Consider the following 68542-nt stretch of genomic DNA (forward strand, 5'->3'; position numbering starts at 1 on the left):
TCTGTTTTCTATTTAAAAAAGAAAAACAAAAAAAAAACTACCAGAACCTTTACAAATTAATTACAAATGCTCTCAAATCTCTCTAAAAAAAAACAACCTGTGTGTGTAGCTGGTAACAGGTGGATTGGGAGCAGTTTCTGCTCCCAATCCACCTGTTCATCCTCACCTCTCTCTGTTTCAAGCTAATTGGCCTCTTTCAACCAGACCAAAAGGGTCGTGATTTGCCTAAGTTGCTCCTGTCGGTTCTTTTCTTGTCTGAGGATCAGCTCACTTTTTTTTTTTTTATCCCTCAGGATTACATGCTACAAGGCCAAGCTGATCTCCGGTCCTCTCTCTTTGCTCGCCTTCAGATCCTGAAACAGCAGCCTGGACTTTAATGATAGCCACAGTAATTTCCCTCATGGGATGGGGAAGTACTTACAACCTTTTAAATGCTGAGTGTTGCCCTGCGTTTACTTCCTTGCAGTCACACCTCTCAGTTTTTACGTCCCGTCGTCGTTTTCCACCCCAAACTTTAATGTATTTTATTGACGTTTTATGCAATACGCCAACACAAAAAAAGTAGGGTAAAATGGTGAAGTGGAAGCAAAAGAACAGATGGTTCACTGAGCTTTAAATTTTTTTTAAGTGCATTTGCATTCGCCCCCTTTATAGTGACAACCTCTAAAACAAGCTATACCCATAAAGACCTATAGCTGTAACGGGATCGCAAATGGATACCGAAAACGCATTGAGCATGACTTTAAGGTTTGTTTGTTTTTTAAATAATAATAAAAAGAAAAACAATTGCTGTCATACAGGTGTTGTGCTGCTATTCAATCACGGCTCATGCGTACTTTTGTTATAACTCTCCCTAACGAGGCCTTTCTGAGCACATTCGCTGAATTATGTAAGAGAGTAATTATCTCTTGCTGTCAGGTTCGTTAACGTTGTGAGGCAAGCTGTGAGAAAACAGAGAGATGCTACGTACGTGTCACAGTACAAACCAAACCCTGATGCTACAGTGCTCCATCACCGTCCAGGCTGTAACGTTTTCTTTTCAAACATCGACACAGACGTCCGTACCTTCAATGTTGGACCTAATTTCAAACAGCATGTACCGCACACACCCTGCATTGATGAGGCAACGTTAGTTTGTGGTCGTTTGAAAAGAAGTAGCCTGCCAAAGTCAGAACGTTTTCTCATTTAGAATATCTTTTTTTTTTTTTTCCCCATCACCCTGTGCTAGCCCAGTCCCTGTACCATTGTCTGACATGTTCTATCTCCCCTCGCATGCTTGAAAATGTTTGTGGTCTAATGCATTCCTAACAAATGACTGTTCTGCATTACTCACCACTAGGAAAAAGCTCACTGCAGAGCATGGTCCAAGGACACCAACTTACAGAGCTCTTTCTCTCTCTCTCTCTCTCTGTCTCTCTGTCTCTCTCTCTCTCTGTCTCGATTGTCCTTTTGCATTTTCCACTTTACTTCTACCAGTGCTGCCCTTATTTCCTCTTGTAATTAATAAGCTTCTTTTTAAAAAGTGAAGAGACTTTTATCCATATTATCCATATCCGCCGCCAGGATGAACCTGGACGATGAAGGCAGCGACGAGGAAAGGGAGAGACTGCTGAATGAGGGAAGGGTGCCGGCCAGTGAAGACACATAGACCGAGCTGAAACACTCGGCAAAAACAATTCCACAGAAACTGCAGCTCCTGTAAATGCTGTCAGGCGTTTACGCATTTTCTGTTCATGCCTCAAGTTTTCACTGATCTCATAAAATGCTGTAATATGAAACTGTTTTTAAAAGTAATTCTTTAACTTAATCTTACAGATTTTATGATGTGCTTTTTGACCATTATTGTAAGTATTTTTTAATTATTATTATTGTGGTAACACTTTATTTGAAGGGGTGAGCATAAAACTGATATGACAGTCATAAACATGACATAACACCTGTTATGAACATAACAAAGCCTTTATGAATGTTTATGACTGTTGTCATGAAGTGTCATTCAGTAAATAATGACACTTTTAATGCAAAGTTGCTCTAAAAGTTGCATTGAAAGTCCATGAAAAATGCCAACTTTGCATTAAATTATCATAATTTACAAAATAATGCAAAGTTGGCACTTTTAATGGACTTTTAATGCAACTTTTAGAGCAATTTTGCATTAAAAGTGTCATTATTTACCAAATGATAGTTCATGACAACTGTCATAAACATTCATAAAGACTCCTTTATGTTTATGACAGTGTCATGTCAGTCTTATGCACACTCCATCAAATAAAGTGTTACCATTATTATTATTGCTTGATAAGATAAACAGGTGAATGAGCTGTGAGTCTGCTGGTAGCCATGGTGATGGCAGACTTCAGCCAAAAGCGCTGAGGATATCCTACTGGTTCAGCATCTTGAACATGGAGAACTCTGCTTTATGGACACACATCCTGCTGTGAAAGGCTTGTAGATGTGGCTCCTAATGTTTTTCATTCTTGTTTGAGGGGAACAAAATAATGGAAGATGGTGTTCCTTCTATTAACTGTTAAGAGAATGGCTGCACACACATTCACAGCAGCCTTTCTTGCTCCAGGGAAAGAATGTATTTTTGGGGCTTCATTCAGTACAACGTGGGGCTTATATTATTTTCCTTTAAGATAAAGATAACTTCTGATGGTGCAGGATGATAAGTGACTTTTTCATGAAGGAACCGGTTGCCATCGGTTTAGCAACAGCACAGAGCTCAGCTGCATGAAGCAGCCGTGGCTGTTTCCCACGAATGTTTGTCCCTTGGATAACAGGATGTGCTGCAGACAACCGTAAGTACAACAAGTAAAGCAATACTTTGTTTTTGACGGTCTCCATAGCGATGTCTGTACTAGTGAGCCAGCCACTGGCATCCTTCTTTCCAGTAATCAAAGCAGTGGATCTGCAGCCAAATCTATAACCTGGCGCTGTGGTGTTTATCTGAGTTACCACCAAATTCAGTAACAAGAGGATTGGTGTCAGAATAAATACTGTTTACCACAGAGAATAAACAACAACTCCTGTACAGATTGTCAACCATTTTATGTCACAGAGGTTTATGGCTAATTTCCTTCAATACTTGGACTTTAAGGAACCTTCTGTCTGATGTTGCTTGCCTTCAAAGTTATGTTTAACATTCTGTAATATAATGGAAAAAACTGCTTAAATCAGTATCTTTCATATAGGATAAATACAATTAAATTTTTTCATACCAAATGTCAAATAAATTAATTTTCTTCTTACTTATCATTGGTATTTAATCAAAAAAGCTGCTCGTTCCAGTGATGTTGTCCGAGTTTATCCAATATTCACCACTTTCAAATCAAGTAAAAATTTATGAATACCGAAACAAGTGCAAATGTCCCTCTACGCTCTCTAAACAAACAGAAAAAAACAGAAGGACAGGAAAACTATTTTGTGGCATAATTGAAACGATTCTGCAAAGCAAAGAGCACTAAAATTACTCACGACATAAAAAGGCTCGCTGCCCCAGGCATAACAGATGTTTGATGGCAATTGTTACCATCAAGCAAGACAACAGTTCGTTTTACATCAGGTGATTTCCTCTCCTAAAAGAAATTGTCAGCTCAAAGCAACATTTTTATTTCTGTTATATTGTCAGGTGTCAACCTTTTTATTATCTAAAAACATTAAGGTGTGCCGAAAAACAAAAACAGAAGAAATGTCAGAAGGCAAAAAATATTGTTTCACAACTCTAACCTATGTTACTATCAGGGGGGAAAAAAACAGCACCTTTGTCCCCAGAAGCTTAACACATTTGATTTTAAAAAGAATTTTAACTGTACTGTATATTTGGTAGTGGGTGTAACTTTTTTAGATGTGACTAACAATGCATCTGCAAAATCAAACGTTGGTTATATAATGGTAGTATTATTTCGCTGGAAGGTCCCTACATAAAATGTCTATTCGATCTAGAGACGTCTCTGTGGTTTAGAATGACTTTGTCAACGTGATAAAGTCATTTGTTCTAACAGATTCAAGAAAGTGAAAATTTCCTCATTCCCAATGAACGCACCACTTACATATACCACATAGGGCGGTGTTGATTTATCCAGTTATGTCCTAAGCGTTGACTTGCAGGTAGTTTTGACGCAAAGGCAGTGGTTTACCTCGGCAGGTGTAAGCCTTAACATATTCCCACAACTGTTAATAATGAATCCGAAAAGACGCTTTTATGAATAGCAATCGTAGAATCGTGACTTTCAGTGACAATTTAATGCAGCCTGCGAAACTAAAAACCGGGTGAAGCGATAACAAGCGGCACCTCTTCAGCAGCTCAGTGGGGCTCCGAAGCTAGGCTAGCTACCTGTGTGGTGTATTGGTGGTTACACATGCTAACGCAGCGTCCGGTAACCTGCTCCAAACATGACTCGTCTGTTGGTAGCTGGCGACCAGCGTTTTCATTACCTTGAGATGAGCCCGACGAGTTAACCTGTTTGGAGTAACGTGAGAAACGAGAGAGAGGCTTGCTCCACATTAAACACCAGCGACGGGTAGCCTTGACAACAGCTTCCTCCTGTCGCTAACCGAAGTTCCTCCTCCGCCTGCGGATGAGGTAGTTTAGCGGGCTAGCTATCTGAAATCCACCCAGGAGGTGAGTACATGTCTACTACGGAGTGAACCACGAGGAAATCCCGCTGTACATGTTTCGCCAAGAAGTCAGTGTGACGTCTTTTATCCCATCTTGTTCGTATCTATTCCAACCCGAAAAGAGGAACATGTCCCGGTACAACATATACAGCCTGCTGGACTGGATTTACGGCGGGGTGGACCCGAAGTTTGAGGGCAACGGGGGGCCCGAGTGCGCAGCCTTCCTCCCTGTCCAGCAGCGCATCGTGGAGAGCCTGGCCATCCTCCTCATCTCGCTGCTGGAGGTCGGCGTTGCACTGAAGAAGATAAACTTTGCAAAGGAGTTCAGGGTTGTCGGCGGGGACTGCGTGAAGCCGAAGAAGGACAGTCTGGGCAAGAACCTGTTGCTGGTCTCTCTTTGCATGACTTTTGGAATAGAAGTCGGGTTCAAGTTTGCGACTAAGACTGTGATTTATCTTCTGAATCCCTGCCATATAATCACCATGACTCAGGTAGGCATGAGCTGGTCGTGATGCGTGTTTACATTTGAGAACTGTTCAACGAGTGTGTCTGAAGACTTTTGTTATTGAAGTATTGAATTGAGTAGTGATGGTCCAGCCTCAGCCGGTGTAAACTGTAATGGAGGAACACTTTAGGTTTCATTTTTACAAGCAGCAATTACTTCCTGGATGTGGGTTCCTCAAACGTGAACTTCTTCTGTTGTGTTGTTGTTGCATTCCTCAGCCAGTCCTCAGAATCTGACTTGTTAGTGACAGGTCAAAGAGTCCTGACCTCTGTCCAGAGCATTTTGATTTCTTTTATGTAGCATTGTAAGTAGGAAAGAATTGAAATTGGCAGATTGTTGCTCAAAGAAAACTTCTGTATCAGCCATAAATAAAAGGCTTTGGTGGATTTCAAATTGTTTTATGCTTGCTGTGTTTGTTGTACTATTATATATTTACCAAATAAAATTGGCAAATATATAATAGTAAAGGCAAAAGTTCATGCAAGTTTAGGGTGGAATGAAGAGAATATAAGAATTTGGCCCGATGTTAATACAGCTGTTATGACCAATAACCAATATTTTCCAATACAATATATTCCTCCAGATTTTTTGACACTGTGGCAATTAAATAAATTCTTCATAACAATTGTTTTCAACCTAAAAACACATCAGCCACATATTTTTGCACTATTTTTGAGATTCTTTTTTAATCTTTCATATTTTTTATTTGGTTCAAAACAACTGCCTGTGGTAGAGGTTCTCTCTCTTTCTTTTCTTCTGATTTTTCCACGTTGTACTTTTGGGAATAGAAAAAACATGAATTAGCAGGTGGCACCAAGGAAAACCCCAAATCAGCATATGCCAGGAAAGACTTGATCAGTGATTTTTATTATATTAATTCACTGTTTTAGTGAATTATTTAAGTGGCATGGCCTCATCTATTCAGTTTTGGTTAACCAATTACTTCCCTTGGATAGGTTTCACAAATATGGAATTTATTTCAGCATGCATAATTTGAAAATGAAGCCTCCAACCTGGTAAAATATTTCAATTGCATGACCTTGACTGTAGTATCTCCAATCTCTACCAAAGTACTGTTGAAATCGGAGATTCTCCAGAGATCGGAATCATCCGGTTTTTCTTGTGATCTCCGAGTGAAATACTGCAAAAACGTCAATGAAATCCGATCAAGGTTGTGGATATGTCGTTTTGATGCAGGATCATTTGATTAAACCTTTGCTAAAGAATCTAAAGCCCTTTGGAGCCTGGTAAAATCTAATTGGTGCAAACTATATCGCTGTAGCCGCCGTCTTGTCTGTGATGTAAAGCTGGAGCTGGGATGCTGTGAGCCCTGGAGGCGTCCAACCAGAACTGGGTGTGGTCTGATTGAGTCCCAGATAGCGATTTATTACTGAGAGGGCGATGTGGAAAGACATGGTTGCATCTCCTTAAAGAAGCAGTGCAGGATGGAGTCATTTTCCGTAGGTTTGATCAGCTTTACCGGTTGCAGCACGTTTTCCTCCACATCCTGTCCTGGATCCTGTTCTCGTGTTGAAATGAAATACAGAGGGATGAGTAATGTTGTTGATGCGGTGCCAGCACAGTTGCCGCTGCCCACTCATGATTTACAGGGTATGTGATGAAAAATTGACTTATGGTAGAAAAAAACACAAAAAAAAACGCCATCAATGTTTGACGGACAAGGTCAGCAGGGTTGTTTCTGAGAAGGAAAACTGCACGAAGGAGTTTGTTTAAATAAGTCATAAGTGTCGTGTTACCACAAAGCTGTTGCTTCCCCAGCTGGGTGAGTATTTTGTAGTTATTTGCAGAGTCAACAGTTCATTAGTTGGACTCCTTCAGAGGATGACTGGAATGAGATTAAAGGCGTGATGTGTTTTGAGCAGGATAGGGACTTTTATTGTGTTTGTTCCATCCAGACTGGCTAACGTCAGTGTTGAGGACCACAGAATCAGATGTGTATTTTTTTCGGGCTGCATGTCTCCTGCAGTACTGACGCTTCCTCATATCCTAACGGGTGTGGCTCGTCCATTTAAATCCCTTTCTGATCCTTTCCCATCACAAATGAAAACACCTCCATAGTAACAGCTGCTCTGGTCTCTTCAGGGCTCAGGGTGGTAGTTAGTCTTAAATATTGAGTGTTGAAGGATATTTTTATAGAATGAGAAATGTGGTAGTTAAGTTTTCCAATACGCATTGGGGGGCCTGTGGTTCTCACCATATTCTCCGGCGTTACAGAAAGTTTCTTGTCTGCTTTTCTTATTCTCGACCCATTTTCAGATGATGGATTGAGCATTGCTTAATGTAATGCTCAAAGCTTGAGTATTTATTTATTTTATTATTATTATTTCACTCTGTTTCAGACTTCACAACTTTATCCTTGATCAGCCTCGTGTGTTTCTTGGAGTGTGTGTCTTTTATTTGCACACCGCTCTGTGTTACAAGGTGTTCACGCATCCATAACATGTCTTAAAGTCTTCCAATTTTAAGAGTTAAAAATTCAGCTCAGAATACATGAATTTATATGTTTTCATGTATCTAAAATTAAGGCCTTAAAATGTATTAAATTCATTAAAAATGTATGTTGGGCTTAAATAAGTTAATCAAAGGTCTTAGATTTTGTTGTGACAGCGCTATTTACTGTCAAATATTCTACATAGTTTCTATTTTTTTTCCCAGCAGGACTTTTCTGTCAGGCAAAAGTTTGAGTTGCACACAGACATCTTTTTTGGCAGAAGCTACAGCTAACAAGCTGCTAATACATCTTTTCCAGCTAGCCTATTTGTGATTATAAGTGCGAGGTCATTGCTAGTTAGGTGGACGGTGTTCGTCCTCACCACTGGCTCGCCAACCCGTACGATGCTACGTTCACAGTGCAGAAAAAGCTCGCCACTGTTAAACCTGTAGAGGCCCATATGCAGTGTGAGACTCACTATGAAGTCAGAGGTTTAGTGGATTTTAAAGTTTTACCAGCTCTTAAATTTCAATCACAGCAATCTTAGACAGGTCTTGAAACGTCTTCAGCTGGAATTGGTGCAGAGATCATGTGCCAGGTTATCACATAAAGTCCTGTTGTCGTCACCAAATGTGGAAAAGGTCAAGATTCATATCAGCAAAAAGGACAAGGAAGCTTGAATAAAGTAGGAATGAGTTCAGTGTACAATAAGTGACATGCGTCCCCTCTGAGCATAACGTGGACGCCTGGTATGTGCGCCATCAGATTAGCAGTCACGGACTAGCTTATCAGTTAACTGTGGCACATTTTCACTGGAATTGGGTGGAGCTCCTTAGACAAATAAATTAGCAACAGAAATATTTGAATTTTGGATTTTGAACTCAGATTGTCAGCTAAACAAGGAGGTCAGACCTTCTTTCCAAAATTTCTTCAGGTGGAGGTTTTTTATTTTTTTATCACTGTGGAAGTGCAATCAACCACGTTCAGGTGTAAAGGTGAAAGAAAATTATGTGTTTTATGTCTAAATAACCTGAGTGCCTGTATCCCTGTGTACTAAATCTCCCCGGTAAACCTCCACTTAGATCACGTGAGAGTTTCCTGCAGAAATCAGGTGGGCTGATGGGAAATATTTTCACACACTGCAGGAAAAGATTCATCCTGCTGATCTGACCTCTGGAATGTCTGGTATTGCACCACACAAAGGCTTTAGTGAACTTTTTTTTAATATAAATAAGAAAATAACGGTGAGTTACATAAGCTATGATACAGGAAATGAAGTAATATTGTATTTCTTTTGTTTTCTATTGAATTCAGAAGTGTGAGCTCTAGCAGAAAATTGGCTTTTCATTAGGGGTGGGCGTTTATCGGATCATTTATCGTGAAAAATTTCTTATCGTGATAAGAATTCCGATGTATCGTCGTCGCGATGAATTTCAGCTGTTGATGGCAAATGAAAAAAACAAAACTGACGGTATGATCAGAAATGTTTTTGCTATTTTTATAATAGGATTAAATACGGTTAATGTGTGCAGTTTAGTGACATAAATCACTTTTTTAAGTAATTGACATCCTGAAGAAGCCTGTCTGAAATGGGAATATAGTTACATAAAAGAAAAAACAACAACTAATAAACAGTTTTTAATCATCTTTAATTATATAACTCTATATATTGCAATAAATTTCTAAGTCCATATCGCCAGTCCCAATTTTTCATGTTCTAGTCCTTTTAAAAGTGTGAAATTGTTCAAAATTAAGTCAGAAATAGCAAAGAAAATCGGGATTGCTGGATTTAAAACAAAATGCATTTAAGGATTCACAATTAACATAAGATTTTGCAATTTATTTCCAGTAAAGATATCACCAAGATGCAGGCAGTGTCAGTCTCATTGGCCATGTTTACGGTATCAACGGTATCAGCTGTAACGTTAACAGCCAGCTGAGTGGATTGTTGACTCAGTTGTTCAGATAAGGCTGGAAGGACATGGCTCTCCTTGTTGGAATAGGAGGGGTGAAAAAAACAAAAAAAACGTGTCTACGCTGAGATACGCTAATCTACAAACTGATAGTCTTTGGTAAATAACTTTACTCCACTTTTAAAGGTCGGCAGCAGTGAGGAAACAATTAATTTTGTCTCTGAAATGATATTCAGGCAGCTGAAGAGTTTTTAGTGCAAATGTGGCATTTAAACGTCTACTACGCCAACAACCAGTGCAGCTCAGGTCGCCTTCAAGGACTCTGGGACTCTCCATCCGTGACTTTGACTAACCGTTGTCCTCGCGGCTCGCTCTTACCTGGAACCTGCACAAAGAAGATCCCGTTTAATTTGAGCCAGGACTCAGACGGAGAGCAACACAGGACAAAAAGAGAGGACGGGTTGTGTTATGTTTCAGTCTGGTGCGCCTTGAGATGAGATTGCATTTTATTTCCAGAAGGAAGAAGAAGAAAAAAAACCCATTAGATTTATTTGTTTGTTTTTTAATAGTGCAGCTGCAGCAGCAACCCGCTTGATTTGACTATCATAAATGCATTCATGCTCATACCCTTATTGTATAATATTGCTGCAGGAGATGAGGAAGCTGGCTGAGATGCTGATCGGAGCACATGAATCTGGTGCTCATTTCTTGCTCCTCTTGAGGTGTGTGTTTTATTTTTTCATCGCGGTTTTAAACGCTAACTCTGTAGCTTCAAGTTCTTGTTTTTAAATGATTAGACAGGGGCAATCAGATGTGTATTATTTTACAGAAAAACACTGGATTAACTTAAAAATATCACCTGATTTAAACAAAGAATCATAATTGTTTTTTGCACATGTGATACTGTGAATCAAGACAATTCAACTTTCAGACTAATTAGCAAACTGATTCCTCAGCATTAAGTTGTCAGTCAATTGATTTATTTATTGTTGTGACTATGTGACCTGAATGCTTCTCCAGCAGAAAGCAATTTTCTTGTGTGAATTTCCACCCAAAATTGGTCTGATTTATATAAATTGCATGAGCTAATATCAAAATGATTCTCCTAATGCAGAGATAATTGATTGTTGTATTTTTCCAGCCTCTCAGTTGTCAGAGAGAGAGAAAACAAAAAGCCCTGATTTCAGCAATCAAACTACTGTATAACCAGTATTTCTGTAATGGCAACTACACTTCATAATTTATGTAAAAGTACTTTAAACCTTGTTAAATGTTCCTGTTTTGAATACGTCCGTGACTCAGACTTTGACACGGAGGAGAGGAGGTTTATCATCTAAATCAGGTGTCAAACTCAAAGCGCGTGGGCCAAATTCGGCCCGCCACAGCTTTTTACGTGGCCCTCTACGTTCTAGACTAAACACTCAGTGTGCTCATATTTTATGTTATCAATCAAATTGATGCAGTTTTTATCTATCTACTGCCAAATTATTTCAATCAGTTCCACCAGTTTCCTGAGAATTATCATGGAAATTCATGCTAACATCAACAAATCCCCATACTTTTTTGTGCTAATACATGATTGGGAGTTTATTGCAGATTTTTCTCATTTTCAAAAACTTTCTTACTTGTACTAAACAACTGCCTCAGCCTTAATTGATGTCAGATTGTAGTCCATTATATACAGCAAGTAATAAAAAGCCAAAATTTACCGTCATAAATAAGTGCAAATATCTGCATATGTGTCTAAATTAGTACCACAAACACTTTGATTTTTATTGCAAAAAGTCTCAAAAAGAACTGCAAAATCCTGGAGGAACTGAAAAGATGTTCAATAATATTTAATTTTAAGAATTCATTGATATTTTAACAGCTTGTGAACAAGTTTTATCAATGGATTCTGGCACGACCGGCCCTTTAAGAGCATTTGTGATCTTTATTTGGCCCCAAAATGACACCTCTGATATAAATAGTAACTGATTCACAAAGATTGCTTTCTACGGCCGAGTCAAAGTTAGAAGTTTGTAACGTTGACAGAGTTTTAGTGTATTTACTATGCAGTGTTTCCCTCAGTGAATTATAAGTCTGGCGGGCCACCAGGCTTTACTTGTGCCCCCATCAGGCCTAGCATTATTAATTTATTTTTGTTTGTTTTTTTTTTAATAATGATTTAATTTTCTTTTAAAGACTTTCCAGTTGGTGTTCAGGTATTAATCTTCCAGTCTTCTAACTAGCCGCTGATGTTACATGTGGTATGAGAAAAACTGGTTTTACTGGTGAGACCAGTTCTAAATGAGAGATCCTCGGGCGTTAACAAGACCTGAGTAGATCTGCATCACACCCTGTCAGAAAAGAGGAAGGTCTGGCCAAAACATCTGACGCTTCTGCTGCACAGAGAGGATGTAGCCTTCTCACTTTTCAGATCTCATGACTTGAGACTGAAGCCGGTTCTGCGTCTCCTCACTCCCGTCTCGCCTCCCTTTGTAACAAAGTGTGAAGAATGTTCTGCTGGCCCAAGGCTAATGAGTGACTTCAGCTGGGCGTTACTGTAAAATATTTCACGTCGGTATTGTGTCTCGCCCGACACACACTCGCGCTGAATATGAGATGCTTGAAGTTGATCAGATTTGTTTCTGCACGCTCATTTTCCCCCTGGTCTGGAAATCATACGTTTCACAATGTGAACTGATTTCTGTCATGGTGAAACTGAAAAAGAACAGTTCTTCTTTTTGAATATGTTGAAAAATTGTTTTTTTTGGCGATTTTTACTGCAAACACTGTCAGAACACTGTAGCCGACAGTTTTCAGGTGGTTTCTATTTAAAACTATAATTTGAAAAAAAAAAAAATATTCAAATGGAAAAAATATATATATATTTTGCCATAGGAGGTCATTAGTTATTTATCCTGAGACTTGTGGAAAAAAAAAACCCTTTCATATCATCCTTATGTTTTGTGATGTACACCTTATTTAAGCCTTATGATCTTCTGAAAGGTAAAGAGAGGATAATAAGACATTTGGTGATTTTTTTTTCTTTGTGGTACTTTATAGATAAACCTCTGAATTCATCACACATATAGAAATATTTAACTAAAATTAGAACGCCTTTTGCTTTCCTCATAACCTGGCTTAAAAAATTTTATAACACATGTCTCAACCTCCCGAGGCAAATGCGAGACACATTATGCGTGGCTAAAAATTCTCCAATATGTTGCTCTTCTGTATCTAATTAAGTTCTGGGCACAAAGCAAACCAAATTGTTGCAACAAACCGCAAGTTACAAAGAGAAGATTGAGCGAGTACAACTGAAAATAATCTGCTGCTTGTTGCACTCGGCAAACCCGAAAAGAAAATGATCTTTTATTCATTGGCGTAAAGTAGAACTTTTATTAACATGAAGAACACGGGAACAAACTTACTTTTAAAATCGAAAACAAAGCCAAAGATGGAAATTAAGAAGCTATTTTCTAAGCCAGTTGATAAAAGTCGATGAACTTGGGTCATAATGTCGCTGTGTGATCATCTTTCACCATAAAGATTGCTCAAGTACCATTTCTGCTGTTCAAGGCCTTACAGAAGTCTGGGGTTAACGCCAAAAAGCCTCCCTTCTCTTGTCGTGTTTTAACTAAATTGTTTAGATTAAGCTAGGGTAAATGTGCATATTTAAGAATTTAAGTAATTTCTTTACAGTTCAATAATTGGTCTTTTTTTTTATTTGCAAGAAAGTCTGTTTCTGAATTTTGGAAAGAGAAGTTCTTTCCCACTGAAAAGAATGTGCTAATTATGCAATACATTGCACGCATCTGCATTTTTCTTTTTTCTGTTAAGATCTTACACAAGTCAAATGTTTCCTTCCTTTCTTTCTAAGAGTTACAATCTCAGTGGCTAGAACCAAATTAAATCAATTTAGCTAGCGTCTCATCCAAAACTAAAAGGAGGCTGCTGCTGTGAATGAGCAGAGTAGTTTGAAGCCTTTTATTTTCTCCTTTGAGATCATCTTAACAAGGCGTCACATGGTGCTTTCTTATTTATCTCAGTCTGTCTCCACAGACGTCCCTTAGCTTCCTACTGTTGTTATGGAAACACGGAGTTTGCATGTTCTCCGGGCAACGCTAAAACCTGCCTGTGTACCTTTGTCTTCCCTTTGATGCTGAACTTAAAAGATGCATCCAATCTGCTACTCGTACAGACCAGACAGGAGAGGCCGTGAACCGTGCAGCCGTGGTGATACGACACACGTTCCACTTTATGTTGTAGCTTTTAAACATGGCCGCTTGGTGTAAAACTGCCTCTAACAGGGTGAAGAAGGATGTTATCGTCTTTCTCATTTGCACTTTTACACCGTTTTCTGTTTTACAGTTACTGACTGGGGTTACTAGATCTTTTACACTAATCACCTACACATTCTCAGTTGTGTAGGTGATTAGACAATGAAATTTGTGACAATGACGGATGTCAGTTTGCTCATGTCAGCATTTTCGGTGTTTTAAATGAAAAAACATTAAGTCGTTTTTGTCTTTTTTTTTTGGCTCTGTCCCTTTAAGATGCTGCGCTATGTGTACAGTCTGCAGTCACGTGACTCCGCCCCATCCGGTCTGTGACGAGAAGAAGCAAAACAGACGTTGAGAAAACGGCGGACATGTCAAACGTTGAAGCGGCGGTGGTAGAGCTGGGAGGGAAAATGCATCAGTTCGGCAAAGCAGTGGTCGCATTAACCGAATATTTTTCATCTTTGTTTTTTTTAAATGGTAACTGAAGGACATCCGTGTTATCATCCATTTATCAATATCGAGGCAACCTGCTCTATATATAGCAAAGGGGTGCACAGATTGGGGATTAATGGACATTAAGGTCCATTAATCTACACAGTTGAAGCCGTTTTTGTACAATTGCATTTAAGCTAACAGAATCTCAGCTGTTGGGGCTTTTCAGCCAATCAGCACCAAGGAAAATGAATGAACTGGTTGCTTTAGAAATGCCAGAGCAATAGCTAGTAAAGTAGCATAGTTAAAATATATATATATTGGTAAATAAAATGTTAATTGCAATTAAAATACACAATATTCAATACTAATATCACAGTGCCATGTTATCCTAATATGTTGTACCACGAAAGCTAAACTTCTGGTTGTGAAATTATTTGTTCACCAGGAACAAAAATGGGATAAATCTTGAGGTGACTTGACCTTTGACCCACTGCAGCAGCTACAGCTACACAAACATAAAGCCACTGACCTCAAAGTAGGTCATTAGATTATTATCTAAAAATATCTCATCAGTACTGTCGATTTTATTCTTAAAAGATAAAAATAAATATCCCACAGCAGTTTCTTTTGAGCTGTAGTAACAGGCCGGCGATGCCTCTATGGAAATGAGATGGCAACTGTTTCCTGTCATGTATTTATTGTCTCACTGAGAGGTAGGTGTAAAAGTAGCAGTCGTTATCATTATCATATCGGCAAGGCTGAAGCCAGGATCCACAAAGCAGTAAGACACCGACTCGATTCAATCGACCCGGCACACAAACACACACACCGTCCGACGGCAAATATTAACACAAAGCAGGCTACTCTGCAGCTGCTCTGCAGCCTTCATCACCAGGCAGGTTGCCGAGTCAACTATCTAGAAGAGGATTTTAAAATCCAAGTGATGAATGTGTCAAATTAACACTTTCACCTTACAGATAAAGACGTACGGCACTTCTCTAAAAACCACTGTGCAGCAGTCTGGGTTGTCGCTGTTTGTCTCAGCCTAAAAACTTTTTATTTTCATTGATTGGAGGCGTCTCGTCAAAATCTCTTACTGTATATTTTGCTTGCAGCGCTAAGAGCAGGAAGCTCTTAACGCATTCAAGCGGCTCCTAATGGCCGTCTGTGCTGAATGTGATGTCGGATGGTTTTCAATCTCACTTTGTGGTTTCTCCAACAGATCTTCCTGCTGGCCTGCCCGCCGTGTAAAACAGCGATGATTGTGTTTCGGTGAGTGTGTTTACCCTCTTCCGTGTAGTCCGCCAAAAGTTTTTAAGAACTAAGAGAGAAAGGAAAAGCCCCATGGCTGAGATTCCTGTATTATGTCATCCACTCGCACTACAAACGTGCCAGTGGGGACTTCTAGCTGTAAAAGCGTGACTGTACTTCTCATTTCCATCCTGAAGGCATCGTCATTATCGCCGATTGTTATGACCTGTAAGCTTCGCTGGAGTGTGCCGGCTTCTTCCGGAGATTTACTGCAACGCTTTGGTTTGGGGTTTATAGTCTCTCCTTTAAACCTCCTCTGGTCAGAGAGGTTAATTATTCATGAGAAGGTTTTAGCCGGCGGGGAAGACAGTGTGGAATTTACTCTGAAATAAATCCTAGCCGGGTCACTCTGTAATTCAGCAGAGGGAACAATCGCAGTGAGTGGTCGGCCAATATGAGTGTGCACTCTTGAAATGGGAGGGAAAACATGAAATATTGCCCCATTAAAAAAAAAAAAAAAAAGAAAAACTCGGCTGTTGAAAAGAAAATGCAACAACTTTATTTCCTTTAAACTTTCTTGGAGGCGGAGTGGTATTTGTATGGCAGTGGCCACCTCTGCTGTAAATGTAAAGAGAGTGCTTCTCAACTGGTTTTTGATTAGATGTCCTACATTTTGCGCAACTTCTTCATCATAAAATACATTAGTAATACGATTTAATCAAACTACACTGCCTCGTAAAAGTACTCACATTCCTCAAACGTGGCAAACTCACACTTCAACGTATTTTTGAAAGAGCACTTGTCCATTAAAAAGGGGCTAAATGCAAATTTGTGGCATTCAAATTTGCGCTTGAAAATCCTGTTGTTTTTACAACCCGGTTAGTTTTTATTACAGAAAAATACTTTGAAGTTCAAGAATTGGAAATTCCTTTGTAAAGAATAGCAGCTGCCCAGAGAATAACAATAAATCCTGAGTTCATATAGATTCGGCAGAAACAGATTGAAAGCATACCTGCGAATAAAGCGCCGCATAGTTGGTGTGCTAGACTCCGTTCCCCGGGGGATTTAAGCCATCGATCTTTGAATTCCCAAAGACGGCGACTCGCCAAATGACTTCTCCAGGGCGACGTCGCTCTCACACGGTCGCTTCAGGGAACGGCCCCATTTGCATGCGCAGCAAAATCCCTGACCTCTGACCTTATTCTGAACAAGAAGCGAATTCCATGTCACTTTTAGCGTGTTGGGTTTAAAGTGACACCGGATCAGAAACGACAAAGAAAAGAATAAGCATTTACCTTTCTGTCGGAAGTTGAAAACCCTTACTCAAGTTCATGACCGAACCAGTCTGCATATAGAATCTAGTGATGTGGTTAATCTCGGATCTGTGGCTAGTGTCCAGTAAGATGTTTTTGACGCTTTGACCTGCTGCTGCTAGCTTTGTATTTTTGCTTCCATTTAAATAACTTTTTACAGTTCCAGTTTGGGTGTCTTTAGCTGGACAGTAAAATGTAACAAAATGAACTTATTTCAGAACAAGAAGGTTAATTAAAATGTTTGCTAATAACCTAATTGGACAATAACTAGCATCAAATCTATGAATATTTGAACCTACAGCGCTATGGTCTTCACTAGACTGTAACTGCTGGACAAAGCTACACAGAATTTGTCGAATTATTCACACATGACATTAAAAATAAAAGGGTGTGAGATTATCCTCCATAAATGTAGTTCGTGACGCAGGTTTTGGTTACGTCACAAACACACATTCCTTCATTATTTAGTGCAAGGAAATGGTGTATTTAAATTAGAATGAAGTGGCTTTTTAAAAAACAAAAATAGAAAGTGAGGAGGCTGCTCAGACTGACAGCTGGGTGTATTAGAAGTGACAGTCCCACAGCACTTCTTTTTTCCCAATGACCTTATCTGTCACAACAGTTATTTTGGCCCATTGGACAAAAAGAGCAGTTTGTGTGTCGGACATGTCGGGGCTGTGGTTTGACACGGCCTCCTGGCCTTCAAGACTGTGTAGGGCGGCTGATGAATAAAGTGTGGTTAAAGAAGAATCAGTGTGTTTTCCCCCCAAAGGCTGAACTACTGGAAATCCAAGTTACAGGAGGAAGAACTGCAGAGGTTAGGGGATGCTTGATGTTTCCTGCCAGCAGCTTTTCTGGATGTTTTTTTTATTTTTTTTTACAAAGACTCATCAGAAATGGCTCTAGATAAAAAAATAACCTGCTGCTCTATCAGTTTTCACTTTCTGCTCTTTACTTTAACGCCACTTTTCTTCTGCATCTTTTCAGACTGCATATTCACATGCTGAATGGAGCGCTGCTGGGTTTAGTGTTCCCTATAGTCAACACCAGGCTAGTAAGTACATAAGTATTATTTATTTATTTATTTTTTATCTCTACCAGTTTTATTGTCACCCCTACTTTCTGTTTGGCAAAATGTATCGGAAGTAACTGATTTAGCGGCAAAAGCAAATGAGGTGGATTGCCAGGATGTTGCCCAGAAATAGAGCTGTTAGCATGCTATGACGGTCATTAGACTGTTACAGCACAAAAGTCTTCAGTCAAAGGTCACAGCGTCTCTTTGAACGTGCTCGTATGATATGAGTTACAACATTTAATGTTGCTTTGGAATAAATAAAGTATCTCTGATTCTTATAGTTGCTCTTCAAAATGGGAACAACCAGAGAACATGCCAGTTTAAGTCAGGGAATGACATGAAGAGCACAACTACATGCCTAAACTTGAACATAGTATTGTTTGAACAATCTTTTTAATAAATACCCTAAAATCTAGGATGAATAGTCAAAGTTTAGTATGGTAAATAAATAACTAGCTATTTAGTTTTAAAAAAAACATCCTTCAACACCTTTACTGCTTCTATACATGAGCCAAAGTGAACCAGCCCTCACTTCAGCTAATGAGGGCTGCCTCTGTTGCTTTCTGAGAAATGAAACTTTGAACAGTTTAAACTCTGACTCATAGCCCAAGAAAATCTACCGTTAATATCAGATGCAAATATGTGTTTTTGTCTTTCTCAACTGTAAGTTGTTATCAGGTTCCCAAACAGGAAAGAACGGCTGCAGCAGACTGCTTTGCATTCTGTTTTACCGTGAAGGTGTTATCTTATCTGATCTGGTCACCGGCTCTGAAGCGCGAGGAGCAAACGTCGAAAATGATATATACGATGCATTTTACCTCACTAATGTCTGAAAAAGCAAAAACATTGGGCACTTTGAGAAGTATGCCATTAATGTCAGAGAGAGAGACATTGACGTGATTGATGTTTCTGTTTGCTCCTCAGCTGCCGTTTGAGATGGAGATCTACTACATCCAACATTCCATGATGTACTGGGTGCCTGTTTACCTCATGAGGAAAGGAGGTACGTGGCAGTGATGTGGTCTCTACACATCCCCAAGTTAAGACGGCACAATGACTTGCACCTTTGTTGATGATGCCGCAGTTTGCTGTTGTGACTTTGCGCACACAGCTTCCAGTTTACGTCACTGCCGTGTTTGTTGTAAACAAGCATCTGATGGCACCCTGTTGACCCAGTGGTTTATACCACACTCTTTAATATTTTGCGTATTGCTTCCCTCTGTTGGGGAAAAAAAAAAGAGGTTTTTGTTTCTCCTGTCGTTATAGCAACAGGGTGCAGAGATATTATGCGCATCAGGAACTGCAGTGCAGAAATTGATCGTGTCTCATCTTTGGGTTTGAAGCAAATAAGCAGACCTTGAGGAAAAATCCATAATGCTACTGGGAGACATGCAGTAGGTTTAGATTTTATTCACAACATTGTGTTGATCTGGATAAAATGCAAAGCAGCAAGCAGGAGGTCAAAGGGCAACATTCAGCCAGACAGAAGGCTGGAGAACATCATCTGGTTTGTACCACAGTGATACCAACACTCAGTATTCATTCTTGGCGTCTCATCGAAAGCCAAACATAGAAAATTTCATCTGTAACGTTGATAGAGTGAGAGTTCTTCCTGTGGCACCTGAAAATTCTGCCAAAGAGAAAACGGGAAAAACCAGTGTGAAGCACACGGACACACCAGCCGACTCCTCGATGCTGCAGCAGCAGGATGTCTAACAGGTGGCGGGGTCGCCGATCGAGATGCATATCATGCACCTGCTCTCTGCTTAACCTTCAAACTGTGTGAGATTTTTCACCGGCAGCTCTTGTCTCTCTTGCAGGTGTGTACCAGCCCGAGCCTCTGGGGAACATGTGGTGGGCGCTGCTCTCCACTGGCATCCTGTTTCTCTACCACATCATCTTCCTGCAGCCCCTTGGCCTGGTAAGACAGAGCCCTCTAGAGGCGCTCGGGTGGTACTTCACTCTGCGGCCTGCGTGTTTTCTTCCATCACTAGAGTCAAGAGGAAAGCCGCAAATTGTGGAAACACAAAAGCGGATTAGGTTCAAAACAGTTTGGTGATGAGTAATTCTGGAAGTTCTGAAGAGAAATTATAGTTGATTTAGGTGTATTTACAGAGTAAAATCTGTTAAATCTGTAGCAGTATGATAGATTTGCAAAGAAGAAGAGAAATAAAGATGGTTCTTCTGAAGCAAACGTTAGACTTCTTCCCTCAATCAGTGCAATGTCAGTTGCTGAATTCAACCTATTTCCTACTTTACTGAGAAGAGAAATTAATGCAAAAAGAGCCGTAAATAATTTTCAGCTGAAATGATCTGAAAACTTATTAAAGTATAGAATAGAAATATCCTTTATTGATCCACAATGGGGACATTTCTATGCAACCGTAGGAACCAAAGGATTCACATAAAGATAAAATATGAAAAAAAATTAAAATAAAATAAAAAATTAAGAACTGTACAGTAAGTGCAAAATTTCAATATATACCTGCACACTGGATAATTAAAAAATACTCCAGTCCAGAGGAATGTGCAACCAAGTTGTTTAAAGAAAAAAATTAAAACATGTTTTAACAAAAAATATAATAAATTATTATTTAGCAAATAATATTTTTTTATAATACAAATAAAAATGAATATGAAATTAAAAAATATATTAAGTAAATAAAAATATGTATATTTTTGAGGATTTCCAGCCAATCTGTCTGTTTTTTATCTTCTCATTCAGCTATGAAGCCAATTAAGCAATAAGAAAAAGAATCCAGAGAAAATCTGCAGCGCTAACAAGATGTGAAATCATTTGGCAGCCAAATGAGTTTCTGCAGACTAATGATAAGTTACGGACGACTTCCAGGCGGTGAACTCATCACTCATTCCATTTGCGGGGGAAAGGGGGGCTTTTTGGAGCAGAAATCCAGAGGAAATTAATGATTCATAAAGATATGCACAGTTAAGTCGAGCATGACATTCGCCAGAGCCTCATCCAAGTGGATAATTCTTTTTTCTTTTTTTTTTTAAATCACCATTAACATGAAAATTAGGTCTCACGCCCAGTTAACCTGTCCCCGCTCTCTCTCTCTCTCTCTCTCTCCCCCACGACTCCCCCAGGCGACGGAGGTCAACCTGAACAACATGCTGTGTCCGGCCGTGTCTGATCCCTTCTACGGGCCGTGGTACCGGGTGTGGGCGACGGGCCACCAGACCGCTCTGACGCTGCTCCACGGGAAGCTCCTGACGTTCCTCTCTCAGCACAGCGGCTCCGCCTGCAGATACCTGCTGGACACGCTTCCACTGCGCAGCAAGAAGGTCGACTAGACGCACACGCTCCCCCTGACCCCCCGAGGCTTTGTTTTTGTTTTTTTTGTTTGTTTGTTTTCTTTTAATCTGCGTTTTCGGGAGTCTTTTAGCTCCATTGAGCCGAGGGGAAGCTTTTCAGGGGCCAATAAACCCACATGTCATTCTTGGTGGCTCAAATACATACTTGTGTGTACAGTTTCCATGCTGGTTGTTAAGCAGCTGGACATGCACTCACTGACAGGGTTTCCCCCAGAAAACTTGCTAAGCCCGGTGGCAGGGCAATCCACCAGCGGCCCGCCGTTTGTAAAGGTTTTATTGGCTCCTGTGGCCTTTATTTGATAGTTAATTGACAGGAAAGTTGGTAATGAGAGAGGGAGAAAGACATGTGGCAAAGGTCGCCAGGCCAGGAATCGAACCTGCAACGGGCTGTGCTTAACCCCTGCGCCACCACAGCACACCCCTTCTGTTTTTTGTGTTAAATTTTCTTTTAAAGTTGACAATTTATTGTGACTAGGTAACTGTATGCTCTTTGAAGGTATTATTGACGACACCTAAACACACAACTGTAGTCTTAAAAAATACAAACAAAAATATAATTAATTCACATTAGATAAAATTTTTTGTACTAATTTGTCATTACTTATTCAGACATTGATTTGGTCTTGGAACAAGTTATGTAATGCTGGTCACACTCAGCTCCTTAGGGCCTTCCCAGACCTGCAGGAGCCCCCATGAATATACTTAAGGTACAACATTTCTTGTATTAAGTTTTCCTTCAGTAATGTCTGCTGCTTGGTGCGGTGTTTTGCTGGTTGTGATTGGTTATTATTTATCCAAGCGAATGCAGTATTTGCGAGGAAAGCTGTTTGAAGACGACGAGTCTACGATTGACTGGTTAACTTTATCAAATTGCAAGTGCAGACAAAGAGTCAAGCGCGTGCCAGAACTCGTATTGAGCGAGCTCGTGGGATATGTACGCCGCTCGTTACTCTTTCTTCGCAACGAGAACCTCAAAAAGCGCGACTATATGCGAAATTGTATCGGCGGCTTGCGTTGCGCTTGCGCGAACCGCCTACCTTGGTACAAGCGTTGTCCGAAAATGGGACCCGACAGAGCTCCTTCCAGGTGGCGCGCGCCATTTGCAAAACTCCTGGAGGCGCATGACCACCAGACGCCATGACAGTGCGCGATGCCAACACGACGTCGCGCCCAGCTTAATGTCGCTGTCACTAGTGTGTTAGAAGCTCATCTGAAATAAACAAACTAGCGACGTAGGCGGGGCAAGTAAAGCCAAGCTGCCGCCGTGCTTGTAATGGCGGAAGCTGGGGGAAACCTTGTGATACAGTTTTCATCCTGCTGCCTTTTTTTTTTTTTTTTTTTTTTTTTTTTTTTTTTGTAAATGTAACGTCGACGTTGAGTACCTGAATGGTCCCACCTGTCTGTGGCGCAGGTGGGACCATTCGGGTACTCAGCAGGTGGGAGGCGCTGCTTTCAGTCCTGAATGAGTTTAGTTATGCTAACTCTCATTGTACTGAGTCGTTTTTGTCTCAAGTGCGCTTTGAAGCATATTTTAAATGTGGTTTGTTGTTAAAGTCACTGCTCGTTTAATAGCGCGTGGATGTGAATGTTCTCTTCTGTTTTTTATGAATGAAGAAAAAAAAACGTATATGATCAGGATAGGAAATAATTTTTGTAAGTGGCTTTTATCTTTCAGTCTCCAGCCTGTTCAATGCATTCCAGTTATGATAATCAGGAGGCATGAAGGACTTCTTACATGCTGCAGATTGAAGAATAATGAGTGAATGGGTGGGACTTGTTTCATTTCTGTGTGTGTGTTGTTTTTATCGTGTTGTTTGACTATATTCGTCAAGGTTTAACCTTGAGAACATTGTTAGGAAAAAAAAATTGCCAATGGCAGGCAGATCTGGAACTGAAGGTCTTTGCAAAAGCATTCATATCCCTTGAACCTTTTCCTCATGTTTCATGCTACCACCTCCACATTTCGATGATTTTTATTAGGCCGTCATTATGACAGATGGTAATTTCTGGTTTTGCATGCGTTTGTGTGAAGGTTTCTTTATTCCTTCACAAGATAACAGATTGTAGTTCTTACGGCTTTATGCTAATCCATTGCCCAAAAGCGGAAAGAGTGTAGCACAGATACACCTAAACAGCCCAAAGTGGACAGTATTCAGCAAAGCAGTCTGAAGCCTGTAGCAATCTGTATTGCAGCGGCTCAGAAGAAGCCTCTGTCTGAAAACTTTTTAACAGTTCCATGAAGAAGATGCTCAGGGTTTCCCATAATTTTTTGTAAAGAATCCTTCTTTGCACGATAATCTCCAGACATTCCAGAGTAATCCCCAAAACAGAACCGTTCTTCATCTCGTTTTTCAGCAAAGCAGGTGGACGGTTGTGTCTGGGTGCAGCTGTGCCGTATTTTACAACCTAGATATTTTATAACCATGTGTCATTTTTCCTTCCGCTTCACAATAATTGTGAATTTAATCACATAAGATGTATCACGGATCGTGAACAAGTGCAATGGGGGTGTGAATACTTTTACCAGGCTCTCTATGTATCAAGACACTTGAAAGAAACTCTTGCTCCTACTGTAACAAATCATGCATAAAAATGTGTACCTTGAAAATTCATGTTGTTAAATCAACACCTATTATAGGAAAATGTCACTCGTATGTATATTTCATTTCAAGTCTGAGGTGGTTCGTGTAACTGTAGCATTGTCTTTATTTCAGGATCAAAAAGGGAGAGGAGAAACTTTTGTACCTCCAAGTTCAGATGTGTGTGTTGTGGCAACAATTAAAGGGATTTCCAGTGGCCAAAGTTTTCCTTGTGTACATTTTTTTTTTTGTATTTATGTTCTGTGATAGTCTAATTTAAAGTCGGATATTTCTCCTACTCTATTTTTTACTGAAAACAAAACATCATTTGAAGAAGATATAACATGTTTTGAATGTAAAATTTTCATTTAGCAGGAGAATTGAAAGGTTTTTCTCATTGTGAATTTTCTTTTTTGTGTGTAGAGTTGTGAGAGTATGAGGCATGCATTCAGAAAAGGTGGGTGAAAAACTAGATTGGGTCTCAGAATGAAATCACGCTGTTTGTTCGCTAACTTCTTAAAATCAGGTAGAATAACCTAATACAGGTGTTTGTCACGCTCATGGAGTAAAAATCAGTAAAAGTTCGAGAACTGCACTCAGTCATGAATGTGAATAAAGTAGGAAACTACTTCCTGACATATATTCCCAATCCGTCTCCTTGACGACACACCAGGTCTAAATCTCCACACAGCTGCTGAAGATTGGGATTTTAATTCCAGCCTACAAAGAAAAATATATTTTCAAATTTACAAAATGATTCAGATTTACATTGGGCCACTTCATAAAACAAATGAATTGCATGTTAGCATGCATTAGCTAACATGCTAACAGTAACATAACTAAGCTATGGAAATTGAAGGAAAGGTTTACCTGGTATTTCAGTACACCATCATAACATGAATAACATGACATTAATTTTAAAGTGTGAATGAAAATAAGTCAGTTAAGGCAAAAGCAAATGAAGGTTTTCAGACAGAATTAAGTGAAAGTCAAAGTTTTGCTGGTCTCTTCCCACTCAGTTTGTTTTGACCAACCTTTTTTAACCCATGTATCAGTTTCACATCAAGCCCACCACTTCTTTAAAGCTTCAAGAGTTTTATCTGCAATACATTTTGATCAATACATACCTCGTTAAAAAGACTCGGTTGTCATTTTGATAGTAAACTAAAAATGGTAAACTTCCTGCTGTGAAGCTGCTTCAACAGCAACTGGAAAAAGTAACATTTCATCCAACCCACCTCTCCCCTGCCTCATGGGCAGAAGTGCTGCAAAACAAGAGGAACGACACGTTTTTAGCTGATTTGGAGGTTTTTTTTTTTATTGAATAAATGATTTTAAAAGGTAACAATGTTTAAAACTACATTATCTTCACAGCCATTGCTTACAGATAACCCATCGATATATGTTCTTTCAGCCTTCTTCACAATTTTATTTTTTTTAACCTTTTTTTTTTCGCGTTATGTACTTTTTTTTATTTTCTTTTGGAGTCATACGATCATAAATGCCCGTTTCGGAGTTCCGTCACACTAAACAGCAATTCAGTTGGAAAGGAAGAGGGATTCTAGCTCTACAGGGATGGAATTAAAAGTTCCCAGTTCATAATTTTTTTTTTTCCCCATCAACAATTTTTCAGAGTACTAAAGCAGAGAGAGAGAGAGAGAGGGAAAAAAAAAGATCCAAAAATTGACAAAGGAAATAAAAGTTGGTATGAGGAGTTACACCAGGTAACCCTCCCAGCCCATCAGGCCACTGCAAAAGAAAGTCATTTTATACAGCGACACGTCTCAGAAGTGTGTCTCAAAAATTTTCAGAACATAGAAAACCACTAAAATAATTTTGAAACTAGATCCAAAATATTCCTTTGAAAAAAATTTATTTTGATGTACAAAAACAGTCTTTTCTCTTTTTTTAAATCGTCTTTTTTTGTTTTTTACTTTTTTTTTAATAAAAGCTTTAAACACAAGTTTATTGTAGTTCTTATTTGTCATTATCATTATTATTGATTCACTTATTTCTTTTTTTTTTCTTTTTTTTCTTTTGATTCTTCTATCAGTGCGATTGTATACCAGTGCAGCTACTGGGTCGAGTAAAGAAAACAGGCTTTTTCATCTTTAATGGCATAAAAAAAATAAGGAAAAAAATCCATATTTTATACAAAGTATAACTGCTGGTCTTTAGGGGGAAAACAAACATTTATAAACCCATAAAGCTAGGAGGCACACCATGGGATTTTCATTAAAAAAAAAAAAAAAAAAGAAATTATAGCAATAATAATAACAAAACAAGTAACAATTTGCACCCATTTTTTGCCATCTTGACGCCACAAACGGCTTCAGAGACGGAAAGAATGACAATTCACTGAAGAACTGGGTTGCTTAACAAGTCACAAATCGCACAAAAAAAAAAAAAAAAAAGGACAAAAAGAAGAAGAAACATTTAGTTACGAGCAGGGCTTGTTTTTGGAAGGACAGGAAGCCAGGCCTGAAAAAAAGCAGCATCTGAGCATGGCCGCTGGCATCTTTGGTTCGGTCGAACATACGAAGGTAACAAAGAGCTTGAGCACGCCGCGCGGCGCGGCGCTGGGGGCGGCCGCGCGGGGAATGCCGAGGCTGAACTCCAAACCCTGGTATGGGAACCAAAACACGCGATCTGCTACAACAGTCTACCGATGTCGTTCCTTACGATTCCTTGAGGTATCAGTGATTCGAAAATGTCGGACCAGTGCGGACACGCACTGGAAAAGAAGAGATAAAAAAAAAATTAAAAAATTAAAATCTATGTCTCTGTAGAGGTAAAGTTCAATAAAGAGAGGCTGAAACGACCTCAACAGGACCTAATGCTAGTTAACGTCTTAAACGTTGCCCTTTTGGAGGTGGTTAGCCGATTCAGCAGCTAAAAAGCCTCCCAAAAAAGAGAGACAAAAAAAGTAAAAAAATAAAATAAAACGGGAACCTCGGATCTTCCCGCCATCTCGCCAGTGAACGACATGCATCACACGTTGACAAACGAGGCCATGAGGTTGGGCCAGTGAAGGGAGTAATCAAGGGACAGAAGGTAAAATGTGTGACTTCTTGTCCTTTCAAACCTGCAAAGTGTTGACTTGCACTGGTAGGGAAAAAAAACAACATAAATGTAAAAACAAATAAAAAAAAAACACCTGTTGAACAGATCTGCATATATCAAGGATTGTAAAAAGGTTAACATGTAGGATTTTCTCCTATTACACATCGCTGTTCAATTCCCCTGGTGACCGTTAACAGTACATTCCATAGCGCCTGTGGAGTCTTTCTTCATTACGAGAGAGAATGTCAGTTTTCCCAAAGTGGAAATGATCCAACACCCCAAAGAAAAAAACAAAAACACAAAAAAAAAAAATCACCCAAGTCCACCTCAACAAAAAGCTTTCCGTCCGCGTCGGATCCTTCACCACGACTTGGCTCGCACAGCAACGCAACTCCAGAGAAAATCTTACATGTCGCATCATTAAGTATATATATGATATGATCAATGAGTCCGCATGACCAGTCACGAGATGTGACCACCCCAATATGAGGTCCGATAGCACCATATTTGTCTTTTAAATCTCTTAATGGTTAATAAGAGTGTCTAAGCCATAGATCAAGCATATCATGGATAAAACCATAGGTCTCATACTCATACATACATGCAACTAAATACATTGCATGTGTATACAAAGACATATATGTAAAAGAGCATGGTCAATTTGGTTTTGCAGCAGAGAAAAATTCAGGTTGTGCTGTAGTCGACGGACCAGGAGAGTAGGCGCCTGACTGCGGCTTCTTCTGCTGTGGTAGTGTACGGTACGGTTTCCTACGGCCGCAACACTGACCCCTGGTGGTTGGAACTTTTAACGGTGCCCGACTTTAACATTGATTATGTGAAATCCACGCGTAGGATATGGAGCGAAGCATGCGGAGTCTCCCGGACGACGAGCGCGCCTGTACGCCGTTCAAGTAGAGGATGCACTCAGAGCGACTTTCTCCTGGTCCGTCGTTCTTTGTTGTTTTTTTGTTTCTTTTTATAAAAAAAAAACTTAAGGCAACACAACTGGAAATCTGGATCGTTTCGGGTTACTGTGGATGGATTGCCGAAAGCCCTTGACATTTTTGCATAAAGGAAAAGAATTTATGAAAAAAGAAAAAAACCTGTCAGTTACAAAAAGGCTGTTATGACAGAAGATGTTGGTCAAGTAACAGGAATCTCTCACAAAACAAACAAAAAAAAAAACCCCAATAAAATTCCAGTTTGCAAAAGAAACACGCAGACCGACAACTTGGCGATCCTCGACAGATCGAACATTCGTTGAAGTACGCCTAACTAGCAGTGTGTGTGGATCGAAGTCACACCTGGGTAATATTTGGATAAGAACCGGCTTTACAAAGCCCTGGCTTTTTTTTTCTTTTTCTAAAACAAAAAAAGAAAATTACACTTCCTGTAACCTTCTGATTGAAACAGACAGAAACTAGAACATTCCCTGTGCTGCGGACACGCGGATCAACGGGAGTGAGGGGGAACAGCGGCGGCGCCATATCCACGACTACGCACTATGACATGCACTTCTAAATGACACAAACATGTTAAAATCACTTCTGTTTGTGTGCGACTTTTTTTTCCTTTCTTCTTAAACATACGTCGTACTCTGCGGGACGATGGTTAATAATTGGAAAATGCAAGACGAAGTTTTCACGATGACACGAGGAACTAAGTGAAGCGTCGGGGTTTCGGACTGAAGCAACGTCTCAACATTTTAGCACCCAACGCCACTGATAACGGACAAAACTGTGGAAGATGGAGTATGGCTTTAAATTGTTTTAGCACGTCCCTATCGCGCGACTCCCTGTCAGTAAACGCAGAAAAAATATAAATAAAACAAAGAAACACTCACTTTTTTTAATTAAACAAAAGCTTCATGTACATCTTTTTTGTTCTTCTACCTTCTTAAGTCTAAATGAACCCTCGGAAATAAGTTTAAAATTTTACGTAAAGCCAAACAAATGCAGCTGAACCTGTAGCTGAAACCCAATTTCTAATTTATTCTACTGGTTTTCCATCTTGTGACAAAGTGGAGCCTATAATCCACACACAGTGACGGACACACACACACACACACACACACACACACACACACACACACACACACAATTGTGACGCAAATCAATAAACCGCATCAGCAAAAGCCGATCAAAAGGCGTCACAATCCTATCTACACTTTGGAGTACACGCATCCTGCGTACGAATTCCAACTACGACACGACGAGCGTTTACAAGGCCAGCACGACCTCGGCAGTCAAGTTTTTGAGAGGAATTGAAAGTAGTGAGGACACAGCCTTTTGGAACTGCAGTTTGCCTTTGCTACATGATATTACATGTCTGGATAGTGAAGTAAAAGAAACGACAAGTTAGACGATAAAAATAAAAAGGGTTAGTAAATGTAAAAGTGTAGCAAAGCCTAAATCCACCCAAGGAGACTCGCTTCCATCCACAGAATCAAACACCTGATTAGCTTTGCTGAAAGACGCAATATTAATGAAAATCTAATATTGGTTATTTTTTCCAAAAATAATATGAACGAATGGAGGGAGGGGGTTATAGATATAGGTATACATATGCTGCAAAAGCTCAACCATGGGCAAACAAAAGGAACATGGTTTTCTCGCCATAATCGAACGATGCTTCATTGCCACCCGTTGCCATGTCAACGTCTGTGAGACGGCCAGCACGGCAACGGAAACTAACATCATAAAATGGTACAGTAGTAGAAATAGCTAGACCAGGAGGGGGCGGGCTCTCCTGGGAAAAGGTCCGCGGAGAGGTCCAATGATTGGTCATGCGGCTCGCTGTCAGGAATAATGGTTATACGACGGCACCGGGTGCCCGATGCCGTTCTGGTAGTGATGGTGCTGGCGGTGGGCGATGTACTCTGCATAACCCATCGTCATCTTCTCGCTACGGTACCTGAAACAGAGAAGACGGAAATCCGAGAGTCTGTCCTTACAAGCTGACATGACGGAAGGGGTTTCTGCAGGTTTCACAGACTCTAGTTTAAGACTTTTAAGACGACCACGAATGAAATTTATGACCTGTATCAGAACAGAGATGTACAAACGACAAGTGTTTACTTCACATAGTTGTAGTGCCATGCCTTTTTGTTTTTGCGCAGTATGGACGTAGCCTTGTACGGATTCGCAACAGGAGGGAGGCAGCGCCAAAGGAGAAGGTCGTCCAGCAAACTGGCAATGAATTTAAACTTGCAGCTAGTTAGCGGTAGCCTGAACCGCCTGGATAAGTCGGACGACTCAAAACGTTTGCCTGACATAAAAATCCCATAAGAAAAATAAATTACATAGAAAATACAAGATAAGCTAGTCAGCACAACCATTTAGGACCTATAATTAACGTATTTAAAGCCAACTTTTTTACTTTTCCAAATTAGTTCAAGGCATTTTAAGGCCTTAATTTTAAATACATACATTTAAGACTTTTCAAGAACGCACGGATGCCCCGTTACTCACCACCAGATTCTTTCCTCCCAAACTTCTCAGGGTTTTTGGTGAAATCTTAAGTCATCTCAATCGTAGGCATTAGAAAGTCAATACTGTTTTTCTCAATTTAATGCTGTGAATTTGTTGTATACGCTCGGCAACAATTTTAATGAAACAAAGTGGCACATTTTTTGTCTTAAAAACTGTTTCCTAATTTTTTGGGTAAATTCTTTCCAGTTTATCTGGTCTAGAAGAATTGATGTGCTTGTTTTTTTTCTTTATTAAGTCACAGGATTTTTAAAGTCTTGCTTATTATGATTAAATTTAATTATTTAAAAATAAAAGTGTGATTTTCCATTTCGCTGTGCATCTTTATTTGGCTAGATTGAAGTTTCTACTGTCAGCAAACAGGTATGTAGGTGAAAATGTGTTGCTATGGGTAGGGAACGACACCAACACACTCAAATACTGATGAAACAGAACCAACTATACCTGGTTAACTTAATGGTCTTCCTGAAGTCATTTCTGATGGGAGCTTTGTAACCTCCCTTTCGTAGTAAGGAATCTATGGTTTGAATGTGGTCCCAACCTAGAATCATAAAAAAATAATAATTGAAAATGTAACAGTGCAATTCTTTTGACAGAAGTTTGTTTGAAGGCAGGAGAGGCTGTTCAGTTGACGGCACAGAAATGCTCACCTTGCTCTTTTGCAACCTCTGGCAGGTAGGTGGCGGTGCGCTTTGATCCTTTTTCATTGAAAAACTCTATTCTTATACCATGAACACCCACCTAAAAGCAAAGAGAGGAGCCAAACACAAAGAGAACGTTGCGTTACAAAGTCAGAGTTGCTTCACGTCTGCTTTAGACTTGTAAAACAAACTTCTGAACAACTGATTGGAGGCGGTTTTATGAATGGAAATGACTATAAATGTGTTAGCACCTAAGCTAATTTAAGATGGTGTTTAACTTCCTTAAGTATTCGTACGGTTCCTTTGAACTTCATCACCTTACAGCAATGAACCTCAGCGGATGCAACAGAGGTGAAGATAGGTTTGTAAACTTTTTAAAAGCAACAATCTGAAAAGTGTGGCGTGCAGCACTTTTTATAGCCACATTTCATTATGATTAAAGCTGGGAGTCTTTTGAGATCTCTACCACCTTTACACATCCACACAAACAGTCGATTCTTCTTCCCGGCACAGTTCAGCTTCTTTATTAGACAGGAAGTGCCACACAGCTTTTCAAGTTGATTTATGTCTGGACTTGGACTGGGCCAGCAACACATTGATTTAATTTGATATAAACCTTCCCAGTGTAAAATCTTTCTCAGCTTCAAACAAGTTTTCTCAAATTGTCTTATTTGGGTCCGTCCACCTGCCCATAAACCCCGACCACTAGCTTCTTTAGACTTGCTAAGGAGCATGACAAACACAATGGTAATGCATTTTACTTTCAGCTTTTTTTTTTTTTGGTATTTCACAAGACTTCCCCGCAGAATAACTTCAAGTAATTAGCATGGCGACTTCAGATAAAAAAAATAAAAAACCTCTCGCAAACGTGACCCGACTGCTTTGTGAAGCGCTCACCTCCCAGTCGAGATAATCACCGACGTCTTCAAAGTTGGTGAGAAGAGACACTGAGCAGAAGAGGCGAGGCAGCTCATCCCTTGTCATAGGGGGGAAGCGGCTGTCTTTAAGGGCACTGCAGACAGGAAGTCACACAGGCGAGCAGCATTAGAGGATCACATGGATGAAAGGTGTTACAATCCGATGTGTTTGATTGTTACGTGAACGTCAAGACTCCTGCTGATGAGATCAAAACCAGTGAACCAGTGACAGAAAATGCAACACAAACCACTCGTACTTGAGAGTTTGACAAAAGAGGTCTTCTTATGTCAGCCTTCTGAAGACATTACGTTAAACTAAATATGCAGCTTTTAAAAATGAGGTTTCCTCTCTAATGAAGCTGCTCGGTTAGACCCTACATCCGGGTTCGTACATTTTTCCCCACAGTAAAACTCAAGATTTTCAAGTTAAGTTGTCAAATTTTTCCATCACTGCACTTTGTCCTTTTTTTGTTCATTTGTATTGTTTTTATCTCCAGTTTCAATTCGCTATTATACAACACAATTTCTTACAGTTGTTAACACCGTCTTGTGATCGTGTTCTACGTTCTGCATCAAGGACAAAGTGAACTAAAATATAACAAAATTTTATTTTGAAATGGATCTCTCACTTACCCTGTTGAGCTGACTGATGAGATCAAAACACTCATTTAACACAAAACAATCCCTCAACTTCAATAAAGTTGTTGAACTATGACCTTTGTTTCAATTACACAGATCAACATGTTATTGAGTCATTAGGAATAATAAATATTCATTATATTAAAAACCTTAAATCCTAAGGGAAATGACTTTTGCTTAAACACAACATACAAAAAAGTGACCAAATATTTTTGCCAAGTTTCCTGACATTTAGCAAATAGAAATAATTTTCTAATTCTAATTAACCAAAAATAAGAAAACTTTTGTCTGATTTAACTTCACAGTGTGAAAAAATGTGCCTTTTTATCTCAATGAAAATACCTGATTTCAACTGTAAATGTTTTCCAAATTTAGACTTTTAGATTGCAAAATATTACTAAACTGTGCAGTTTGAATATCAAGCACTTAAATGGACTTTAAAAAAATTAAAATTTAAGCACTTTCCCCAACCTTGAAAACATCCAGTTGAAATTCAAGCATTTTCAAGGATTTCAAGCAGCCTGAAAACACCAAAAGCCTCCAAACACCTAGTGGCAAATTAACCTCCTGGTTACTACGGTGACCGTATCCCATTTACTGCCATCAAGGAGTAAGATGGTGGGAAGGGAGGATCATAAAGTCTCAACTGGGAAGGATTAGAAAAACAAAAAATAATAATAATTAAAAAAAAGAAGTGATTAAAGGCCTGTAACTTCAAGCTACTTACCAGGCCACACTTTGCTTTTCTCACCATATTATCAGCATTTTGGCTCCTGGCTGGTGTTAATTTTGGACCCTGCGTGAACTACAGTGAGTCTGCAGAAAGATCTACATGGAAGTGACAGGCACTGCACGCAGGCGGCCATGTGCACTACTAATCCAAAGATCACCGAGCTCAACTACATCTGTGGGGAGAACGGGGGGACGCAGATTAATAATCATAAGATCTCGCTGTGAAATTAGACTGAGAATGAAAATCATTTAATGCTGTACGGGCTGCATTAAATTAAAGGCACCAGAGAGGTGATTCAATGTTTTTATGACAGAGAGACTTAATCCAGCGGAGAGCAGGGCTCGGTGGGGCCCCACGCCATCTGGCTCTGGATCTATGCTACTGAAATTCTCAACTGCATGTTTGGTGCTGCAGAAAGACAATCCCAACACTAGGGAGATGCCAGCATGCAGGACGGTTTTATTTCCTATTGTCTTCATAACAACAGGAACATTTCTTTTGTTGCCTTTTATCTAGTTCAGGGGTCTGCAACATGCGGCTACGGAACCACAAGTGGCTTCTTGGACTTTACACAATGCCTCTTGATAACTTTGACTAAAAGTGATAAACTCATCAATGTTTTAAATGTAGATACAACAAATTTCAGTTTTAGGTTTTTTTTTTTTTTTTTGCTGTTTCAAGTACTATTTGCATTAAATTTCCACCGTGACAAATATTTTTTTGTAAATCCTTTTTTTTCCCCGCAAACATCCCATACAAAGAAACATAGCCATCTTCTTTTAAAACTCAAAAAATAGCAAAAAGGAGTTTCTTTAAAAAAAATTAGACACATTTCTGAAGTGGACCTTTATCAAAAATTATAAATTGTTTTTATTCAACAGATCATGTCAAATGTTTGGCAAACCACTGATCTAGTTGAATGAATACATTTAAACTGAATATTGTACAGTAGAGGGCGCCACACAAATTTACACTAAGAAAGTCGATTTGTTGCCGACATATTTTACTAGTGTAAAGAAACACAGGCTGAAGCACAAACTCAAGGTTTCCCCCAGAAAACTTGCTAGCCCTGGGTTTGGGCGCTAGGGCAGTCATTCATCCATCGTCTTTTTGAGTTAAAAAATGTTTAAAGTTGACAGGAAATTTAAAAATATCACTTGATAATCATGTTATTGAAAGATTAACACCTGAACACCAATGATAAAGTCTTAAAATATGCAAACATTTTAAAAAGACTTAAATAAATAAGCAATGCTTAGCCTGATGGGGGCACAAGTAAATCCTGGTGGCCCGCCAGGCTTATAATACACTGAGGGGATCCCTGACAAACTGAATTACTACTACAGGTTGGTTTCTACAACCACAGATATCAATGTGACCATTAAAAACAGACCAATTTATAATCAATCTTATAGATAATGCATTTCGACCGCATTTGCTTACCTAGTAAGGGTGTACTCCCTGAGTCCTGAGTGCAGATTCATGGCAGAAAATGTACCTATACAACCCCTCAACCGTTTGTCTCTGCCTATTTTCCATGTGACAAACAGCGGGCTGAAAGACAAAAAGAAAAAAAAAGAAAAAAATCAGAGTGATCCATTTAATTTACAGAGTCTAAAAGATGTCAACACACACTCCAGTAGTACGTCAGCGCCTGCTGCTTTCTTTATTAAATACGACAGAATCTTTACTCACATGAGATGGAACTAGCTCTAATGTCTTTCATCATGATGGATCATTTTCCATCAAAGTCTTTCCTTCATTGCTTTGGGCCGCCTGCTTAACCAACTCTCTTTGTCTGACTCCAATTTTCACCCCCCCCCTTCCCCTCTTTCATGCTGTAACTGAGATTTTTCCAGCTTTTATTTTGAGATAACTTCTGATTGAGGAGAACCCAACTGAAGCCCCTGCAGTGGCTCTACATTTATAGCTAATTAATCACTGTCTGATGTCTAAACAAAGCCATGAATGACAATGAAGAGCCCAATGCGATGCTGCATTAACGCAGCAAAATACCGCTTCTGAGCAGAGAACATCAACAACAACAGGAAAAAAGTTTCATGTCAGTGGTGTTGGAGGAGGAATTATGCAAAGTGCAACATGAGCATGGAACAACGAAAACAAAAATAACAAAAAAAAAAAGATTTAAATTTTATTATCTCACCAGAATACATTTTAGAGCGATTTCTCTTTCTGTGTGATAGCAATTTCAAGAATGAAAAGGCTGCGCACTGCCAGTCAGGCGGCTGAGAGAAAGCTACCAAACGTTTTACGCTTTTACAAAAGAGACGAGTTTTGTTTTGGGAATATTTCAGTCAATAAAACAAGGTGGAGCAAAAACTTAATATCACATTATAATTAAATAAAATTGTGTTAAAACTAGAAAAGCGCACCAAGAACATTTAAGTAAAAATCCCCCAGTAAATGTAAGCTGCATTTCAGCTTCACTGTTTATTAAAAACTGATAAATATTCAAGAAAACATTGTTGCAGCTGCTGATGTTCTAAAACTTGTTAAAATCTCATTCCAGTCCGTGCCTACACATGACACACCTTTTTTCCCCTCATTTGGAAGAGTTCAATTTTGAATATATTTTTATTTTAGAATAAATCTGTCATTCATTTGAAGATTTTTTCATATATATATATATATATATATATATATATATATATATATATATATATATATATATATATATATACACACACACAATTAAACCCATTTGCTCCCAAGTTTGTAGTACTGATAAGTCATTTACAATTGAGCTTCTTAATATTAAACTGTCAAGAGTTACTTAAAAAAAAAAAAAAACTGATCTACTTTCTTTTTAAAAATATTCCTAAGCAACAACTAGTTCACATTAAAAACACTGGAAACATTTAGTGACAAGGAAACATTAACCAGGTACTTTTATATTAGAATTTCATTACACATTTGTTTCTACGTTATCTTGGAAAATCTGCTCTGCTTCCCACAAGATGCATGTGACATGCCACTCTGTGTTACATCACTGCAGTGGCTTTATGGAGATATACATGCCTACAACACATATGATGAAGGTCAGCAACTGTTTAACAACAATGTTTGTCTTTTGCTTAGTTTTTTGAGCTCAAACTGTGGATAAATCAATTTAATAATGATTGCATTGTCAATTTCCCTTTTTTGTTATTGCTATGCGTTAAAAAAAAAAAGCTAAATAAGAAAAATAAACTATTCTAGGGATGTTTCCACGTGAAAATTTCAAAATAGGAAATTCTTCTCTGCTTTAATCACTAAAAACATGACAGAACTGTAACGATGTGAGACTCTTTTTTTTTTTTTTTTCTCACAAACACCAGAGAGCATTATGCCTATGACCAAAGTTGGAGTTGGTCAGAGCATTTCAATAATTCAGCTTGACAAGCTACCACCCCCCGAGTGAAGGACATGTCGAGGACACCGCACAGCGTACTCACGAGTTCCTCCGACCGGATGGAGCTTACACACACACACACACAAACACACACACATCCAGCAGGAATTAGCTTGTTATGCATCCGTTGACGGATCTTTTTGGTCCGGGGCGATACTGTGACGGTTGGGTAACGTGACCGGCTCTCAGTCACCCAACACTGTTCCCCTCCGCGCCTCCACCCCAACCACAAAACGCTCCTAATGCTAAATTACTCCCAAGACTTTATGAGCTTGTGGAAAATTCCTGTTAACACTTCGGATCCGACTTTTTCTGCCTCTTGCGCGGATTATGTTACCCGTCCGGGAGGGCTTCGAGTTCAGCGAGGAGACGGGACGTTTTTCCTTCTGCGGAGAAGGCTGGGTTTCAAGATGTGCTTTCAAAGCTCGTCGAGTCCAAATGGGAGAAAGTCTCTTTAGAGAAAAAGATTTGTTTGAGAAAGAAAACGGAAAAATTAAAGACCAGACTGAAACCCAAGCTTCTGTTCTTCAACTTAATATTTAAAGCAGCATTTTTAACCAAACCAAAAGGTGCTTAAAACCAACATTTGGTTTGGTTTTTTTTAACCAAACCAAATGTTGCACTAAATGTTGCACTAAAAGACAAAAAGAATACTTTGAAGGTTTGTAGAGATCTGCATGGATGTTGTGTTGCTACACATTTAGAAAGGTGCTTAAAATTTTTTTTAATCAAAATTTAATTTTTTTTGCATTCTGGTGACTAATATTAGATGCAAAAGATTTGTGTATTCGTCAAATATCTCAACATTTTTAAATTACAGAATACTATATATGTATAAATTCTCTTTCCAAAGTGTGGAATCTGAAGACCGTGTCAGTTTTCACCCAAGTGTAGTACATCTCACATTATTACATTAATAAATGAGGTATGCAAAGCACTTCAGGTAAAACAGTCCTTCACAGAAGAATGTGTCCACCCACATTTCTTTTCCCTTGCAGTCGCACACCGTTACGCACTGACAGGGTGAATTCTTCAGATGTCATGCATGCTACTGTTCAAAAACCAGGAAAGCTGAAGAATGTAAAACTTTTTACATACCAATCTTTTACTCCATACCTTGCTTTATTTGATGACGATTTTAATGGAATCGTGTCGGTTTTTGTAAGACTGAATAAAGAATGTCAGGAGCTTTATGAAAATACCTTGCTAAAAGGATTCTTTTTTTTTTCTTTCTGTCAAAGACTCAAAGTTGTCACGAATTACAGCATTCCAGTAATCTCACATTTATCATATAGTGAATAAAATACAAGCTCTTTTACAGTGACACTTTATTAGGCAAACATTGGCAAATTATGGTACCAGAATATCCCCACTGAGGGACAATAAAGGACATTTTTATTGTATTCTAGCTTGCTAAAAGAATAGAAGAGCGTTACATATTTTTAAAAAACGTGTTCACTTTGAAATGGTTCTTGTTGAACTTAAACTATGACAAAAGTGCCAAGAGGTACAAAAGAGTATTGCTCAAAATACATAGTTTATTCTGTACCAGTCTTACACTAAAGCTAATTTTTTAATTTCAAGTTTGTTTTGATTCTCCATCCGCCATTACTCAAAAAAACTGCCACTGTTCCATGTCTGTATCAACAAACATTACGACACATTGAGTATGTTCTTTTGAAAAAGTTGCCACATGAATGAACTTTTTCCTACTTATTCTGGAAAAAAGTGAGCTCTGGTTTCGAAATACTTCAAAAAATGTAAGACACCCGTTTAGGTCACATGGTGTCATATTACCATGTTAGATAGGGGACAAAATGTTTCTATAGAGGCCTCAACATGAAACCTACTGAAAAAAAGAAACAGATATACATTTACAAATCTTATAATTATTTTTATCATACTAAAATATATTTTGTAGATCCCTCAGATCGTGATATTGAACAGGCTTGTTGTTTTCCTTTGATTATCTACTAATGGCGTTAGTCCGTCTTTAATGCCGGTTACATTAAGTATAGCTTAGAACTGCTAAGTACTTAGCAAGTAGCATCTTTTCTTTGTTGCTTGCGAAAAACTTATTTCTTCCCTACTTCGATAGGAAACGACTAAACAAAAAGCAAAACCTGTAAAATAAAATACAATAAACTGCCAACCATTAACTTGTCAATATATGAGGGAGACCGCAAAAAATAAAATTGCTAATGAGACGCTATCTGCTCATTGGTACTATGCTGGTAAGCTAATGTAGCTTAAGGCTAACAAGGCTAAGCTCAGTATATGCCACCAATAATTTACTTGAGATAAATGTATAGACCACAACTAAAGTTAAACATTGGGCTCTTTTAAATACACTTAATTCAATGTTCGGCAATAAATTATCCAACCTAAAGTTGCTGAACAGAAAAAATAAACGCTCCATCCTTTATGCTAATAATGGCTAACCGATCAAAGCTAGCGCTAGTAGAGAAGAAGACTAGCTACAAGCTTTTGAGTTAGATTAGAAGTACTGTGAAATATTTATTCTTGACAAATACTCATGGAAAGTCTAAAATTGACATGGTGCCTCAAACAGTCATTAACATTCAATATATTTTATTCAAAAATTCAGCAAAGAGGAGCATGTTTGGCGTGCGGTTTGAGTAGCTAGAAGGCCCGAGCAGCCTCTATCGCTAGGCCCTACTTAAAACTTGCTCAGTTGAGATACAATCGGGAGAAGCTTTATGAATTAAACTCAACCGAATTTAAGCTCTGCTTTCACGTGACAATTCGAATTCTATATAATAGACAAAAAAATTCCAAACGTGGACGTAGAAGGTTTTCACAGACAAGTTGCTATTGTGAGAATTCAACTGTAAGAGCTGAAATGGAGCAACAACAAAAAAACAACAAAAGACATAAATACTCACTAGGGATCGTTTGTAAACCTGGGTGTTCTCGGAGGTTGGTATCCGTACAGATGGCAATAAAGCACGTCAAAGCAGAAGCAGCACATCTCTGCTGAGACGACCATTTTTCTGCCGCCACTTCCCGAACCTGGTCCTGGGCTGAGGTTCGGGGAGAGGCCGGATGTTGAGTAGCCGGCCGGGGCAGGGGACAGAGCGTTTGTGCCGCCGCTGCTACCGCTAACGTTACCTCCGGGTCCCCCCAGGCCGTTGGCTCTGCTCACGTTCGCCGTTGCTGCAACCGTCGCGGATGAGCCAATCCCCAACTCCGAGCCACAATGTCCGGTTCCTGCCACCCCGCTTCCCGCCCCCACCCCGCCGGGACCCCCCGACCCGGGAGATCCCGACAGTTTCTGCTTCTTCACCCCGCAGCACCCGGCCGCCATCTTGGAACAATCTGCACCGACACACCGCTTCCGACCCATAACCGTCACCGCGGGAAGGGTGGGGGGGAACGCCGACCAGACGTAGAAATCCCACTGCGTTGAGACGTACGACGGACAATACTCCACTTTCACTCTTTTATTTTTTTTAGTCTGGCAAAGAAATAACCAATGTGGCGAGAAGACTGCAGTGTCACTCTAGCGTTGCCTTTAAAAATGCGTGACTCGGCTACGCAAAATTCATAGCTGGACAGCCGTTTATTCCTTGAGTAGTCAGCCAGTCAGGGTTTGGACTGTGGTGTTCCAGTGGATCACCACCCCAAGTCCGAGCCAAATATACACCCGTCCTTGCTAATAAGACACCGCCCAAAGCGACCTCACTCAGTTCCCCCTTAAAACACACAAGTTCAAGGAGTACACCGTCCGATCAGGCCGCAGATGACAGCAGTCAGGCGGTCCAGATGTGTAGCCGACAGCCAGTGCGCTGTAGTCCCGCAGCACACCTCTCCAACTGGAAGCCGGGGACTCGAGTACGCAGGACCCATAAGCTTCAGCACAAACTGCGCACTGTTCCTCGGACAGCGTAGCTTCTCATTGCACCAGCTTGTTTGCTACTGCCTCATGAACTTCTAATTACACAACAGGCCCAGAATAATGGAAACCCAAACGCCGGGGAAACGCAGAGTAAAATGGCAACTGACAATGCGGGGTTGGCATGGCACAACGAATCGCGTCAGCGCCGAACAAGTCATTTCAGTACCGTTAGCCCACAGTTTGCACCTGTATCATGACTGCTTCTCGAACCGGGTTGTAAATCTAAATAACACCCCCGCGTCAAACGGACAGCTGAAAGTTTTCAGCATATGTTTGTTGGGAGGCTGTCATCCGGACAGAAGAGCCTTCTAGTCCGAGGACCGTGAGAATTCCGCCGGGTCTGGCAACCCTCCCTCCGCATCCGCCTGTCAGCTGCTACAGTTCTGTGCTGATCGGGTAAAAAGCCTTGCGATCAGTCAGTGGGCACGGGCATCGGTGTCGTCGGCACGCCGGAACCGGATTCAGAAAACGATCTGCGCCCAGTTGCTGCTCATACTGCGTAGCTTTTTAGAGGGGACGGGGGGGGGTGTTGAATTTGCAATTCAGAAGAAATATTCGTTGCTGTGGAAGCATGCGCGATCATGACGTGTGCGTGCGCGTGCACGAATAAAAGCAGTTGCCCCGAAGTTGTAAAAGGCACAGGAGGACTACAGTGAATTTGCTGTTCCCGTCAAATCTGGGATTATCTTGTCAAAAATCTTGTCGTGAGCATTTTGTGTTCAAGCCTTTAACACTCGGGATAGCAGGAGATATAGAAATGAAGATTTATATATATTTTCTTCTTATTCGTCATATTCATTTAGGAACCTTCAAAAAGCAGTCATACCCCAAAGGCTATGAAAACATGACCCAATGTCAGAATCGAACTCTTGTTGGAAATTTGACAAGACTTTGTAGTGACGCAAAAGTGGTAGATAACAAAGAATTTGCAGCTTTAACTCCGCGGAAAGATACTTCTGCAAATTACTTATTTACAAACGCATCCCATCCTTTTTAGACTTTTTGTTTGGAAAAAAAAAACTGCGTCATTAAGCACTACTGGGTCACTTAAAGTCTGAATATATATTAAGGTTTCTGGTTGTGACATAGCTCCACTTGAGTTTAGCTTTGAGACGGTGTTTACCGGAGCAGTATGGGAAATTCTTCTTCTTAATAATAGTAATAATAATAATAAATAAATAAATAAATAAAATTAGCACCGATGAAGTTTGAAGTTTGCATAGGGTACCCTATAATCCTCTTGAATAAACAGCCTGCATCCATCCAGCTAAGTTTTATTGCACATTTAGTTTTATCATAATCTTCCTTAAGTTCCAAATAACCAAGTAATGTTTGTTTCTTTAATGCTCATGACATTAATAGTGACATATGTGGAGCAGCATTTATAAGAATGCTGCAAGTCAGAAAGAATTACGCAAGAAATTGCATAATTCTTTCTAAAGTTAACAGATAAAAGAAAGGACAAAATCTCTTGTTTTCGCTTCTTAAACATTCATTTTGAATTTGAGTTTTACTCACCGTTGCTTATAATAAACTGCATTAACTCAGCATAGCATAAAGTTGGTGTGTACACACGACTTAGTGCTGCAGAGCAGAGTGTATTCTCTATAAAATCCTCTTCATGCAACCAGTGGACTGCAGACATGCATGATGTCATGGTAATGCAATCCGCCGCATCCCGATTAGCTCTTGAAGCTACAACTGGAAGAGGGTGAAGCAGGCCGAATTTCCTCCCCTCACATCTGTCGAAATTCAGCCGCAAGTAACAAGCCAAAGATGTGGTTGAGATGAAAGTAATCCTCACTGCCATTGTAGTTTTATTGATGCGATTGATGTAATAATAATGTAGTAAAAATAAATAAATTAAAAAAAAAAACACACATGGAGTGATCAAAGGTTTCTCACCATCTGATATTCCCAGCATGGGACAGTCTGGTGTGTTATTGTTAGGTCTTGCTGATAAAGCATGCATGATTCATTAGCAAAAATTTTTAGATAGTAAGAAAAGGCCAGACTGCAGCTTTCTCATTATTTTCAATCTAGCATTTCACAGAAACTATCGAAGGAATACGAACGTTGTTGGATGGCTGCAGCTGCTGTGAATTATTTTGTGCTTTTGCTACTTGACTGCAATAATTTCTGATTCTGCATTTGACTGTTTTTGCTCTTAAAGGAAATTTTCTAAGCAAAAACTACTTGAGGAATTCCCCAAGGTTCAATACTTGTGTCTCTACAATTGCTAAAGAGTCAGTCAGTTAATAAAATTTTTGCCTCTGGTTTGTACTTATATTAGTACTTATTTATATTTATCTTCTCATGCATCTTCTTTTATTCCTGTTTTTTATTATTAATACACGTTTTTTTAATAACTTGTGATTTAGATTTTTGCGATTATTGAAGTTAAAACAATCTTTTGTGACAATATCTGTGAATAGTTCTTTTAAATAACTTAATAATTTGTGATGAATATAATTCAAATTAACTGAGAGTGAAGTAAAGCATGACTGCTGCAATTTTTTTTTGCTATGTACATTGCAGGTGACAGTATTTATGGGAATTTTGGCTGTTTGTTGGGTATTTTTTCTTTCTCCTTGTCTGTTTCCTTATTGGAATTGTAATTTTTTTTTTCTTTTTTTGCATATAATGTAAAAACTCTAATAATTATATTAAACACTAAAACATGGCTGTTGCATACCCACCTCATTTCTAGAAGCCCCAAATTTGGGGACAATAGCTTTCAAATGCTCGTCAGGTATTTAGACCTAAGTGGGCTAATAAAATAATGAAGTGGTAATTGAGTAAAAAAGAAAACATTCTTTAATCTCTAGTTGGAAAATTGAAGTGTGGCAGCAGGAAGCTAAAGGTAAATGGAAGCATGCATATTCAAACTAAGATAAAAAAATAAAAAAAACCCAGTAAAAATAAGAATAAGACACTGTACAGCAAGGACAACACAGCAGCTTCATGAATCTGTGGGAGATATTTACTAAGAGTCATGACAAAAATTCTAGAAAGCACATCGACTAAATTTAAAAATTTGCATGTGTGGATTTTCTCCAACAATCCCAAAATATGCATGTGTGTCTCTGTGTTGCCATGTGATGGACTCCGCGTTTTGCCCACTAGCTACTGAAGATAGACACTCCACAAATGTTGGTGCGTTTCACAACATGCTCATTTGTCCTGTAAATTGTCCACTGACAGAATGAGATTTGTCTGCACAAATTTTTTTTTTATGCAATTGTGAAAATGCATCGTTTTACAAAAATCGTTAATTCAAAATAGATGTAGGAAAATGCAACGTGATTTCATGCAATGACTTCTGCTGATGTCCAGTCAGCCCAGCTGTCTCTCTCTCTCTCTCTCTTTCTGCATACACCTTGTCATCAGCTCAGCTGTTTTACCCTTTGGCTCCAACTGTAGTGACCTTTCTTTTCCACCCAGGACGGGCGTAACTGCTGATTTTCCACTGCAGACGAAGAACTCCTCCCATCAACCGGGAAGTCATAACGCTCACTAGGATTTCTTTTTGTCCCTCTTTTTCTGTTTCTTTTTAATATCCTGGGCATTTCATCTTTTAAATGGACAGGGTCTGTCTGACAGTCACAGAGTCACATGGTGCCTCGTGAGAGCTTATCTTTGATGGCCGCCGCATTCGGGCTTAAACTGTTGCCATTTTCTTGTCAGTTTGCAATAAAGTAACTGGGAGTTCGGACCGATTTGCAGTATTTTTCATGTCCGGCAGTGAAGAGAAAAATCAGAGCTCCGACCGAGTCTTAGAAAGTCTGGAAAGGAAGAAAATTATATTTTATAATTTTCAAAGTTTGAATAAGTATGGAAATTTTAAAAAGTAATGTAAAAATGTTGCATTTCCAGATTGCATTCTTAATTAACTTAATTGATTAAAATTTGAATTAATCTAAAAGGTTATTTTTAAAATATTCTTTTATATTTACATCTTATTTACCATAATCACATCATGTGGGTATAAAACTACAAACTTTGAACTTTTTCAACTTTTGAGAGAAAATTAATTACATAATTGAAACCAGATATTTGAACAGATGAAGCAGGGCCGGATGATTTTGTTATATATACTTATGTATTAATTTCTACTTTGACGACTGAATAAAATGTTAGAGAAACACTGATATAGTCTATTTAAACAGCGTGTAATGTTGTGATGATACACCATAACTAGTAAAAAAAAGACAAAAAAATAAAAGTAAAATTGTATAATCTAAGCGTTGTACTGCATTTTTCGTCTTTGCCCTGTAGAGGTCAGTAGCGCTGTTTTCGACTGGCGCGTGTGCTTCCTGGTTTGTGCAGAAGAAAAATAAGGAGGCGGAGCTGCGCGTTTGAAAGTGGCGGGCAGGAACTCTTCTTATATTTTGGTGAAGGGAAATTATCTGTAATATCAACGGGGTTTTAAACGGTAGACCGTGGCATTATCGTGTCTTATGTGGCAGTAATCCACTGTCAACGTGAGCTACCGAATGCAGTTATCGTCCTAAGTCCTGGGTAAAACTTGAAAAAGGTACGTTAAGTTTAACGTCTTGCTAATAACTGCAGCTAGCTGTTTAACTTCAAGCTGACGCTGAATGTATATAGTTAGGCAGTGAACAGACAGCGAGACCCAGCCTGTTTTATTAATAATTCAGTGCGATACCATTAATGTAAAAAAAAAATGTTGTCCCCCTATAAATGAGATAACTGTCATCTGCCTCCACACCCCACAGTTTATGTACGCTAACTAGTTTTTGTTTTGACGTGTAAAAGTAAAACATGGCGTCAGCTCAGTGATACCTTGCAGTAATGTATTGTGACGGGTTTTTTTGTACATGAATCACATATTAAGACCAAAAAGCTCATCCTGAAGTGGCCAGAGACAGTTTTTACTACGTTGTCTTGAAGTGACTTGTTGCAGCTGTTTTTAGCTCTTCATCTGAACCTTACACGGAGTCTTCCACCCTCCTTTATTTCCACATCCGAGAGATTTTGGTGAACAAGATCCTTAAAGTTTAGGAAGAATGTGGGCCTCGTTGATGATGGAAAACAAAAAGACTAGCGACTTATAATATCATGCAACTTTATGGTAAAACATGAGAAACTTAACTTATATCACAAGACTGTGCTGGATAAGTAACCACTTGGATTTAATGTTCATTTCCCCTCTACATTTTTATCAAATATAGGGATTAGATTTCAAACAACTAGTCGGATTAATTGCAATTAATCAATTATTGAGATAATATTTGATTCATTTAGTAAACAAATAATTGTTAACTGGAGTATACAGACTGAAAAAAAGCCCAGTTGCTATATAAACATATTCAGAGCAGTAATTAAACCAAAACTGTACAAAATATACATGTACATTTTGTATTTAAGATGAGAAATCTTCGTTGTGTGTAAATATGTTCTACCCAAAACTCCTCAAGTGGACTAGTTTTAGCTTCATCTGGTTAATATTCTGTGGAAAAAAAAAATTAAAAACCTCTTATTGAGCACCTTTTTAATTCAATTATTAATTAATTAATCCTGAAATAACAAACAGATTAGCCCTACACTGTTCTGATCTTAAGTCAAGCAGAAAGTCTGATCTTTTCACATATTATTGTTTCAGGTGCCGATGCATCCTTTGCAACAAATGATAAATCACTCAAGTAATGCTGTTATTGCAATCTATGCAATAAAATATTTTTTTTTTTAAAAAGGAACTGAATGATTTGCCTAGTTGTATTTCAGCTACTTTCCACTTTGTTAATGTGCAGTAAAACTGCATCTGCTCAAGTTACATCCATGTTTTTCAGCACGTTTGCTCTTCAAATGTCTTAAAGCTGCTGACCGGATTCTTCCACCATGACAAACGAAGACGCTAAGGTGATCCCGGTGCGCGTCGCCTTGAGATGTCGCCCGCTGGTGCCAAAAGAGATCAACGAGGGATGTCAGTCCTGCCTCACGTTTGTTCCTGATGAGCCACAGGTGCGGTGGGTTGTATTAAACTTGAATAATGGGATCAAGATGAAGTTCTGTTCAGTGTGTTTGTCTTTTCCTCAGGTGATCGTCGGCACGGAGAAAGCATTCACATACGATTACGTGTTCGACCCCGCTGCTGAACAAGAGGAAGTGTTCAGCACCGCCATCTCACCGTTACTGCGCGGACTTTTCAAAGGTAAGTCTGCTTGGCGATGTGGATTTTGATTATCACACCTAAGTTTTGGTTGCAGTGTAATATCAGCTGCATACAATTCTGGTTTCGTTAGCAGTTTTTTTAGGAAAACAAAGCCGGCTGAGCAAACTTTTTATCCTGCCAAACATTTTCTCTGTCAGGCTACCATGCCACTGTTTTGGCATACGGACAGACGGGGTCAGGAAAAACCTACTCGATGGGAGGAACGTACACGTCGGCGCAGGAAAACGACCCTTCGGTCGGAGTTATCCCCCGAGTCATTCAGAGGATCTTTGAGGAGAGGGAAAAGAGAGCAGACTCTGAATTCTGTCTGGCTGTGTCGTATCTGGAGGTTGGCTGTTAATCAAATTCTTAGATTTGAAGATTTCACTTTAGGAAAATTCTGTGTTTTGTAGAGTCTGCAATTTCTTTAAAAAAACAACAACAAAACAAACCAAAAGAAATAAATTAAAACCAGATCTGGTATGAAACAAAATCTTAAGATTATCACCCCCAGCCTTATTTTGTATTGTGTTGATCATCTTGTAATTTTATTTTTTGCAGATATATAACGAAGACATATTAGATTTGCTGTGTTCCTCTAAAGATAAACCGGCCATTAGCATTCGTGAGGACCCTAAAGAAGGCATTAAGGTGGGTTTATTTCAGCCAGTGAGACGTCCCAGTAGTGCTACACTGTGTATATTTAAGGCTCTTTAAGCCTTTCCTGTTTTAACTTTTGAAAATTACCCAATTTTTGCCCCCAGATCGTTGGGCTGACTGAGCGGAAGGTGTTTACCGCCCCGGAGATGGTGGGCTGTCTGGAACTCGGGAACTCCGCGCGTACGGTGGGGTCCACGGCCATGAATGCAGCCTCTTCACGTTCCCACGCAATTTTCACGATCACACTGGAGCATCGCAGAGGATCAGACAAGTCAGCTTTTTATACTTCTCTCTTTTTTTTCTCCATTTAATTTAATGTAAATTTTTAAAAAAAATTAAGAATAGCTCCTCAGCAATGTCCACAATTTATTAATATGCTTTCATTACAACACTATAGTGGAACAATATCTGCATTTATGGGTCCTTTAAAGATTCTGATTACTGTATTTTCTTTAAATGTATCAAAATTTTAATACTTAGCTATTCACACATTTTTAGCTTTTTCTTTATAACATGTTTTCTTTAATATTTGCTTCTAGGCCTGACTGATCTTATATTTTCAGTGTTAAAACATTTAGCAAAAACGCCACAGTGTCACTCTATTGATAGGAACTGAAAACACATGTATAACCCAACTAATTTATTCGTTTTAAGCAAGAAATTGATTATTTAAGTTACAAGTGGTTCTCAAAGTTAGTTGTTTTAGAGCTGTTAAAACCAGAGGACAACAGAACTGGGACTTTTTTGGATTTACATAAATATGAAAAAAGGTAACAGAAAAGAGATTTTAAAAACGAAAAAGTTATTTACTAATAGTGCATGATTAGTTGAAACATGCAGCTTAATTGTATCTTGCATTTTTTATTCAAAAAAATACAAAATATCAGATTGATGATGAAGGAAGATGAGCAGAAAAGGTCAAAACTGAATAGAACAGGATGTGAATTCTTAAGATTTCAAGATTCTTCTACATCAAATAAGTTTTGGACTTCAGATTCACCTCTCATCAGCATTTCTTTCATCCATTACTACACAAATAATACACTTTATTTATCCGAACTAGTAATTAGTTGCAAAAACCTTCAACAGTACAAGCGCTACCTTTTACGAAACATAATTTTTTACTGTTTATTGTGATTCTGATGTGTCTGCCTCCTCGAACTATTGTAGGAAACATATTTAATAATAATTTTCCAGCAAGAAAATTATTTGAACAAACATGAGCCCTCTTAAGACAATCTATGCAAACTTCTGTTGCAGAGTGGATTCGATTGTTTCAAAGCTGCACCTTGTCGATCTGGCCGGCTCAGAGAGACAGAAGAAAACCAAAGCAGAGGGAGACCGTTTAAAAGAAGGCAATCACAATACCTTTTTATTTATTTGTTTGTTTGTTTTTATACATCTCTCTCACTTATTTTTGTAAAAAGGTTTTCAGATAGCTTACAGTTTCATTGGAAAACATTTTTTTTTTTTTTTTTTTTTTGCTTTGGATCAGTTAGAAAAAACAACAACATTCATTTGTTTTTGTTTATTACGCCAAGCAAACATTGTAATACAATATGCGTCTTCCAGTATTTAATACCACAGCTTTTCTTGGAGCACTTGTCTTGTGACGCTGTTTATTTTTATCCGCAGGAATCAGCATCAACCGCGGCCTCTTGTGTCTGGGTAATGTGATCAGTGCTTTGGGTGATGAAAGCAAGAAAAACACCTTTGTTCCCTACAGAGACTCCAAACTCACCCGTCTGCTGCAGGGTAGGCTTTGATTTAAATGTTCAAAAGTCCTGCTGGTCATTAGATCAGGCATACATACCAGGTTTTTTTTCTTCTCTCTAACAAAAACGATTGCTTTTTTTCCCCCCCAAAAAAAACTTGTTTTCTAAAAACATTTCATGCAGGTTCTCCTGCGTTTTAATTAATAAAGAACAAAGGCGAAAGCTTGTTTTCAAATAACGACGCAGTTCAGAAATGCGATGCACTCTAATTGCTTTTTCCATTTAAAAATAAATAAATCAGTTCATGTCTGCGTCGTTTCTTCCCTTCAGATTCTCTCGGAGGAAACAGCCACACTCTGATGATTGCGTGCGTCAGTCCTGCAGACTCCAACATGGAGGAAACCATCAACACGCTGCGCTACGCCGACAGAGCGCGCAAGATTAAGAACAAACCCGTCGTCAACGTCGACCCCAGAGCCGCAGAAATGAACCGACTGAAACAGCAGGTATTTAAAAAAAAAAATAAAATGAAATCAATATGAAGCTGAACGCTCCATTATAAGATCTATACATGTTACGTTTGAAGAATCGTTAGCTAGTTACTCTTATTCAGTTGGAAATCTATTTCTCTGGCAGAATGACTTTCTTTGTAACAATTTTCTTTTCTGTGTTTTCCAAGATGCAAAACTTGATTCTTGAAGTAGAGAACAAGTGAAAGCATAAAGAATCTTTTCCTTTCCATGTTTGCTCAGGTTCAAGAGCTGCAGGTGATGCTTCTGCACGCGCGAGGCGGAGTCGCTCCTGTGCTCTCTGGGTAAGAAGTGGGGGTCAAACCGGGAGGACGAGCTGATAAATGCAGTCAGAAAACACCCCCGACGTGTTGGTCACGGCTCTCTGTTCCAGGCCCAGTTCAGCTGAGGACGTGGGCAAGCTGCTGGAGAAGAACCGCTCTCTGCAGAACGAGAACAGCAAGCTGTGCCGAGAACTGAGCGAGGCGGCGGGACAGACGGCCCTCATGTTTGAGAAGATCATCATGGTAAGTGGGACCAGAATTATCGCCGTAAAGACATTTATGAAGTTTCAAATAGGATCAACAGAGGGGATTATTGGTTTATTCCAAACTAAAGTGGACATTTTAGGTTCTCAGCTTCACTGTCGACTGTTTCTGCTTTCGTTTTCAGACGGAACAAACTAATGAGAAACTGCAAAGCAAACTGGAGCAGCTTCAGCGCCACGCAGCGTAAGTTTTCAAAATGGAGAAAACCCACATGCCTTTAGGGGATGGGAGCGAGCAACAGTCTGATTGCAGAAGCATAATTAGTGCCTTTTTAAATGCAACGGTTTTAAACTCTTTACTTCTTTCAGCTGTGCTGTTGATCTTCAGAAAGTGATGCAGTCACTGGAGGACCAGGAGTTAAAGGAAAATGTGGAGGTGATGAAGAACTTACAAGAGCTCATCTTGGAGCTCAAGGTAAATGAACTGGCTTTCATCAGAACAAAGCAAACGGCTTTTTCTTTACTGCTTTAATTTACTGCTGCAGTTGATGTCATAGGTAAAATGTCCAATTTGATAAACTCAGTGTGTAAGCATTGTTACTTTTGGCAGCCATTTTAGTTTTAGTCTTGTTTTTTTTTTCTCTGTCAAAAATGCATCTTAGTTTTAGTCGTTTCTACATGTGATTGTTTTTAGTGGACAAAATCTTTACTCCCAAATGAGCCAAAAAAATATTCTCTTTGCCATTTATTAACATTTTCGTTTAATTTTAGTCATCAAATAGTTTTGCCATGTTTTTTTTGCTATCACCATGAAACAAAAGGGGCGTCAACGATAAAATGTCATCGTTAACGAAAAACAACCGTCAATCAGAATCGTTGCCTCTGTTATAGTGAAGGTAATTGTCTTGGCTGACACTACAGGCGTTCATTGTTCCCTTTTTGCTTTGTAAGAACGAGAGCGTCTGCATATCTGCCTCCATCGACGCCATGACTGCGAGAGAGGAAGTACCCGAGGCAGCAGCGGGCGGCAGCACAAATCCACCTGAGCAGTCTGCATCAGTACGGTTTCTGTGTAATTAGATGACTGTAGATAGTTTGCTGTGAAACCATGAAATTATTTTAAACTATACATATACACTTTCTAACATTTTTTATTTTCACGTCTGCAAAGGACTCCCCAGAAGCTTTCACAGCCAACCATGCTTTGAGACAAGCCCAGCTCTCCAAAGAGCTCATAGAGCTGAACAACGTGTTGAGTCTGAAGGAAGCTTACATGAGGAAAATGTGCGAGAACGACAGCCAGCTGGAGCCCATGCAGTCAGAGCACCACGTAAGGCGACAAGACGAGCAAAAGAGCTCCGTGTCAGTTTGTCCAGGTCATTTATTCAGATCGTCATTTATTTCCCCCCAGAGAAACATCCAAACTCTGCAGTCGGCCGTCGATTCTCTGCAAAAGGAAAAAGAGGAACTGGTTTTAGCTCTTCAGTCAGCTAAGAAAGACACCAACCAGGCAAAGTACGACAACTTTATCCTCCCTGTAGCAATGATCTGATTTCAGATCGTACAAGTACAAAACGATGTTTCCACTGACTTCTGACATCCATGAACTTCTTCTAGACTCAGCGAGCAGCGGAGGAGGAGACTACAGGAGCTAGAAGCTCAGCTTGTAGATATGAAGAAGAAGCTACTTGATCAGTCGAAGCTGTTGAAACATAAGGAAACCTCTGTTCAGAAAGTCAGCAAGCTGATGCAGGAGATACAGGTGATTGGTCTTTTTAAAATACATTTTAACTTGAAGTGATCGGTAAAACTTAAGCTGCCCATCTTGACTTTTAAATTAAAAACAAGTAGTAGTCGGTTGTAAATATTACTGTTATTTGAGTGTTTCCCCCAGTGGATTATAAACCTGGCCGCCGTCTGACTTCACTTGCCCCCTCAGGCTATTTAAAATAAATGCGTATTTTAAATATAGCTTCTTCTTTTTTTTTAGACATGTGGTAAAAGAACCGAGGACCGGAGCCGGACTCTGTACAGACGTGTTTATGGCTGTACCGAGCCGCCTCACGGCTCTAAATATTTTTTTATACATCGGAAATCGCGATAGCAAACAGGTCGCAACACTCCGCAGTTATAAACGTGTCGTCCTCGTCACCGCACCTTGGCCTCGGCAGTATGGCGGCTTCAGCAGACGTCTCTTAAAACCCTCGACTTGCGCGCGGCAATAACGGCTGAGGTCGCGCGCTTTTTTTTTTTTTCCTTATGTTTTTACGTTGAGCGCGCTGTGAACAAACAATGTGTGGCTCGTGCGTTTACGTCTTCTATTCTTACTGACAGGCGCTTGGCTCTGTCTGCGCTTTAAACGTCACAAAGTTTCATCCAATCGGAGTGTACCTTACAAATTCTGCTCAGGCTTGGATTGGTAGCCAATCACAACCAGGAAATCAAAAGACTGCACCAAACCGTAGGATTTAGCAAAGTAGAAGATTATCTAATACCCGAATTTTGAACTCTAAGGATACTTAGTTAAGCTTACAATTACTTATTGGAAATATTTGGTATAATTTCTTTTAATTTATTTGCTTTTAAATGTGAGTTTTAAGGTCTAACTGGTGATTACTTAATTATTTAATTGAAGCTCAAATAATTGATATTTATTTCCTGTCAACTTTAAATGGTGGCCGTTTCAGGTTTTCTGGGGCAAAAGCCGAACTTATTACATTGAAGTCACATGATCACAAACTGAAATAACCTGGTGTTTTCTCTTCCAGGCTATGAAGTCGCAGCGAACACAGCTGATGAGGCAGATGAGAGAAGATGCTGATAAATACAGGCAGTGGAAGAGCAAGAAGGACAGGGAGGTCCTGCAGCTGAAGGAGAAGGTCTGGAACAAATGAAAATCATTTCGAGATGCTGGAGAGAAGAGGCCATCCTCATAATGTTTACTCTTTATTCCCCAATCGTTTTACAGGATCGTAAACGGCAGTACGAGCTGCTTAAACTGGAGAGAGATTTCCAGAAGCAAGCCAACGTCCTGCGGCGCAAAACCGAGGAGGTTGGTTTCTTCTGTTGTGCTGCTTACTTTTGTTGTGCTGCTCCCCACAGCACATTAGCCCACTTGTCGTTTCGTCACAGGCAGCAGCCGCTAACAAAAGACTGAAAGACGCCTTGCTGAAGAGAAGCGAAGCTGCAGAGAAACGCAAAGATGGCCATAACCGAGGCATGGAGGGAGCTGCTGCGAGAGTCAAGGTAGCTGACCAGGTTTCTGTTTCACTGAACACTCATTCCTGAAAGAGTTTGACTAAAAGTTGTGGCGCTGCCTGCGTCAGACGTGGCTGCTGAACGAGGTGGAGGTGATGGTGAGCATGGAGGAGGCGCGCCGCCACCTCAACGACCTGCTGGACGACAGGAAGGTCCTGGCTCAGGAGATCAACAACCTCAAACAGCAGATGGAGGCCGGGGAGAGACCTCCTCCCAAAATCAGAGTAGGTGGAGACATTTGTCCTGCAGTGCCTAAAAATGTAAAAGAAATCCAGGAAAAAAGGAAAGATCTTGACTCGTGTGTTTCGTGTGATATTTTAATGCAGCGTCGGACTCTGATCATCTCTGAGTTGGAGACACAGGGGGCGCTGGAGACCCCGCTGTCCAAGCAGGTGGAGAACCTGGAGACAGAAATCGGCCTGAGGTGAGTCAAACCGTCCACTTACAGCCAGTATGCAATAATACTTGGATCACATAAACTTCAGACTCAACTCACAATTTTATGAACAGGACTTTATTTTTAATGCTTTTCTATTCGCCTGCCTGCTCTGGGTTATTCATTTCTCTATACCTCGCATTAACGTAATAATACTACATGCTAACTATCACAAACATGGCGGCGCCACGGTTCAAAGTCAAGTTTGTAAAAACACCTGGAGGCTCCATAGGATTAAGAAACAAAAAGTTGTTACTGTAGAGATTTTTATGTCGGAATTGTTGTTAAATTGAAATTGTCTTTAGATTTGATTTAGTTTTTATTCATATATCATTAGCAAAAGGCAGGGTTTTTTTATTTTATTTCACAGCCCTCATTTTCCTATTTTGAGTAAAAGATGGCAGACGTTTACTGCTGCATCCACTGATGAGTCGATTTTGTAAGAAAATGGCGTGTAGAAAAATACAGATACAAATTTTATCAAGAAGGAAATGTGTGATAAATTGTGCTAAACTGTATTTTTTTCTTTTAAAAGTTGAAGCTAATGGTCATTTCTCAGGCATCACAATGCAGCATTTTATGCAAAACAGCAGAAATACGCGACTCAGACTTGACTTGACTTGCAAGAAATGACTTGTGAATATTGGCAGCAAAACAATGTAATAAAGCGACAAGATGAGCTTAAGTGGTTTGATTCCTCACAGAAACGCTCAGATCGCCGACCTCCAGCAGAAAGTCCTTGTCGCCGACGGCGAAGGGCGTTTAAAACAGCGAGTCGACAGCCTCACCAGCATCGTGGACGCAAAGAGTGCAGTTCGGGTCCTAATGGCCGAGGTAAAAACTGAAAATAAAGCCAGTAACCTCGGAATGCATTTCTCAACATGAACTTCACTGACAGCTTTCATTTCACTCCCAGCTGGTGTCGGCTAAAGCGGCCTACTTCAAGCTGGAGAGCGAGCTGAAGCAGGAGAAGGGAAACGCCCAAGATTTAAGAAAGATGCTGGCCGATGAGAGGAACGTGATGTCGGCCATGGACATGGAGCATCAGCAGCAGCTGGTGGAACTGGAGCAGAGACACCAGGAGAAGGTGATGCTGCGTCTGTGGGGGGGGAGGAAGAAGAAACCTCCTCAGACGGGAGCGTTCTTCCCAACGATCCCTTTCTGTTTGTTTCCTCTGCAGGTTCTGTACCTCCTCAACCAGCTGCAGAACAAACCCATGTGTGAGGAGTCGGAAGAAGCGAAGCAGGCAGAGGAGACGAGCTCAAAGGAGAGAGAGCTTCTCCAGCGCCTCAAAGTCCAGGTCTGTTTATTCCACATTTAATGCCTTATTTTTTTTCTTTTTACATTTTTAAATGTTTCACAAGTCTCTTCTGAAAGTACTTCAGTTTGTATTGTTGTTTTTAGGAGGAAGAGCTTGAAAAGTTACGGACACTAAGCGAACAGAACCAGAACCTAATGGAGCAGAATGAGCAGTACAGACAGGTAACATCCCTAATCTTTTTTTTAAGTTTGTGGAGTAGATTGATGCTACGTTAGATTATTTTAAAATAATTTCATCACTTTCATACTCGGATTACTCAAGAGAAAATCAATCAAAGTGGATCGAAGGCCTGAATTATTTCCTTCTCATTGTCGGATCTCTTGTTCAGATAGAAAACCTATCTGTTTCTTTACCTACCACACTTTTTCCTTCCACTCAACTTTTCATGAATATGGTGTAACTTTCACAATATTTAAGCATTTTGAGACATTTTATTATCAGTAAGCCATAATAATCAGAATAACAAGAAATAAATGCTTGAAATACTTAAGCATTTATTATGTGTAATGAATCTCTATAATGTGAGTTTCACTTTCTGTAATAAACAGTATTGAGCTTTTGTTTTAAAATATCAGTCTAATTTATACTCGACTCCTTTTTACTAACTTATAAACAAATTAAACAGAAAGTAAAGAACTACCTCTATTGATTATTCATTAATAAGGCCATTTCTGAAATGATAAATGAACTTTCAAATTATTAATTATAGCTGGTCGCACATTCTTGAAAAGCCTTAAATTAATGTATCTAATTTAAGGCCTTTAAAAAAAGAGTCTTGAAATCATTAGAAGGAAAGTTGGCCTTAAATACATTAATCACAGGTCTTGAATTTTGTGGTGATAAAACAGTTTTGTCCCGTATATTCTACGTAGTTTATTTCTCTGTCGCACGCAGACATCTTCATTACGCTCTGTGACTCCAGGTGCTTGAGGCTACCGCTAACTAGCTGCTAACATACTCTTGCTAGCTAGCTAACTAGCTTTTTTTTTTTTTTTTTGCATCCATCATGGGGGATCTTGGGTAAATGTAGAAAGCCTGGACTTGTTCACTTTCACTTTGGAAATCTTTGCTGATGAGCTTTAGATTTTTACTGTTGGGGGCCAGGGGGATGTCAAACTCTGATGTGTTTTGACAGTGAGGTATTTTAAACCCGAAGATTTTAAAAGGATTGAGAGAAATCATCTGGTTGGATTAGAAACCCTCCTGGCTACATCTGAAATGTCAGTGATGATGTTTTAATGATGACATATAATAGAGAAAATAGTAAAAGTTGTCCACACAAGTTGATAATTGCTGATTTGTAACGTGTTATTGCATTTGCAGTTTTGCATGTTGTGTCTTAAGCCAAAAAGATCATTTCTGGACAAATTTAAATTATATTGAGGAAATATAAACAGTAAAATAATCAATTAAAAAGAAAACCAGGTCGCTTTATCACTTTTGTTGCCTGAGGTGAAATGGATTTTGTGACGGCGTGACAGGCAGCGAGCCGAACGGGGGTGAAATCCCAAAGGCAGCTAACAGCAGTTGTTACCCCCTCATCTAATTAGGCTTTAAAGAACTTTTTTTTTCCCACCTTAGAAACTCTCGTTGCTCCACTTGGCAAGTGAGAAGAAAGTTCTTGCACCTGCCATCAAGAATGAAATGAGCCCAGACGACTCATTCGAGTACGTTCCTCCAAAAGTAAGTTTTGTTTGTTTGTTTGTTTGTTTTTCTTGAAGATGATTTTGAAGTTTTCTCAGCCTACCTGCCTCACGACTGCAGCTGTTTGTCGTCTGGCTCGGTGCTTAGACTCAGAACTCGTAATCACAATTTGATTCCGTTTACTCTGTGTTCCCCCGAAAGCCCAAACAGAAGAGGCCCACCACCGCTAAGGCAGCTCTGAACACAACCATCAGCGTGACGGAGCTGCTGTCCCCCAGCGAGGACGAGAACGAGGACGAAGCGGACGAGTGGCGTCCCGAGAATGCCGAGAAGAGCCGCAGGGCCTCCAAGAAACCCAAAGTAACCGGGGTAAGACCAACCTGAGTTCTCCACAACGGAGATCCACGACGTGGGGAACGCTAAATAAAAATGAAAACCAAGATACTTTCTTTTTTTTTTCTTGTTTTTTAAATCGTTTCTCAAAATTCTGCTAAATACAAAAAAAAAGAAAAAAAGAAAGAAATGAAAAGTGTCAGTAGCTGTGTGTCCATATCTGGATAAATATGTTTAAATTATTAGAATTCAGATTTTAATCTTGCGCCTAATTTCTGTTGGCTTCTATTGTAACTAAATTAGTTGCCACATCAGAACTTGATTTGGTTCCATCCACCAAATGTTTTGATGAGTTTACTTCCCATTTAATATAAAATCCCCCACTTTTCTTGAAATGTCTCAGGTTTAGGATACCAAACGTTAGTTCTGCTCCTGGCTTTTTGCAGTTCCTTTCATTATCTGATTTCACATAATCATTAACTGTGCTGGCTATTAAGTTAGCAAAGTTATTTTTATGATTTGTTCCGGTCCTAAATTGAAGCCTTTAAATTTTTTTACATTGAACTCAATGGAATTAGTAAAAATCCTCAATTTATGACATTATTTCTTAATATGATGCAACCTTTCTGTGGACTACGACTCAGGCTTGCAACCTTCATTAATAAACCAGGAAAAAAAGCCCATCAGCTCTCGCCTAGCATTGCTTTAATCCAGTAAACCAGTCCGGTAGTTACTAAAGTTGAGCTCAGGAAAGCACTAACGCAAAGCTGTGTGTCTTTGGTCAGTGTGCGTGCAAAGGTCGCTGCGGCAACAAGCAGTGCAGGTGTCGCAAAGGGAAGATGACGTGCGGCGAGAACTGCCAGTGCGATCACGAGAAGTGTCGAAACCTGGACAGCCAGGCGGCGGTGAGTTCCTGCCACTCCAGAGTCCAGCTGTGACCTCAACTTGGAACGAAAACGTTTGTGCTGCAAAATGTTTTTTTTTTTTTGTGCCGCAATCGTTTTAAAGATGCCACTAAATGTTTCCACACGTCTTCTGAGGTCGACCGGCCAGTCCATGTGAACACAAATGAATAAAATACAATCAACTGTGCTACGTTTGTGTTTCAAAAATTTTCATTTGTGCCGCCGCAATTTTTAACATTTAAAACCAAAGATTTTCCAGAGTTCAACCTGCCCTTCCACATCACATAATCAAACAAATTAATTATTTTTTTTTGTCCTGTATGTTTGAGCAGCTAAAGACCTTATAGCCCAGTCGATGTGTTTGAATTTGTAAACGTGGCGACGGAAGCAGGTTGATTTTTCACCTGTGAAAACATTTATTATTCTCTTTAAAATGATGGTGGCTGTTTGACACAAGTTTCATTTGATTTGAAGAAGGCGCTCTTCTTTTATGCTTCATCAAAAAAAATCAAGCATACAGGAAAGATTTCACAGGAAATGCATTGAAACACATCTGTGATGCGTAACAGTTCTGATAATGGAAGTAGTGACAATGCTGGACAGCTTTTTTTTTTTTTTTTTTTTTTTTTTTTTTTGTTCGTCTTGCAGCTGAACCGTTTCATTTTTATCAGTCCAAAAAAAAACAAAAAAAAAAACTAAAAATCAAATACCGTTTTAAGATTTGGTCTAGTGAAAAACGACGACCTCTGACCTCCGTTTGCTCGTTTCAGGACGGAAGCATCGCAGACGGCGCTTCTAGAGACTCTGCGTCCCTGCAGGAGCCGTCCTGCGACAGCCCCGACAACGCCACCTTTTTCAAGCCTCCATCTTGCACCCCAACCAAAAAGGTAACGATGGACACGCACACAGCATTTCCCCAATAAAACACACAGGAACTCTAGTGTGTTTTATTGGGTTCTTGCATGGGCTGGAAATCCTTCAAAATGTTTAAACTTCAATAAGGTGCTTTCAAGATTTGGACGGAGCTCGATTAAGTGCTCAATATTTTTTCTGCAGAAAAGTCAAATGATTACTTATGTTGTGTTTAAGCATTTAATTTGAGTAGAAAGGTCATTTAACTTAACACAAACCAACCTGTTCGATGCTACCAATATTTTTTATTCCGAATTAACTTTGTGGGGAAAAAACAAACACTTTAACGTTTGTAGGTGCTGAAGGAAATCGGAGACATGGGCCAAAGCACCGCTGAGCTGAAGTTGCTAAGGAAACCCGCCTTAACGGAGGAGGACGAGGAAGGCGAGGAAGAGGACAATGAGGACAGAACGACGGTCAGCTTCCTCAAGAAGAAGAAGCGGCTCCTGACCAGCTTCCAGAACAGTTTCTTCTCCGGCTGCACTCCCATTAGAGAGGAATCCTAATCCTTAAAACTTCTGTTGTTTTTTCTTCCTGTAGTCGTCAGTGTGTGTGTTTTTGTCTCATCTTTTGTCTATTTTTATGTCACCTACTGTACCGTGGAAGTCGCTGTAGATTTAAACTTTTCTGTTCATAGAGAGAAACTAATGGACGTTTTGAAACATCGACTGGGATTCGTGACGCTCAAGAACGCCTGTACAAAACTTTAGTTGTCGTCTTTTCCTTCACCAACGTTAAAGTAATCCACTTCCACTCATCGCCTTGGCTAGCGTCTTTAACCTTTGTATGTGCTTTTAGTATCTGAGCTGAATAAAGTCTTAACATCACATCTAGATTTGAACAAAAACGACTTTTCTTCCCCGATTAACATTAAATTTCTAAGCATTGATGAAGAATATTTTTATTTATCCAAACTAATTTCATCTCCAGGTTTTCTGCCGTTCCAGAGACGACGTGTAATGGAATCTGTTTTCAAAATCACCATTTCTTACGGTTAACTACATTAATCAATCCCATTTCTTCTACATTAAGCTTGCATAAAATTAACATGCATTTTGTTTCGTTATTCGGCAAGTTTATTCATCCGCCACTGACGCTTTTAGATTTTTAGGTCCTTGATGTCGTTGTCTAACGTTTTCATGTCCCATTTTTCAAGACGTTTTGTGTTTTAATTGCCTCAACTTCACTTGGTCTTTCCTTTGAGTCCGTCTGCTGGGGGAACTAGAAGCTCAGCGTCGCCATTACTTGAAACCATTAATCTCATCACCTGTCTGTGGGATAACATCAATTTAGAATGAATAAAATTGTAATATTTTACAAACCTGTCGTGGTTTCTTCCTTCATACTCGATACTCGATTCAGTTGCATGATGGTGAATGCCCTAGAGCCTCTAAAATCATTAGCTACAAGTTGCTACTAGCGCTGTGAGGTTCCTCAACACCAAACTGACTTTTGACTTTTCAGAGTTTTCCGTTTTCAACCCAACAGGAAACATTTGGGATGAATTGGAGGGGAGGGTGCTAGCCAGGGTTTCTCAGCCAACATCAGTGTCTGACCTTACAAATGTTCTGCTGGAGGAAGATTCTCATAAACGCACACATTCACATTTCACTTTAGAGATATCTGCTGCCAATTCACACCGCATGCTTAATAATGCAGTAATTACTTAAATAGTTATGTAGAAATTTTAACCAATGAGTTTGGTGGTGGGTAAATATTTAAACGTTTTATTTAACTTCTATTTTTGACAATTGTCTCCGAATGCACAGCTAAAGCTGCACATCTATGACCATGTTGAGTTAATTTTTCTGCTGATGCTCGATCTGGAAATGTGAAACAATATTGTTCGTCTTATTTTGAATGCATAACGATAACTGCAAGCAGATCCTGTACTCCTGTCTCTGTCTGCAATGTCTGCTGCCACCAGCAGAGGGCGAGAGAGGTCACAGTAACCATTTCTAACACTTCAGCACAACACTTCTAACACCTTTTTGCCACAAATTAGCAGCTCTAATGGTGACAGAATTTGGGAGCATCATGTGCACCTATTTCAAATCAATAATTTCTGTCTGATGCCAATGCTTAATAGTGACGCAGCAGCGAAAGGTTTGCTGTTGGACAAAAATGAGTGAAGTTTTAACATCAGCATGTCATGGTCTTGTCAGGCAAAATCACTGGTAATGCAGACTTCTGAATCCAAAAATGCTCCACTGGGTAACAAACTTTACACTAAAAAACAAGTATTTCAGAAGGGCAGGTTTTTGTTCAGATAGAAAAAAAGGACAGTTGATCTAGTAGCATGAGCTGACTTCTTTTTGGGCGTTAGCATAAGAGCTACTGAACACAGATGCGTGCCACACTTTTCAGATTTATTTACTTTTGCGGAACATTGAATTTGGAAACCATGCGTCGTCCCGTCACTTCGCAGTTTTAAACTCGGAATAAAATGGATTGAAGTTTCCTCTGCGAACACAGTGCAAACGGTGGGCAGATCCCACTTCCCTGCTTCAATCAGTTGTTTCGCACAGAGTCTGTTGTCTCGAGCCTCTCCCGTCACGTTCACCGCAACCAAACTGCAGGCCATGATCAATTTCACGTCAGAAAACAAATCTTCAAAGAGCTGAGATGGCAATCGCCAAAAGGAACAAGAGCTTTAGATAAAGAAAGGAGTCACAGGCTACTCTAAACTTGAATTAGTCATTGGACTCATGGAATATACAACCCTAAAGAGTCAATCATTTCTGAACTACAGGCGGAGCTGGAGGGGGGCGCGAGGAGCCCGCGTGTGACAACGTGCTCTGGGCTCTGGCAGCTATCTGATCTAAATTGCTTTCGAAGTTATCACGACCTTCGTCACTGTCGATTCAAAGCCGCGAAGAGAGGCTTTATCTGCACGGCAAGAACTGCTGTGTGGATGTTCTCTCTCCTGAGGACACTGGACTCTGCTCTAAGGTGTACCGCTCCCTCAGATAAGATTGCTCAAGTGTATGAATATATATATATATATATATATATATATGCGTATATAAAAAAATAGGTAAAATGTCAGGTAAAAGAAAAAAAAGAACCATAATTCATGGTTCTTTTTTTTTTAAGCGAAAGCATTGCGCTATATAAACTTTTGACACTTTAAAAAGAAGGTTAGTCTGAGAAGGTGACAGAAAAACATGAGATTTATCTTTGTTTTATGGTTTTAGGGCAGTTTCATTGAACAAACAGACCTTTGCCCGTTTGATTAAGAAATGCAGGTTATAATTCATGAAACATTTTCATGATGTTGATGCAAAACAACATATTTCAGTATTTCATAATCAGCCATTCTTTTCTGCAAGTATGTATTGTTCGACATCTGTATTATTATTATTTTAGAACTGTCGTACAGTTTGAACTTTTCAACATTACAGCCGTTAACCTTTCATGAAAAGAGATCAGAATAACCTGATCTGATACCCCTAATAATTCTGATACCCCTAAATGAAATTCACCTCAGTACGGCATAATGTCTGTGAACGCTGCAAAAAGATTTTCCCTTGGTTTAGTTTCAAATATGTTAGTGCACTTGAAATAGGACAAAAGCAACTTTGCGGCAAGGTATAGGAGCTTGTCTCTGGATGAGCTGCAATAATCCACAGCTCATGTAGGACCATGTAGGACAACGATTAGCTCAACTGCGGAGGGAAAACCAATAGAAAACTTGCTGAATTGTCACTTTTTGGGCCAGTGTGCAGACCTGGTATGTGTGGAGGAAAATGATAGCAGGACAGCGTTTCTTCTGCTGGAACTGGGAAGTCTGTCAGAGTTGACGGAAAGACGGGATGTGCCGTCATCAACGTTTTTCAGCTAACTCGAAATTCATCCACCCACCTGTAAAGAGGGACAAGACGGAAACAGCACGTCACCCCAACTCTGGATCCCCTCCGATGGCTGCCCGTCGCTTTTAGTGCTTAAACGTGTTAACGGTCTCTGTCTCTTTGTCTTTCTGAGCTTTTACATCCACACATCCCCGCAGTGGAAAATCTCAAGAACAAAAACTTCTAAGTCGAGTCATTTTCATTTTGGGCCATATCAAAAATCTGATACAGCTGATACAGTTCTTAAAGGGCCGGTTGTGTCAGAATGTATTGATAAAACCAAATAAGCAGTGAAAACATGAATAAATAACCATTCCTCCAAGATTTTGTGATTGTTTTAGTGTTTTGTTTTTTTGTAATCAAAATTACAGATTTTGTGGCGCCAACTTAGAAACATTTGTAAGGAATTTTTATGACATTGGCGCTAATGTATGATGTTAAGTCTGACTTTTTATTACTCGTGTCAATTACAGCCCATAAAATCAAGTCAGGCTGAGGCAGCAGTCACTAAAACCCGTAACGATTTTGACCAATTTTGAGAAAATTTGCAGTAAAATCAGAAAACAAATGTGGAGATATGTTGATTTTTGTGAATTTTTCAGATTTGTGGGAAAACTGGAAGGACTTAATCAGGTAATCTGGAGTCTCGAGGGCCACACGAAAAGCTGCGGCAGGCCAGATTTGGCCCCCGGACCTCGAGTTTGATTGAGGTCCGGATTTTAGTCTGTGAGGTCTGCTGGAGCTTTAATAACAATTACAATAAAAAATGAATGAATGAATGAATGACCAAGCACAAGACAATCATTGAGATAAAAACCACCAGACATACACTAAACTTGGATGCTAGGACCTAGAAATCCTGACTTAGTTTGAGCTCATTTGTAAAAACAAAAAAACGGGCAATGAATGAATTGAGGGTGTTTCCCTAAATCATTAAGTTGACAAATTAACATTTCAGATTTCTATTTTTTTAATATTTGAAAGCCATATGTCGTTTCTCTTCCACTTGACATTTAAGCTTATCGCATGGAATTTCAATAAAACACGGTTTGCGGTAATAACGTGATAAAACGCGATTAAAGTCCATGAAGTGAGTACTTTTTTGCAACCCGCTCGCACCAAAGAGGCCTCCACCAATCTTTAACGAAGCCTTTAACCTTTTATTGTATTGTAATGTCGTCTAATCGGGCTCCACAGAGATCAAGAGATTTTTTTTTTTGCTTCCTCGTGTGAGATTGCTTCACACTTTTGAGTTTGGCTTCTGATCAAGCAACCTGTAGCTAACGCAGGTTTTTTTTTAGTCCTCTGTAATCTCTAAATGTCAATGAAGTAAAGGTTTCACCAGTCCCAGTTGAATTATCCGTTTTTGTAGATTTTGATTCCAGAGGGCTACAAGTGGTGCTGAATACATATTTTCTGCATGAGGGACAAAAGAGATGCACTCGAGGGCCCGGCCCCACCCTCGGTGCCACTCAGAGTGGAATCAGGATGTTGGGTTGAGGGGCAGGGCGCTCGGCCTGTTAAATATTGACGGCGGATGTAATAATTAACCCTCCAGTGACTCCCGATGACTTAAACTGGCCGCCGTGCCTCGCTGCCATTGCCTTCGCCGTCTTTCCTGCCGCTCGCATCGAAGCGTCGACTCCCCCTCCCTGCTCTCTCTCCCCAACTCTCTCTGCCTCGTTCCGGCCGATCGCCGTGGGCAACGCTCACACCTGACCCGGGCCCTGGCAGGATGGGCGCCGGGCCCCTTTTCCAAGGCTTCACGTCCGCCTGTGGGTCACGACGCCCCTGCTGCTCTTCGAACCTTTGGCCTCTGCTGTGAAATCCGCCGGGCCATGTTGGATCTGAAGGTGAGTAGGAGAGAGAAACAAAAACACCAAAATGATTTTCGAAAGGTAAAACCCATCTTCATCTTCTTTGGTGTTTATTCCTCTTTTAGTACTTTATTGATCCATGACGAATGAGCCATATTTATAACTGTGACTTCTTTTTTTTTTTTTTTTGCAACTTTCCAAGCTAGAATAAAAGCTAGAAATATTCTATCTCAACCTAAAAAGCAGGTTAGTTATGTAGAGCTTATGAAGACAAATGTCAGAGTGAGCAGGAAACGTGGGGCCTGCAGGTACACAGGTCAGACACACCCTAATACTCGCCTTCATGTTGACAGCTGCCATAAAATCTGTGTTATCTACACAGGCCTTGGCCCTTTGGCCGTGCTGTTGGAGGAGTGCGAGCAACGATGCTGTTTATACTTCAGGCTATAAAAGCTGGGAGGAGGAAATTGTCAGGTCAAAGTCGCCTGGGAGCGGAGCCGCGTCGGCCGGCTACTAAATCCAGATCCTCGCTTGAGCTCTTAGCTGTCTTTTCTCTCTCTCTCTCTCTCTTTGCAGGAAGGCGGACGTGTGAGGCAATCTTCATCATCCGTGTCATCGACGATCCCAGTGGTTGTCGCTGGATGTAACAGCAACTCCATGTGGAAGCTGCTGTCAGTTCCAGTGGAGGTGCTGTTACCTGCAGAGACCGACCGATTACCAAAGGGTTGCCGTTGCCGATTGGAGAAAGTTTGTGGGGGGGTTTTAAAGCAATGGGACACAAGGTGATGACCTATGAATTGACAGCCAGTGATTTCAACCATCTGCCTGTCAGTTCTGTAGGCCACTGCTGCGTTTGTTCCTCTGAGCCTTCACAGATTTGAAACCAGTGCCTTTTTATTTTTTTTTATTTTTGTCTTTTGTTCTTGTGAACTTACAATAAATAAAAATATACATTTATTTGTCCACGAGTCTTTTGTTTGTACGTATCCCTTTTCTTCATGCAGTGTTTTAATGGTGACTGACTATTAGCCTCAGAGGGATCAGGTGATATTAGTGGAACAGGCCTCATTAGATATGGGCAACCTCACAGGGCATCATGTAGGGTAAGGGTGGGACCCCAGCGGGAAGGGGGGGTCGCCCGGGGCACCGCTCGTGTAAGAACCGCCACTGGATCCTCCCAGTTAGTACATTTCTTCAGTTCCACCTAGAAAAATCTCTCAAATGTTAACATCGAGGATAACAGAGTATTCTTTTTTTATTGCTGCAATTGCTATTGCTATTGTTAAATGCTGTAAGAACCGATTCAAAAGTTACTATTAAAAAGCAGCAAGACAAGCGTGGAAATGAAACCCAATTTCATATCAATTTCATTTCATTGTTCTCATAATATATGATGTGGTAATAATTCAGCTAATGCACTCTTTCTTTTCAGCCTGCAAACAAACCTGTTATCACCTTCATGAATGATTTATGCAAACCATCTAGTTGCTGCTTTTGCCCTCGGCATTTTAGAGAAAAAGTAGCCACTTTAAAACTGTCACAACTTTATTGGACTGCTCAGTCACACTCTGGATTATTAATAAACTGTGGGCTTGTTGTGCTCTCTGCAATTACTGTCACCCCCTAAGCCTTAATTAAAATCCTGTTGTTGCAGGAGGAACGTCTCACACTCTCATGCTGGGGATTTTACAAAAATACAGCCTTTAATTTGAGTCCGTTTGATCAAACGGGGAGGTGTCTCACTTCAAGAACGAACTGATTTGTCAAAGTTTCTGCCATATTTAACAATTTCCATAACAAACAGTCTTGGGGAAAATATAAGGGCTTTCTACCCTGTGTGATTTTCAGACATATATGCTTATTTAATAGAAATTTTAACAACTGTGAACAAGGACGATCTAAACAAACACAAAGACATATGTCTTAAGGTTTTTGGACATATCAGTCTTAATTGGAGTTATTTGTACATCAGAAGAGATGCCATGTCTGGTATAAACCCAACACAACAAAACAGGAACAGAAAACTCATACCTGTGAAGCACAGAGGTGGAAATGTGATGGTATGAACTCTAACACGTATCAGAAACTGTCCAAGGAAAACATGACCCTGAAGCATGTGTTGGACTACAGGATCTTGTGAAGTGACTTGAAACAAGACGTTTAAGGTGAGCCGTGTTTATCTGTCAGAAGTGCTCTGAATAGGTTTCCAAACACCTTCCTGCATGAGCAGTCAATGATGGGTTGAGTGGAGTGTAGGGTGATCAAACCCTTCACCCCATAGAGCTTCAGTGTGTGTTTAGCTGCTACCAACCAGGAAACCTCAAGAAATTCCACTTTCACAAACGTTGGCCATTTTTATGAATGTAGCCAGTGAAAATACAGTTGTAATATAGTTGTACAGTTGAGTATGGAGTGTGAAGGGAGGAGTACATTGGCCCCAGTGGAGCCACTTCCGCCCTGCATCTAGACGAGTGTAACCTGCGCAAAATAATCAGCCCGTGTTTTATTTTGGCGGGTCAGACTGACAGCACACTATTAAGTTCCCGGTCAGAGGTGAACTCGGATCTCCTGCCGCTGTGGCTAGCTGCTTGTGCTTGGCGTTTTCCAAAATCGTTGAAAAATACTGCTGGTTCGAGCCAAATTAACATAGCCGAAGGATTATATTGTGTGTTTTCTGGCAACCATTCGACGGTGAGTCGTTAATTTTTCGTAATTTGTGTTTTTTTTTTACCAATAGAAATGCGGTGGTGACACTCCCATTCAAAATCTATGTATTGGCGACTTAAAAATGGTCTTATAGATTAAAAGATCATTATCTTTTTCTTCATTTTGTAGCCGAATAGAGGATATATCCTCAAAGTATTAAATAAGCCCTTTGATTTTTGTAAATTTGTCCTTTTTAGGATACTTTTAGTTACTGTTCATTGATTTTGTGGAGGGCCTATAGAACTCTGGAATTGGTTCATTTGGAGATGCGCAACAAAACAAACAAAAAAAATCATTGTTTATTGAATCAATACTTAATAAGTCAGTTAAGTTTAAATGACTTTAATGTCAGTTAAACTTAGATTCAACTTGAAAGTGCACTTTAACTTGATCTGTAACTTTAATTTGATCTGTAACTTAAAATTCATTTGAATTATTCCTGAGAAATGCTTTATGGAATATAGTAACTATTCTTTTTTTTATGAATGTTTATCTATTTTGGATAGCAATAAAACAATTTAAATGTGAATGCTAATTTTTATTTTTTTTTTATTTATGACCTGGCCTATGCAGGTTTTTTTTTTTTTTTTTTTTTTTTTTTTTTTTTCACCCACCCCCTGTTTCAACCCAAATTGGCTACTGGATCACAGCAGTTTTGCGGTAGGACTTTATTGAACAAAACTACTTTTCTTTTTGACCTATTGCCTTTGATCATGGATTCAAAACATTCTGATTGTTGATTGATGGACCATTAATCACCCTGCATACAAAAGAACGGACTTGAATAAAAGAAAAAACTCTTGTGTCATCAGGGTTTATTTTTGTTGTCGTTTTCCCCTTGTATTTATTGTTTATACTTATAGGAAAATATTAATGTTATTACTATTGAATACTAAATATATGAATTTGAATACAATATTTTAAACTTACTTACTGTCTGATGGTGTTTTATTCACACACACGGGCTCCTCATCCGAGCCTTTCTGACTGCCTTTTACGATATTTGGCCGTAGTCAAGTTCCTCGCCTTAACTAGCGTTACATGAGCTTGTATTTAATTATTTCTTAATGTTTTAAGTTCTTTTTTCCCCAAAAAAAATTATTAGTATGTTGTGCTCAAAGCTGTAGATGGCTAAGATAAGCCCTAAGTAGTTCTTCTGTATATCATATGGCTCAGTCAAAAGCTGGTAATTAAAACCCTCAAGTGCACATTTATCCTTATGCCCATTTTAAAGTCATTAAACCCAAATCAGGAGGT

General features: G+C 39.6%; 3 protein-coding genes across 4 annotated transcripts; 2 read left to right on the forward strand and 1 right to left on the reverse strand.

Annotated features, from left to right (window-relative positions):
* The first annotated feature begins 4104 nt into the window (after positions 1 to 4104).
* tmem164 (transmembrane protein 164) lies at positions 4105 to 23967 on the forward strand. 2 transcript variants are annotated; one of them, XM_014995413.2, is made up of 7 exons: positions 4105 to 4624; positions 4743 to 5111; positions 15416 to 15465; positions 17745 to 17811; positions 18757 to 18835; positions 19653 to 19753; positions 20938 to 23967. In XM_014995413.2, the coding sequence occupies exons 2-7, from the start codon at positions 4749 to 4751 to the stop codon at positions 21142 to 21144; spliced, it is 867 nt and encodes a 288-aa protein (XP_014850899.1). In that variant the 5' UTR covers positions 4105 to 4624; positions 4743 to 4748; the 3' UTR covers positions 21145 to 23967. The 2 variants fall into 2 exon arrangements, with proteins under 2 accessions (XP_014850899.1, XP_014850892.1); XM_014995406.2 differs by having other exon boundaries at positions 4105 to 5111.
* Positions 23968 to 25187: 1220 nt separating this feature from the next.
* ammecr1 (AMMECR nuclear protein 1) lies at positions 25188 to 41020 on the reverse strand. Its single transcript, XM_014995395.2, has 6 exons — positions 39544 to 41020; positions 34669 to 34779; positions 31834 to 31948; positions 30946 to 31036; positions 30740 to 30836; positions 25188 to 29720 (listed from the first exon to the last, which is right to left on the reverse strand). Exons 1-6 carry the CDS (start codon positions 40002 to 40004, stop codon positions 29606 to 29608), a joined length of 990 nt encoding a protein of 329 aa, XP_014850881.2. The 5' UTR covers positions 40005 to 41020; the 3' UTR covers positions 25188 to 29605.
* Positions 41021 to 44873: 3853 nt separating this feature from the next.
* kif4 (kinesin family member 4) lies at positions 44874 to 60232 on the forward strand. The gene is made up of 31 exons (XM_014995340.2): positions 44874 to 45093; positions 46397 to 46541; positions 46617 to 46731; positions 46890 to 47080; positions 47293 to 47382; positions 47496 to 47662; positions 48652 to 48746; positions 49027 to 49146; positions 49437 to 49612; positions 49859 to 49920; positions 50010 to 50142; positions 50288 to 50346; positions 50472 to 50577; positions 51054 to 51161; positions 51274 to 51432; positions 51514 to 51617; positions 51720 to 51864; positions 52871 to 52981; positions 53071 to 53154; positions 53235 to 53348; positions 53429 to 53584; positions 53687 to 53784; positions 54501 to 54630; positions 54713 to 54883; positions 54977 to 55096; positions 55201 to 55278; positions 56699 to 56800; positions 56963 to 57130; positions 57880 to 57999; positions 58770 to 58886; positions 59208 to 60232. The coding sequence occupies exons 2-31, from the start codon at positions 46419 to 46421 to the stop codon at positions 59415 to 59417; spliced, it is 3732 nt and encodes a 1243-aa protein (XP_014850826.2). The 5' UTR covers positions 44874 to 45093; positions 46397 to 46418; the 3' UTR covers positions 59418 to 60232.
* The last annotated feature ends 8310 nt before the right edge of the window (positions 60233 to 68542 follow it).

Source organism: Poecilia mexicana, unplaced genomic scaffold, assembly GCF_051168715.1.
Source record: "Poecilia mexicana isolate PSO_F unplaced genomic scaffold, ASM5116871v1 scaffold_14, whole genome shotgun sequence".
NCBI lineage: Eukaryota > Metazoa > Chordata > Actinopteri > Cyprinodontiformes > Poeciliidae > Poecilia > Poecilia mexicana.

Excerpts from the sequence above, each read along its gene's own strand:
- tmem164 (XM_014995406.2), top strand. The coding sequence starts at position 4,674 with ATGTTTCGCCAAGAAGTCAGTGTGACGTCTTTTATCCCATCTTGTTCG. Across the intron at positions 5,112-15,415 it reads ATATAATCACCATGACTCAG|ATCTTCCTGCTGGCCTGCCC; the intron begins GTAGGCATGAGC and ends TTTCTCCAACAG. Across the intron at positions 15,466-17,744 it reads ACAGCGATGATTGTGTTTCG|ACTGCATATTCACATGCTGA; the intron begins GTGAGTGTGTTT and ends GCATCTTTTCAG.
- ammecr1 (XM_014995395.2), bottom strand. The coding sequence starts at position 40,004 with ATGGGTCGGAAGCGGTGTGTCGGTGCAGATTGTTCCAAGATGGCGGCC. Across the intron at positions 31,037-31,833 it reads GTGATTATCTCGACTGGGAG|GTGGGTGTTCATGGTATAAG; the intron begins GTGAGCGCTTCA and ends CTTTGCTTTTAG. Across the intron at positions 30,837-30,945 it reads AGAGGTTGCAAAAGAGCAAG|GTTGGGACCACATTCAAACC; the intron begins GTGAGCATTTCT and ends TTATGATTCTAG.
- kif4 (XM_014995340.2), top strand. The coding sequence starts at position 46,419 with ATGACAAACGAAGACGCTAAGGTGATCCCGGTGCGCGTCGCCTTGAGA. Across the intron at positions 46,732-46,889 it reads ACTGCGCGGACTTTTCAAAG|GCTACCATGCCACTGTTTTG; the intron begins GTAAGTCTGCTT and ends TTTCTCTGTCAG. Across the intron at positions 51,162-51,273 it reads CACCTGAGCAGTCTGCATCA|GACTCCCCAGAAGCTTTCAC; the intron begins GTACGGTTTCTG and ends ACGTCTGCAAAG.